Raw genomic sequence first — 72,089 nt, forward strand, 5'->3', positions numbered from 1 at the left:
TCTTATATACAGCTACTTTATATAGTTATTAATCTAAACTTATAAATATAAGAGATCTATAAAACCAATTATTTATCAAAGCGTAAATCATTTCGAATTTAAAATGTACAAACAATTTTGAACGATAGTGGATATCCTTTAATTAAAAAATTTTAATAAATAATTTAACTTCGTTTAGCTGTTTTATAGGTTTAAATGACTCCATTTAGTTTTCCCCTTATATAAATGTTGACTTTACTGGCCTGTGCAACGGTGGAGGTTTTATTTTTTTCTAAAAGCTAGCCTACTAAGTTCCAGCTTTGTTAAAGACCTTATATTGCATAAACTATACTAATTTTTGTCGAAAAGATTAAGCTTTACTGCTAAACAGTGAATTCTGCTGAAAGAGGTAGTGGTTGTTCTATAAGACCAAGAAAAAATGGAGAAACATTTGTCCCGTACTCGTGCTATAGAGCCTAGTTTGGTTTAAAACCGCTAGAAATTACTTGCAAAAGATGGGAGCTCTATAACGGGGTTTGTTTTAAGACTTGTGAATATAAAAATTGTTGGTAACGATTAATAATTTTCTTTAGAGCTCCTGTAAGCGAAATAAAAACCACAAGTTTTGCAACCTCTTGATCTTTTATTATTAACAAATCCATTATATCGTAAGAAAGGTGCGTGAGTTTCTTCACTTACTGGCGAGGCTCTCTTTTTTTGTTTTTGTTGGTTGCATACTTAACTTGCACCCCCTTAAATTCTGCAAGTGACCCCCTTTTTAAAAAGCAGGACGAATATTAAACAGAAAAAACAGTACTTTTAATAATCACGGTATTCATACGTTAACAGTATTACGGTAATTTAATTTTTTTCCAAAGGGGTTGTTAGTTTCTTTCGAGAAGACAATTTTATTTGTAATTAAGTACTAAAAACAAATTAATTTTAAAATTTTTTGGACTCCCCAATTTCAAGCCACACCACTTGCTGTAGGAGAGAGCCCGACTGGCAGTTGCTACCTGTTTTCAATGTCACACCTTGAACTCATTGCGCAGTAGTGCAAGCTGGCTCGTTTAAGAACATTTAGGTATAATTCTAAGAACTTCATCAACGATTTTTTGGATATAACTAGCTAAGCTTGCTTGCATCATCCATACTTTAAAATTATTACAATTTTACGAGAATTATTAAAATTAGTTTCATCAGTCTCATTTTTAGCTGCACGGAAATAAACTGCCATGGAAAACTCCGCTTTGGGTGCAAGTACTTCGTAGCCTTATGCGAACTTATTATTCATAACTTTTGGGATCAGCCGATGTTTAAGTTTCAAGTTGAATAGAATTCTTTTTTACTTCCGTTACTTATTCACTGCTAAAAAACATTTCATGCACCCTAAAAACCCTTTTTTTTTTTGAAATAAGGTTGTGAACAAGGGATCTACATATAGTGGTATAACAATAAACCCAAGATATTATACAATAATTTACCACACATACGTAACTTACTATTAATATTTATTTTTCCAATTCATGCACCTAGGCCTAAACATATTAATGCCAATATTCTTAAATCAATAATATAGAAGTCAATTTTCATTTATTTTCTTTTATTTATTTTCCTTAACATTATTTTTGGGTTATAGGTTATAAACATATATATGCCAATAAGTTAATATCAATAATACGGAAGTCGGTTTCTATATTTTTATTTCATTCTACATTCCTTAACATTATTTTCTATAGGTGTTGTAGACTATGAACATATTAATGATATTTATTTAATATCAATACTATAGGAGTTTTTTTTATTACTTTATTTATTTAATCTTTCTTAACATTATTTTTTATATGTGCTATACTAATACATTCAAATTTCTTCCATTTTTTAAAAAATTAAATAATACACCGAATTTATTTATAAGTTAAACGAAATTTAGCAGTAGAAATATATTAATACCTTTTGGATATACAAAGTACTTCTTCTTCTATAGTAGTTTTTTTTTTTAAATATTTATTAGTTTAGACATGGGAAGTCTTGAAAATTTAAAGTTACTATATGTATATTATTAATAGGCTAATAACTTGTTAAGAGGTTTTCAAGTAACAATATTTCAGCTGCCGTTTGTGTATTACCCATTAGGTAGTTAGCTTCATCTTAACAGTGATAATTTTTAAACAACAATAGCTTAGACTAATCTATTAGAATGTAATTACTTTTCATACATTAACTTAGAAAAAAGCTCATTAAATGAACTTTATGAAAGGAAAATCCTTTTTTAATAGACAAGGAACAGTAAAGTTAGAAAGGTCTTAGAAATCATGACTTTTTTTAATTAATAAAAGTATAGAAGATAAATAAATTCTTTTTTAGAAATAAAAAATAGTTTTGGTTGCTTTTTTAGTCTCAACGCATCTGTTGGGTAACCTGCTTAAAAAGTTATCTATGGATATTAAATAACGCTTGCTTAAACTTTTTATACATCAAAAACTAAAAAAGTGCGAGCATTAGATTCTAAAACAATTTTAAACAGTTTTTAACATCTTCGCTACTTTAACCTTTTTTTCTGGATTTCCAGATATGTAATGTGCAGAGAAAAGCTATAGAATATGTTGTTTTAATACAGTTCCCAACTTACTTAAATGCTAATATTTAATAAGCAACTCCAAGATTCCAGGGTCAGTTCTATAAATCACACCACCCTTTTAAACTCTTTCTCTCAAAAGTTCCAGGTAGATTCTTAGTTTAGCGCTCATAGTCCAATAACTTTGTACAAGCTGTTTTTTCTATATATTCTATAAAAACGCTTAATAATTAATCTATAATACAGAACTTTTTTTACAACATATTATTTATATAAACTTGAAATTTAAAATTGCTATTTATAATATATTAATAATTTATATATATAGAGGACATCATATATAATTTTTTTATTAGCAACCCCATAGATTATTTATTAAACATGTGTCGTACTTCCAAAATTCAACTGTACGCTAACAAACTAAAGAACCTACGAAATTAAGTAAGAATAAGTGATAATTAGTATTTTATTGATTTATTTTATTTTACTAAGAACGTGTACTATAGAATTGTCTCTGTTCTTTTAATTATGTCTCTCACCACCTTTTTGTAAAGAAAACCATTTTGTTAGTTTTAAAAAGTGATATCCTTTCCTTTGGTAAAGTTTTTCTTCAAAGTATTTTTATTCTAGCGCTCCTTTGGTAAAGTTTTTCTTCAAAGTATTTTTATTCTAGCGCCCTTAATGGTTGTAATTATTAGATAATCAAGACTGTTCTATGAATTAACTGAAATTTAAATTTATTAAAATGAAGTGTACAGAGAAGTAAGCAACTAATCTAAAGATTATAAGACCTCGCTACCTAAGATGTATTCATTTTAATTAGGTATACATACACTTTATGCTTGGGGAGAAAATCGAATGCAGGCTAGCACACATGACCTGAAACAATGTTGTAATGAGTTCATAGTCCTTGTTTTAAAGTTTCTCGGTAGCAAATCTTGGAGACCTTAAAATGCTTCTAGGATGTTGTGATACATTTTATAGATTATTGATCTATATAATGCGTATGATTACTGCACTAGCTGTTCACATATATAAACATATACACAATAAAGAATCGAATGATTCCTTTCGTATTGCGCGCTTCTCTGCTTTGTTGTTGTTCGTTCTGTCGGCAGGGTTTAGTAGTTGATTAAGGCTCAAACCAGTACAAACAAATAAACTAAACTAACTTAATTAGTGATCTGAAGGGTTACTTATAACTCGGAGCATTATTTATTTAAACAGTAATTGACTTAAACTATAACTCCATTAAATTAAACCAGCACGCTTTTAGGGATTAGCTAAGGATAGCAAAAGCCTTAAAATACTTAAAGCTCTGTTAAACAAAAAATGTTAATACGCTTTAAGAAGCAGCAAAAGAAGAGTTTTTTGGATAAAACGTAAAAAGACAATATTTTAATACTTAAGCTTAAAAGAAATAATTTAACAGAATTATTCTATAGTGCAGCAGGTCAAAAGTTATTTAATAAGACCTTACTATCGCATTTAATTTACAAAAAAAAATTTGGTATTATGCTTATTATGCTATTTAATTAAGAACTAGAACAATTTTAGTAAAGAAAAACATTTGCAAAATTATTATGAACAGAAAATGATATTTACATTACCTTTTTGATTTATGCTATTCCTTTTTAGACTACTATTTTAAAAGCGATTATTTTTTATGCAATCTTAACTAAAAGTTGTGGTTCACTTTATCTGTATTAAAATGGAGAAGAAATTCGAAGTTTTTCATATATATGTGGAGCACCCTTGACTTCTTAAAAAATTATATAATTGATTGATTTTTCTTAACTGTTTATCAACTATATATAAAACTTTTAAGCTCTTTAAACGCTGTGTGAATTTTAATATGTAGCTTTTAATAAGTTACCAGGCTTAGTCTGTCTTTAAGAGTTAAATGAAATCCAATCTTTTTTTTTAACTTTATATGATAAAAAATATATATATATTTATAGGGTATAGAAAAGCTAGAATTTTCTTTTTTTTTAATCTGCTAGCTTTTCAAATTTTGAACGTTAATCAATTTATTAAACATTTTACTTTTCTATAGTAAAGATTTTTTTAATATTTACTAAAACTTTAAATAAAAAAAATTTTTTATATATACTCAAGACTTTTACGTTTTAAATAATTATACATACTAGTAAACTTTTTACTTTATATATATAAGGGGTATATTTTTTAAACAATTTATTTTTCTTTTTAATTTTAATTTATAATATTAAGTTTGTCATTTAATATTAAATAACAGCTTTAACAAAATCATATAAAAATCTCTTACTTTCTTTACAATAGTGAATGTTTTGATAAGACAATTCGTTTTAATCTTTGACTTTAGAAGTTTTGTATCATCTATTCATATAATATAAAATTAAGTAAAACTAGATATTCCAATAGTTATTTATAAATAAAAGTTTGCGTCACATTTATAAAAAATGATATTTTATTTTTGTGGATACGCATATAAAAACTTTTGTGTATTTAAGGGAAATAGCTTAAAGAATAAAAAAGATAAGCGGAGGACGATATTGTAGTGACGCGAAAGTTAAAAGAAAGTATTGAAGAATATAATTATACTTTTCAATTAAATATATAAATAGTATACCCTTCTGTAAGCGAATAAAAAATATTAAGTGAAAATATAATTAACACTATTCAAAAGCTGTAATTTATAAAGATTTATAAAAAGGATTAAAAAACGTACTAATAACTAAAGTGTCTACTAAATTTTAGCTATGAATAATAAACTAAGTTAACTAATATAAATAAGAGGTTTAGAATTTATGAATAAAATAAATTTTTATTTAAGAATTTCTTATTATAATATATTATAAGTGAAAAGTAATTATAAATTTGTTAAAAACTAAAGCGTAAAAAGATTGCTATATGTAAATACCAAACAAAATATAGTAAGGGCTTTTGTATATTGATAATATATATCTATACATAATTTATACAAGGTATTTTTAGCATTTCCTATATATTTTGGTACTACTAAGTTCTATTTTTTTTATATGAATAGTTGTTTAAAATGTATACTAAAAACTAAAGCATTCTAGATATTTAAATATATATATATTAAATAAAGGCTACTTTAAATAGTACTTTATTGCTCTAAGAACCCGTTTGTTGTGTTGCTAATAATTAATAATAAGAAAAAAAAGTACTTTTTTTATTTCTTTAAATTAATATTATTCATTAAAATATAAATATAGTCAAACTTTAAAAGTGGAGGTAAGGGTGGGGTTTAGCAAAAGTTGTACAAATTTTTGCAAAACAGGACAAAATATTTATATATTATGGTTGGTTTCTCCTGGCATACACGAGACCAATTTGAACTAATTGCTAAAGTCTATGAAGCACGTTATTAAATTATTCATCCAAAAAAAATACTTAAAATCTTGTATATTGATATAAATGAGATCTCAAAATAGTGGTAGTCATATTTGTCAGTATAGCTAAAATAATAAGTCCTTGGAAAAAGTTTGATAATATCTATTTTTAAATAAAACATAAAGAAAGTATATAAAAAATTATACTTATGAGTTAGTTAATATTAAAAGTGGAAATTTTGTAATATTTGACAAACTGGAAATATTTTTCTGTCATGATTGGTTCCTCTTGGCGTACACGAAACCATTTTAAACCAAATTGGACATCCTAGAGTGAACTTCTGGATTTTGGCCCGCCAAAACGACCGGAGGTGGCTCAGCTGTGTCTCAGAAAGTCATATAAGAGAATAACTAATGTTTTCGTCCTTTTTCGTTCTACTTTGGTAGAACAAGATTATTAGCAATTCTAAAGTATTCGTTATTTTTGTTCTCCCGAAGTGGAACTTTCTTCTTCCTTTAATTACTCAAATGGATTTCCTTAGTTATCGACATGTAAGCCTCTAATGTCAGGTTACCGTAGGCTAACTATTGTCAGTCCTGTCTTTTAGAGGGGGTTGCAATCTCCTCCCTGTTTAAGACCTTCCTCTAGCGAGCTAAGCTTATTTTTCACTTCTACTAGTGTAAAGAGTTTTCCCTTTGATTTTTCTACAAGCAAGCCTTTTGTTATAATACCGAGTGAAAATTATTTTATTAAAATATATCATAAAATAGTAATAAAAAAAATAATATTTATATATTAGAGCAAAACTAAATAGTTTTAAAAAAAAAATTATAAATTTAAATTCAAAAATGGTTTAATAATTAACAATGTTAAAATTAATTTATTATATAAAAAATAAAAAAATACATTGACCAGAAAAAAATTTTTTAAGAAGTATTAAGAGCGATAAAAATAATAGTAAAGTTAAAACTAATTAATACTAGTAAGAAGTTTTAAGTTAATATTTAAAAATAAATTAAAGCGGAGAGGAATTTATAATACTAATTAAATTTATATGAAATTAATTCCGAATAAAACATTTAATATAAGACTATATTGTAAATTATTTTTAGTAAAATATCATATTTAATAATTTAAAGAAAAAAATTAAAAGAAAAAGTGGTCCAAGCATAAAGCATATTAAACAATAATTTAAATTTTTAAAATCAATAAAAGAAAAATTATTATAATATAAAATAAATTAATCTCTAAATTCAAAAAAATTGTAACATATAAAATTATAAAAAAAAAAGAAATTAATATACCTAAGAAAAGCGCAACTTAAAATTATTTAATTTAGATAGTAAACTTTAATTTAGCATTTTAAGTAAATTTTCAAAATTTAATAGGAATCTACAAACTTCTTTAAAGGCTTTGTAAATCGCAAAGTAAACATTTTTTAAATTTTTTTCGTAAACTTCAATCAGATGTTTGACGAGATTATGATGTTCAGCTTTTATTTGACTGCATACAAAAAAAAAAGAAAAAAAAAATTAATTACAACTTTTTTTAATCAAGGAAAAACTAATTTTTCTTTTGATTTTAATAATAATAAATGGTAATAAAGTATAACAAAAAATTAAAAAAAAATTAAAAATTTCGATAACATATTTCCAAAAATATATATTTAATCAAAGCTAAAATTTATTATAAAGTTCTACTAGTAAGAATCTTAAATTCTATTTAGAAAACTAAAAAAATTATTTTTAAAATGAATATATAGTTATACCAGTGAATTACTTCTTATCATATATAAAAGTTACTGTTTTAGAACAAAGAAACTGTTTAACTTTGCTAACCTTTTAATAAATAGTAATATTATAAACTTTTCCTAAATTGTTTAAAAAAAAAAATTTAAATAACATAAATATTACAAAGCCTAAGATCTATCTTCAACATTACAAAAAAATAGGTCACTAGTTACGACCTCTAGGAAAGCACTGCACTAAGTGATTATCGAATTTAAGTTACTCCACTTTCTTCTCACATTTTCACGAAATTATAACGTCCCCCTCTTTCGCTGTTAGGCCTGCTTTATCTTTAAACTTAGTTTTCTCAACAGGGATTAGACAAGGACAAAAAGCATGTATTAAAGCCTTAGTTGGTACATGGGAGGAAGCAATGATGAAAGGTTAATAAGAGAAAAGGGATTGCCTCACATCGTAAAGATATATAGTTCCACTGAATCAACTGCACTTGATTCTTCTTGGCTGTCCCTTTAATAAGCTCTAACTATTTTCGACTATGTAAACAGTCTTTTCAGTCCTCCACCTAGTATAGCATCCCTTGGTAATATTTCTGGCCCATTTAAGTTGTAGCAAGTACCGGTAGCATAAATGAACCAAAAAACTTATACTTAAGAGTCTAGACAGTAATAAAATTGAAAGGTATTACACCACGTTTACAGATTTATAACTAATATAAAGTGGTAACTAGACATAACACTGGTGCAAATAACAGTAATATGAAAGCATTGGTTTTGTTAATTTAAAACAACGTTAAAAACTACCAGAAAATTGGGTTCTCAAACTTTTTAGCAGTTTATAAACCGGCACAATCACTTTGGTTAAAGAACACTCTATAAATAAGCAATACATCTCCGCATTAACTACATAATTCTCTTTCTAGCCTAGTAATGACAAACTATTGTGTTGTTAAAAACAATTCGCGTTTGTAGTAGTCTCAATTAATTTCAATATTTAAAGCCCTTAATTTACTCGTCTTTAGCGCTACCAATCAGAGAATAATTATAAACTATCGGGCATGTGATGTGCGTTTGAAGTTAAGTTGTTTAAGTTGTGAATAGTATTGGTGTTATAGTCGAAGATGAAAGGAGTTTTAAACCAAGTAAAAGAACCAAAAAAACTTTTGTCTAGGGCTAAGAAGTTGGCGCAAGAGAGGCTGCTTAAGAGAATATTGTCTTTACTTCTCTTTTTATTTGTTCTAGAAGCTTTAACAGGCTCGTTTTCATAGTTCGCCTTTACGAAATTGGGTGGTCAGGTAACCCTATATTTTCAAAGCTTATTAAATTCTGGAATGACAGAAGAAATTAGCGAATTTTTACATCACTCAATATCTAGTCATGGTTGTTTATATGTATTTATTAGTCTTTCTAGATGACAACGAAAAAAGCAATATTTTTAATGTAGACTGGTTGCTATTGTGCGTTTTATTTTATTGGTTGGGAGACGTAAAGTTTGACTGGGAACTTTTTACACTATAACCAGTTATCTTTTGCCTTGAAGCCCTTGTTAAAGAATTTACTCCGATCGCCCAGGGTGTTTTGGGTTTTAAATAAACTTCTCTGTTTTTATTGCGGAAAGGGCTATTAGTCTGCCTTCTGGTGAATAAATAATTGTGAGCTTGATTTCAGACTGCTTATTTTAGCATATCAAAGGTCACGCAATGATAAGTTTTATTGCACTAAGTTGCATTGCTTATAGAATCCAGAAAAGTTGGGGCTGTAATATTATTAATAATATTCAAAACAATAACTTTTGTAAATGTTATCTATATGACACACTCATTTGCTGATGTTTTTGTGGGCGCTGGACATGTGCTGCTATTAGCTTTTTGTTAAATGTTTTTTTTGATCTCAGGTAACTTTTAATTAAAAGGTTTCTTTAAAAAAAGTAATTTTTTTTTTCCCAGATCCGACAAGTTCTGGGGTTTCCTATTCTTTTTTATTTTAATTCCTTTATTAGACGTGCTCGACTTTTGCTTTTCCTCTCCTGGGTCCTTGACAGAATGGTACTCTAGAAGAAGGATCCACCCACCGTCTAATGCTGTCTTAAAATTCTATTAGGCGAATTAACATGGCTCGCTCCTGTAAAGTGGATTTCAGCTTAACCTCTTTATTGAGGGTTCTACTTAATATTAATACTTCAAAGCTACTTGCAAAGCTTCTTCTAAGGAAGGACTTTATCGGCACCAGTACCTTCGGTTATCTTTTCGGTGCTCTCTCACGGCGACTTCGACAATGGTGGGCTTCGCTCTGCAGCAAACATTACTAGCTAATATTGAAATCCTCAACCGGCTAGATACTGAGCTTGAATTTTTTCGTTATTAAAAAAAAAATCTTATATAAAAAATCAGGCATTTGCGGGTTTCTTCGGTCACATACTCTTTTTAAAAGTTTTTTAGCTTTCTTCAACTGACCGACTATTCCCAGCACGCTTATGATGCGTTCCTCCCTTTATGAGTGCTTTTTTAGCACCAAAACCTTCATATTACGTCAAAGATTTACTTTTAAAAATTGAGGCATATTTGTTTAGAAGAAAATTAACCAGCATTTCTTATATATTTTATTGTAAGAATATACACAACTATTATATAATGAAAGAATCACAAGGTTTCTGTCACCGATGTAATAAAATATTTTATAAAATAGCAGCGATTAAGAAAACATTATAGCGAACGATAAAGATTGAAAAAAAAAAAAATTTATAAATAATTGTGCTTGCACAGAGAAAGAATTTCCTTTAAATAAATAATTTCGTAGTGGGGATTATGGCGAATCAAACAGTGAAGTTTGAAAGTTCATATATTGAACAAAACGTTAATAAAAGTACGAATTACTTGATACCTGTCGGCTGTGATATAAGGAATCTCCACGTCGTCAGCTACCATGCCCGTAACCTCAAGGGCATTTCCAGGCTTGTTCTTAAGAAAATTGCTGAAACGCAGATTTTACCATTACTGTTATCACTTCAGCTCCGTCATCTGGAAGTAGTGAGATGGAGTGCGCTCTCTATAAGTCACTAAACTAAAATAATGCAAAACCAATTATGACCTCCTTTAGGACTGTCTCTTCGTGGCAGGGGTAGTTAACACAAATCCCAAAAACTCTTACAAAGTGTTAGTTGAATTAATCATTAAGTAAACTACAACGTGGACTTGTAACAACAAATAAAGAATAAACACTTTATTCGGCTAATCTCAGGCTTTCTTAAAATTACCTATTAAACCATTAGTTTTTTTGAAGTAACCCATATTTATATAAACTTGATTATTATAAATAATAACTTTTAATTTTAAGAGACAGTGATAGACCTAATACGTAAAAAGACTGTCGACTAGTAAGTTTAAAATTGAAAAATATAATTAACGCCTATTTAGCGCTATGAGAACCGCACTAGGCAAACTTTCTTTTTAAGGAAACCGCTTCTTAACGGTTAAGTAAGCAATAGATCACTCCTTAAAGTTTTTTAATTTATAAAGAAAACAGAAGCAACTTATAATGAAGAGCGAAATCTATTCAAAGGGTAGCAGTAATTATGTACGTAAAGTACTTGATAACGTCTTGTATAAAAAATTGGTGGTAACGTGTAGGCTCCTCAACTTTAGTTAAGCCCGAAAGTTTTAACCTGAAATCTTTCATAATTAAGGAAGATGATAATGCATAAAATTAAAGCCCTCAATAGGCGTAAGTTGCAAGCTCTAGTTTTTAAGAAGTATTAGGCGCTAATGACATGAGAGTACACGCAAACAGTGTTAATGCAATCAGCGTCATGACCTAACACAACTCTAGCCTTCTGTCCACCTAATTCTATTGATTCTGAACTAAGTCAACTTAGCTAATATAACATTTAACCAGTTATACTACAACTACCCAGCCTTCGCGCAAGAACAAAAAGATCTGTAGCTTGTATGGCTATGCCAGATTATACTAAACAGGGTAACTACCGTATAACTCAAACCTATCCAAAATTTTAGCAGTTATATCGTGTAGTGTGTTAAAACCTTAAAGCTCTTTGCGGTACAAGTCAAACCTCAGAAGCTAATAGTAACCATAAAAGGTTCCATAAGCGTTAACTACAGTCTTATGGATAACTATATAAGGCCGTTTTCTGAACCGCATTGTAGGTCAATCAGAGTTAAGTAAATGTTTTTTCCAAAGCGATTAGTTCTTAATTCTGCCATGTAAATAACTGAGATGATATTCTTACCCCAACAAAGTTAGCTAGTAAAAGTTATTAGTACTTAAAACCTTAATAATTGATTCACTGTCCTTTTGAGTTGGGCGTCCACTTTTTGGTATAGTATGAAGTGTAACAGATTGAGATTAAGAGAAAAAAATTATTACTAGATTTGCTCATATAATGAAATTAAATTAAATATTATATAAAAGTGAAATCATTTAATAAAGTAAGAATTGAGAGAGATGATAACAATGGGCCTCCAAGCTAACTAGTTTGTGGGGTGAAAAATGGATGTGTTGGTGCCACCCAATTTTACTTTCCCGGACTTACCTGTTTGATTATAGTAATTTTTATTACTTTTTTTATTGGAAGTGGCTCGCACACCTTCCTATTAGCTTTATAGGCATATACTTACAATGCTAAACAGTCTCTAGGGGGGCCTAGTGCCAGCGACCGTCGCATATTCCTTATTGATCCCTCTACAATTTTCCAGTACAGTGGGCTGGATGGCAGGGGTCTGCGCGCGGTGATCAATATCTCACTACCCTGTAGGCCCTTTAGGAAACCCCGACGCCTCTCTCTGGTGAGTGCGCTGTCTGGAGCTAGAGTCCCAAACACTCAATAAAGGGGAAACCACGGCCACACGTCTTGCTCTAAACCCTCACTGCAATAAACCGGAGTAAGTTAAAGCTCGCGGTTGTTTACTCCTGTTTTTGTATATCGGGGTTTTTCTTATCTTGTGGTAAAAAGGTTTGAGTTTCGATTTATATGAACGGAAACAGCGAGCAGCCGTTTAGATTTTTAAGAGCTTAGACAAAAAATTACAGATCTACCTCTCAAAAAAAGCTATCTATAATAATCATTTTTTTTGAGTCTCCAGGGTATGAACATATGCAGAATTCAATAAAGAATTGGCTTTTAACTTGAGCGTTTTTGTATGTTAAAGATGAGAGAAGAGCAATAAACTTTGATCCACTCGCATTCGCAAAAAAAAGTTAATGCGTAATAACGGTTATATTAGCACACTTGAAAATTTTACTTATGTATTAGATTTAATTCTTTAAAGTTGATGAGCAATTAAGTTTCCGTTTGCATACCTGAAAACTTTACTTAGGTATAATTTTTATTCTTTTATGAACGGGAGCATTACAGAAGAGTTGCAAGTATATTTAGCGCACTTGATGTCATGGGACCAATCGATGGCCGCCAATCGAGGAATGACGTCTAAAATCAGTCGTTTGCAGTTTTCCGAGTTCTTGCGTAGCGTTTCCAAGACCAATTCCACCGACACCTGAAAATTAGCCAAGAAAAAGTTTTAATATAATACGAAATCTTGCCTACGAGGCAAACGTACATGTTCCCCTTCACTACGCCAGCAGTCGTAATCTGTAGCTAAGGCAACCGATGCGTAGAGTAAACCTTTTATTAAACAAAAAGACGCATATAAGTGTACGCCCAGCGAGAATTTTACGCAAGACCCACCAGCCTCGTTAGCCAGAACCACTTCGGGAAACGTTGTCATGTTGATAACGTCCCCTCCCCACGAGCGATACATAAGGCTTTCAGCCCTGGTGCTGAACCGCGGACCCTCAATAGTGATCACAGTCCCTACAGAAATGATGAGGCTCTCCTATTGGGTCAGCACTTTTTTAGCGGTAACTTACCCCCGGTGTGGTGGGGAATACCCAAGCGTGCGGCGCTCTCTTTTAAGGCGTCTCGCAGTTTTTCATTAAAGGGATTTGCGAGAGGAAGATGGCAAATTCCAGGCGGATGACCAACCACTCCGTCATAGAACGTTTGTACCTTATAAATAAGAGTAAAATGAGGTGCCTGAATAGCAACTTTTAGTGGAAAGAGAAAAGTACGGTAGAATAATATTTCTAATTTAGTAATGTAAAGGTCGCTGCTTTCTAAAATAAAGAAGAGAAATAAACGGTGGCCTAACTCTCTTAGTCGTCCGATCGATGGCCTGATCAATAAAGACAAAGTGTCCGGGTTCAATTTCCTGTCTTAGAGATCCACAGGCTGTAGAGGCCAAAATATGCGTGCAACCTTTGAAAATTTTAAAAAAGAAAAATTTCATTGAGTATTTATTGTTAATAAAAGAGTTCTCGAAATTTATAAAGTAGTTAGATAATAGTAGGGAAGAGAAATAACTAAACCTTCCTCCTTTAAAGCCCATATATTGGCCCTAAAGTTTATATTAGTTGGTTGTATGGAATGAGATCGCCCATGTCTAGAAAGTAACACACAATCGACACCTGCAATGGTACCTACTTCCAGAACATCAGAAGGCTACAGATTAAAATTGAACAGAAGTTTAAATTGTGTAAGTGAAGAATAAAGATATAAGAACATAAGCCAACAACTATCATTATTAGCATAAGTTGATACCAAGTCAACAAGAACAAAAATATTGTAAGGTTAGTACAGTACCTCTCCATAAGGAGTGGAAACTTTCTTTTCCTTATGTCTGTTAAAAAACTTCGGATCATCTAAACCAGTACCTCCAATAATGCCGACCTATTAAAATTATTAATGCAGTGCTCAAAAGAAAAAGTTCAATAGAACACAACTTTGAACGCGATAGCCATCTCTGCGTTGGGAATAAAAATCAGTACCTGCGCGAAAAGCACTTAGGTCTTAATATATTAGTTGTCACATACACGACTCGTATTAATTTCACGTGAACCTGTCTCCGTTCATGCAATTTTTGGAGTGGTACCTTTTATATAGTGACATGGTGTTTACCCCTGCCTACGGTACTATACCATATAACTAAGTAGAAAATACACCTTGCACATATATTTATTAACAATTTAAGCAATATATTCTGTGTAGGTGAGTGGTTTTATAGAAAATGGTTCATTAGAGATGGATAAAGGAAAAATGATACACATTAGCACGCCTCATCTCTTCTACTAAACTTCAATAATCAAGAATGTGAACTGCATTTATATCACATTAAAGTTAACAAATATATATATATATATTAGTAACTGAAAATAAAAGCCATCGTCTCTTAAGGTGTATGCAGTTGTATATCGTTCTAAGACTTCCATAAGGCCTATTTTTTCTTCCAGTCAAAGTTACCATGCTTTAGCAATAGGTTTCTTATAAACACATGCCCTAAAGTAATTTTACGAGGGTTTTACACTTTGCGACACCAAAAAAGCCTATTAAACGCAGAGGTTACAAGGTTTTTTAAAAGGTTGATCTTGGAGGTTCGAAGGTTCTAGAACTATATTATAGCCAAGAGTGGATATAATATAAACTCTCAGTTATCTTTATATTTTAAAAACAAGAAAAAAAATATAATATAAGATTTTGCGAAGCTTGGAAGGGCTGTATAACGTATACAGAAGTGCGTATAATACGCAGTCATCTTAAAACTTAAATATCTCTCGTGCTAGTAAATTCACGAAGTTTATGTAATGTGTGGGTTCCTCTCCCGAGGGCGTATCGCTGGAACATTAAAGCGAATGGGTACGTGTTGGCCAGAAGATTAGTATCAGTTATTTAATTATAATTAGCTGTTATTTGACGATTAGAAGTGACAAATTTTAGTATTAAAGTAGGTGTTCGTGAAGGTGGTTTAAGCTGAAATGTTCATTGTAACGTATGCCCGAGGCCTCCATGATTTAAGATAGGTGTAAATAAATATAATTTATAAAAAAATAACGTTTTCAATAAAAATTTGATTAAGGTGAAGTAAAGAACACCAGTTATTTTACTTTTTAGACAAGGTAAAAGTATTTTATCGGTGGGAGCTAAAAAAGCAAGTAAAAGCTTTTATTGCCTTTTCTACGCAGAACGAAGGCAGAATGCAGATGAACGATTCTACCATTTTATTATGTTAATGTGTTATTTGATTATCAGAAAGGAATATATATATATATATATATATATATATATATCCGCTTAGCTTGAAGATGACTACACATATGTCAACGATTGCTTAATCTGTAGCCATTCTAAGTGGAATTTGTGTAACTTGGTTACTCGATATGAACAGTATATTGTCTTGAAAGAGTGTAAATTCGTAAAAATTACTGCGAAGGGCTCGTCGCACTCATTCTAGATATATACTAGGTAATAGCGCTATCTTGTATAGTGCTAGTACTATACTATGAGATACCTAGCATAGTAACTAACACTATACAGCGCAAGTCGAGCCAACCAGGAGCTAAAGAAGCACCCAAGTAAAGAGTACTTCCAGCCCAGAGCTGGCCAAGAGAAGACAATGCTAGTATAATACTAGAGAATTACGCTAATATAATACTAGCACTATTATCGAGTCTTTAGTCAAAAGATTTCACTTATCGATGTTTACAATTAGTTAGTATTAGGACTAGAACTGCGTCCCTCGGACAAGGGATAGTGCTATATTATGATCACCCCTTGCGCCAAGCCTTATATGACGATGCCTTCGCACGCAGTTAGTGACATGAAGTTATGAGTACAAGTGCAACTTAGCAGTTTCTGTCAACAGGATATAGTGATCATATTGACTTTCACAGAAGATTGTCTCCGGAAGGCAACCCCTAGTATATATTCACGATAAATTTTACTCTAATAAGTCACTCGGGTTGAGAGATCTGCAAGACTCATAGTTTCGATACTATTACTCTAGTTAACCAAATGATCAACTAAAGCTTGAGACAATGCATTATCCTGCCTTGTACTGGGAATATAGCACCAGACTATAGATTTATCTGCTACTTAGGTTTTTACCATTTTTAAGAGAATGTGTTCCCATACATACCTAACAAAACCTACGTCTCTCCTAATTAGTAAGTATGCCTCAACATTTTTATATCCAGCTAGGTAACCATATTCACAGCCAAACGTTAACCTTCCAATGAATGGATCTAGAAACCAATTAGTAGATTGCTAAGGCCAGAGATCCCTCGCATTAGTTTACTCGATATTATCAACTAAGTCACCGAAAGAGTTCGACGGTAGCGGGTTACTAAACACCACGAGAGTTTATTTAGTATACACATATGTACTAGTCCGCCTTAGAATGGTAATCTACAGACACAATTCTCTGTTTTCCAAGTAGCAAGAGTCTGCAGAACTAACAAATATAGCAGTCGTGTCTAGAGTGGATCTGATCTTTTTCGTACGCTTCTACGATGTAAAACCATAGAACGACACAGTAATTCTATAATTTAACAAAGAAATGTACTACAACTCAGCGAAAGTCTTCAGATATGCCTAACAGTCCAAGGCACAGACGCGCCTAGCCTACCCACTAAGTAGCTGACCTATGCAGTAGCCAATGAACTTTACTTTACTATAAAGTACAAAGGTCTTACGTTCTGCAGTCAAAGCTAAGTATAAAAGTATGCACAAATTCGCTTCACGAGTGGGAGTGTCACTCAAGAGCAAGTTAATGAGCCTACTCTCTTCTATATACGAGGTTTTCGAGCCCTTAAATATTCTTTATAAAGACACTTTTTTTGCAAAACTCAGTTTTTCATTATTTTTATTTTTGCAATTATTCATTGTATTATAAGTACAGTAAAAATTTTTACTATTATTATCGCTTATTTGATTAACTTATTAAAATTATGCTATATATTTACTATATAAGTATTTAATTTATCATTTAATAATTCTTATTTGTTAAATTTAGTTTTATTAGATTGTATTTAACTTTATTTAAGTTGGTTAGATTTAACTCGATTTAATTTTATTTATTAATTTTATTCTATTGTTTTATACTTAAATTTATATGATTTATTTTATCTAATTTTAAATGTTATAAGGTTAACAAGGAAGGATTTTGTCAAGGTTATAGCCATAGTTAAAGGCTACCGTTAGTCTTGTGTCCCATTTTATAGCTCGTTATAGTTTTATCAGAGCACTATTTAAGTTAACGAGTTAGGTAATTGAGTGTTTTAATTCGAGCTTTGTTTGAGTTTATAATGGTCTTTTAAGATGGAAGGATTCGTAAAATACAAAGCAGATCTGTCCAAGTAACTTTTCTGCTAAATTAGTAAGGGCTATATTACCTTCCTGTGAATGATTCTGAAACTATCTACAATGGCGTCTTTGGGACAATAACAAAGCTATTATTTTAACTTGCTGTGAACAAGCCAGGATTATGATACTTTTTACCAAAATTACAAAATTTTAAGGGTGCCGTAACCGAGATAGTTAAGAATCGTTTAAATTTTAAGTTATTCTAAGCCTTATACGAGTCAACTTAGTATAAATCTTTAAAATGATATATCCTAATATTTATACTGTAAGTAATAACTTTTATTTTACTTTAGTTAACTTTAGTACAATTTATAGTCAAAGTATATAAAGCTGTAACCTACTAGTGCAAGACAGCACTGCAAATTGATTAATTCATAGTAGTAAAGAAGCACTGAAATTTTTCAAGTTATGACTAAACACAGAGCCTGCCTAAATTGTTTAACATAGGTATGCTATACACTTAATAACTAGGCCAGAGGGGTGTATAGGTTTAGTTAAATTCAGTTTGATTAGCCATTAAAATATAAAAATTTATACAAGTTCTCTAGTTTAATTTGACATTTTAATACGAAGGCTTCAAACTAAAAATTGTAAATTCTAACAATTAGTTAAATAAGATTTAGTCATTCAATAATGAGCTAAGAACCAAGCTAGTTTACTATTTTATTTGTTCATTAACAAAGTGAGTCATTTGGGTAAAGATAAAATACTACCGTTTTATTTTCTAAAGCCCAGCTATTTCCCTAGACGGTTTAATAAGGGTTTACCTAACTACCATTGTCGTCAACAATTTTGAGCTTCAGTGTCTAAGCTTAGTTTGTTTTTATCAATCATTTATAAATCTTATCTGAGTAACTTTAGCCACAAATTAGAGTTCATTCTCTTTTGTCTATCAATCTCATAACTAATAGGTCTTATGTTTACCCGAAAACCAGCAGATTATCAAATTGATTAGTATCAGTGTTTTACTTATACATGTTCAAGGTAACACTTTACTAAAGTGAATTTCGTTAGGATAAAGCTAATAGTTATTTTTAAGTATAACTAACTAACAATCTAGACATGTTGGCTAGTTTAATGTTCTATCAAAGTAGAACGAAAAGCAAGCATAATGATTTCCTACTTGTTACTGTTAGACCCTACGGGCGATCTTTTATACTAAAAGTCGTCCCAGAGGCAGAATTGGCTGCCTTCCTGGGATCCAAGTGTAATAGAAAGAAGGTAATCATTATCCTACCTTTGTTTTTTTCGTTCTACTTTGTTAGAACATTTAATTAGCTAATATGTCTAGACTGTAAGTTAGTTAATTATAACTTTTACAAAATAACCTGTTTACCAAATCTAACAGGAAGATACAAGTAATGATATTAAAACTAAAAAGTAATCTTACTTAATTTTATCAAAGTCAAAAATCTAGACTCTGCTACCTGAATAAAACGTGTTGTAGTAATCTACTGCTTAGTTTATAGCATTAACTATTGGTCTATAGATCTGGACAGTCGCTCTCTATCTTGATTCAAGTTCATTTGGGGTTGTAAATTATTTAGCTTGATATTTGTATATATACACATTGGTAACTACCTCTAACAGATTTATTTGCATCTCTGTTTATCATCTCAAAAAGAAGATTTTTAAGTATTAAAATAAAGTCAATCGTGAAACAACAGCAAGCAAGGTAAAATGGACGAAAGCCTTATCATGTGATATGAGAAGCAACTAAGATAAATAACTTTGCTAATTTACTTCCTGTTTTAGATAACTAAATAACAATTATCTCAAGGTAAAATAATCTTGAGAAATTCAATCTACTCATGCTTAAGAGGTTGATAGAGTTAGGTAGAAAATTAGGTTAGAAGTCATGTAATATATCAAAAGTTTGACTCTTAGCTAGGACAGCTGTAATATAAATAATTGAATTCCAAAGTTAAAGAAGCTGCCTCAAATAATCCAAGTCACTTTAGGGGCCTTTGATCGTTCACTCAGGAAGCTAACTTAAAGACATTTAACTAATTCTATTAAATCAATCAAGTCATTAGCTTTATAAGGGATAAACAAATATATAATCAAGGCTATGACACATGACCAAGTCCTTGATAAATGACTGAGCAAACTTTTGTACATTTTAGCTTTTTTAGCTATGTCAACCAAGCAGGGCTCTTTACTATTTATATAGTTAAAATTTGAGTGTCATTAAATTCTGTTACCTTGCAAATATTTTTATAACAAATAAACTTAATTAGCTTAAACATGAAAACTAAAATTAAATAACACAATCATAAAAAATTTAAATTATTGTTACGAAGCAAATGAACTAACATTACTTTCGATTTTCACTTTTGCATTTTTAGCATTTTGCCAGAAGAATATGTTATATAGAATAATTACGAGCTCGAAACCGCCGTATGTAGAGAGCGAGCTAGTTAACTTGTAATCGAGCAACACATAAACTCGAGTGCAGAAAATTCATCTCGAACATGTGGAGATCTGCTACTTTACTTTGATTCCACAGGTCAGTCTTATGTTATTCAAACAATAGATAACTAAAGAAAACTGGTTAGGTCATTGCTATTTGTGGTAGTATTAGAAGTACTAGAATTCCTTGACTATTCGTCATATATTGAGACGTTCGTAAAGTAATATATAACATTACTTTAACAGAATTAGAGATCATTGTGTCGTCTTGAGTTATGTTATCGTACAGGCGGCTGAAAGAAATCAGCCCATATATATACACGGCTGCTACGTTGGCTAGTCCCGGTGACTCCACGTACTTGGAATACATGGAATAATGTCTATGTGTAACCATCCTTAAAAGGATTAGCATGCATGTGTAAACTGACATAAAAACTTGTGGTGTTCAGTAACCCTCTAGAATGGAACTCTGAAGATGACTCGGTTTAAAATATCTTAAGTAAACTGATGCGAGGTGATCTCTGTCGTAAGATACACTCATCTGAAGGTAACAAGTTTGGTTTCTTTTTTAATGGTTGCCCTGCGCGATATGACTAGGTTGAGGTGTGCATGCTACCATGGAGAGTCGCAGGCTTTGAACGATACGTGTGGAAATACATACTCTTAAAACTGGTAAAAGCTAAGCAGGAAGCAGGTTCATATTAAGCAGGTTCTATAGAACCTGTATCAGGTAGAATGTTGTCCCATCTCAATCCTGACGTACTCGTTTAGATGAAATCAGGTACTAGCATCGAAACTATGAGTTCTTCACAGCAAACGAATCCTGGTAACCTGTCGGACGAAAGTACCTTGTCTCTGGCCTGATGTATACTAGAATTGCCGTCTGGAGAAAATCCTCAGTGAAAAGCAATGGACGAGCTGTGGAACTCAACTTGTGTAATTGACTAACAGGTTGACGGAATAAACTAAGCTCGATGGATACTATGGCTTCTGGCGAATAGTTGCTGACGAATGCTTCGTCATACAAGGTCCTGAGAGTGAGCAGCTGCAATGACACTATGCCGCGTCCGAGGGACGCTGGAGCTAGTACTATATGATATTGTATGTAGTTGTATAGTTTCTAGCTGGTTGGAAAGAACAAACTAGTGAATACAGTACTTGTAGCTATATACAGGCTATTGGCACTTGTTGTCTTTGGCTCGTCGCTAGAAATAGTACTTGTTGCTATAGGCTAGTGGCTAGCATTTGGTACGAGAACTGTATAGAATAGTGTTATTACCTAGTATATATAAATATATTGTGTTAAATAAATAGACTTAAGCTAAACCTTCGAGGAGTTCAAGTAAAACTATAGGTGTTAGTGTAGCTTAAACTGTACAATTATTCGTAAAGCGTAATAAACCTAAAGTCCCTTCACACCTAAAAGGAAAAATTCACTTAGGATACAGTAAACCAGATTTTTGGAATCCTATAACCAAGATTAAATAATTTACCTAGTTCTTACTTAAACTATAAAAAAAGAAAAAACGGTGATGTAAAATAACTTTAATTAATGATATAAACAAAGATACATTACAGAAGTTCAACTTTATGGTTATGTTAAATATTAACTTTGTTGGGTAATAATGACGTTTATATTACTTTCAGTTGAGAATTGTAAAAATAGTTTGGAATCTTAAAGTATATAAATAGACTCAGAGTTTCGCTAACTATAGAAATATCACTGATAGCCACCTGTCTCAATAATTTTATCTGCAGAGGTGGTTGCCTAATAAGCCAAGGGAGTGTGTTCGTAATGCCATTTTTTTATAAAACGTTCAAACTCAAAACTCCTACCACAGCCAACCCTAATCCTAGGGAGACTTGAAAAAACCCCTGTTACAGTATGCGATGTTAGGTTTTATTAACTACTATATAGGAAAATTCTGGGGATACAGATTCGATCATCTTGTTCAATCGAGTTGTAATAAGTAAATTCCTATAAACACTGGGAACAGTTAATATTTAATTAAGAAACCTATGAAAGTGGTTAAATAAAAGTAACTTGTTACCGTATAAAAAGTTTAACTTTTACCTTAAATGCATGGTCAGCTTATACTAAAAAAATACGCACCATTTCTAATTGGTTATAGTGGTGATTTAAGTAATCTATGTGATTAGCCATAGCTTACTAAAAATTTTAAAAAAACTTTAAAAGTATGGGGGTAATACTTTTCATACCAGTAATTGTTTTACCTTATTACGTATTGTTCGCAACCATGTTACCTTGGATGATTCTACTAAAGTTAAAATAAATAAACAAGGCATTAATTGTCAACTGTGTGATCTTCTCACAACCATACAATTTAGTTTGACACCGAACTTAATTGGTATATTTTAATTGATCCCGTGTGTTAAATTTAATTTTTTTTTTTTTAAGTATATATATATAATTTTACGTTTAGTAAAGCAGAGGGTTTTTCTCTTTTAGACCTCTTTTGTTGCCTGTAGTTGCCCGCGGGGTATTTTGCCTTGCTTGTTTATTATTGACGACCTGACAATTCAAAGAAGAATCGCATAGGTTTGGTTTAAGGAAAAACCTTGTAGACAGACTTTAGATAAAACCCCATAAATATTTCAACATTAATTTCCATTTAAATTAGTATAAACTTCATAGTTAAATGACTCCTATCCCTAAAGGACTAAACATACATTCGGCTTCAAAAGCAAAGGCAAAGTCTGTTTAAGTGACGAGCTTTCAAGTGCCTATAACGAAAATAGAACTAATAAAAATAAGGAATTAAATAAAAATTTATAATGAAAATTAACACAGAATTGAAACTTTAAAAAAAAAAAAGGTTAAAGTAAATTTATATTTCACATAAAAATTTGCTTGATAGCTAGATTTTTATTTAATTATATTCCTAGTGCACATTTATAACTGTTTTTTCTTATATATATTATATTTGTATATCTTTTTTTTTATTGTAAAGATTATAAATTCCTTTCTATTTTTTATACTTTATACATATTTATTTTTTTTTTAATAAATATTATTATCACATTTTCTCTTTTTCCTTAACCATACTTTATTATGTAATATATTTATATATATTACACATATAATGTTATTAGAAAATTTAATTTTGATATGTATATTTTTCTTTTGTTAATATTAACTTTTTATAAGCACGGTGGCGGTCGCACGTAAATCTCAATGGCGAATCGATTTTTTTTATCATTTACTTTGCGCCAGAAGCAAACGATCGTGCCACGCTATTTTGCTTTGTAAGGCCGGTCAATCATAAAATATGCATCTGCTGTCTAAGTCAATGGCCTCTTCGCTACACATGGGTCATAACAAGCTTGCCACGCTCGATGACGGAGGCGCCGTGAATTATTTGAAACGATAGTTTACATCATTGCTATATAATTTACGAACGGCTTATTGGTTCCTCCACACACCAACCAAAAACTCGCAAAAAAAAACTAATGTACCAATTATTGGAGAGCGCTCGTTAGCGCTCACTGCTCAATTGGCGTCTAGAATTTTTGTTATGTATAATAAAGGAGGGCGAGAGGTAACAAGATATATAAATATATATATATATATAATTTTTTTATCAAAATACATATAAAAAAGATAATAATATATTAATATCTAGCATCTTTATCTCATATTGAAAGGAATGATTAACTAATCTGGGTGTGAAACTATTTTACCCCTCCAAAGGGGATATTTTGTATAATTAAGCCCTCCAAAAAGCATTTATAAGAGAATGGGAAACTTCCTCTCTCGATGCTCGCGAATTTGCCAGCGTCATATCTTTTTATTATCCTCAACGCTTATCTTGCGCGGACATTCTATATTGCCATGTGGGCACAGCGATCTAGGATATTATTTGGGCTTAATCTGAGGTTGGGTAGGCCGAAAGACCAGTGTTATACCTCAACTTATATGGTTGGGCTCTGAATAGGAAACCTAACGGTTGGCTATGCTCGGCGCTTTCCTGCAATGTTGTACACTCTTTTAAGAAAGTAACAATTTAACACAATAACGGCGTAGGTTACTATCGTTAAGCGACTGAAGAAGATCGGCCCTAAGGTGGAATTCGTCGTTGGATTCTACCTATAGGATCCGATGTGACTTCAAACTTCACCCGATGAATGTATACGTGTCGGACGCCACCCAAGGATAAATGGCAAGTGAAATGTAGTCACTATATTGAAGGGTGCTGGCTAACTATATTTCGAAATTCTTGAGTTGACTTGAGCTGAAATTATACAGTGGGCTCTCGTAATTAATCATCCTATCTCTTCAGCTGAACGATCAGAACGCAGTAGGCAGTAACATGGTTATCGTGCTTTTAAGGAAAAGTGACCAGAGTTACCGTGCACTTTGATGAGTTCTAAGAGAGAGTGATCTAGTCTAACAGACAAAAGTCCTCTTGAACCGATAGACTACTCTGGAAAATGAGAAAACTAATAAGTCACATGAGATCTTTAAAAGGTCCCATTCTTTTGAGTTCATGAAGGATTATGGCCTACGGTGTTAGACTAAAAAGGATTTACAGCCTAGCTGTTAGCTTGCGAATATTCTCTCGATGATCAAACCGGTGTTGATATACCAAAATTATTGCCTCACTGAACCGTTTTTTTCCTAGACAAAGGTGTGGGTAGGTCCTTTGACTTTGTGTAATATAAGGCTAAGTGGTAGCAATGCCTGCACCTGGAGTGAAATAGATGGGTCCGAAAGCCTGTGCTGTTTTCTTGAACTATATCGTTGTCTTGTGCCGTTCGGAACTTGGAAGATTGCTATCATGGATATCATAGATAACACTATTTGCATCGGTTCTAGAAGCTTTAGAATTAGCTTGAAACCGGTTCTGAAATAGTACTTAATCCTATTATCACGCTAAAAATTGCTTTAGTCCAGCAAAGTGAGAAGGTTATTAACTAAACCATAACATTTTTAATTAGATTGGCTCGGTTAACTTACTTCGTGCTACGTGCTACATCGAGCTGAATAATATATGTACAGTTTGTTGTGGTGGGCTAAGAGGAGGGCTTACATCTCATAAATGGTAGCGTCCTAGAATAGCATTAGGAAATTACAGTATACGAATAGTATTATCTACTAGTATTCACTATATTAAACGTGACCGATCCCGGTCTAATACGCCTGTGCAAAACCACTCAGTCGTTTTGGACAGTCTCGATAACCCTTTGGGAGAAGGCACTGGTGAAGAATAATTCCTTAACCATTGAGGAGGGGAGTTTAAAATCAGATAGTTTAAAGTGCTTTTAAATTTGGACACTAGTATACCAGTGTTAAAAAAAGATAAAACATTCTTGAAAGGTCATGACGTTAAGGGTCCACCGACCTTTTGTTGTATGAGGATATGGTGTTCGTTTTTTTATAAGTGAAGTTTATTAGTTCAAATCATAACCCTTGAACTAACACATGGTAAAATAGGAACCCAGACTTTAACTACTAAAATGGCCGCCTTACGCAGCTTCGAAAAAGTTATTTGCCTATTTAAGTTACAACTTGTGACTTTTGTACTGCCCTTTAAAGTCATGGCCAGCGTATTCATAGAATTTGAAGTAGTAGTAAGATCGGGAGCGGATGTCTAGTAAGGGTTCACGTGGGATGCCTAGGACGTACACGCTCATGTATTAAACTCCGAACTGCACGCCCAGTCTCTATTTTTGCTGTATTTGGAGTGCGGTTGCAGAATGGTCCAAAACTTAGGCACTATTTTTACCACCATATAAAACCTTGGATCCCTGGTGCCTTTCAGAGCCGATGGAAGACGGTGTGCGTTGTAACGCTACCAAAACACTTAAACCTGAATCAGCATCTAGCAAGTACCGACCCGTCAGACTACTGTCAGCAGCGGGAAAAGTTGAGCGAGGCCGTTTTACTGCGCTGTTTTAAAGAGGTCGTTGACGCTCAGAAAGTTTTACCGGAGTTTCAATTTGGGTTTCGACGAGAGCACTCAACGACCCAGCAGTCCCTCCCCTTAACTGTTCGAAGCACTCTTGCTTTTAAGCAAAAGAAGGCAAGAGGCGCTGTCTTCTCACACGTTGAAAAGGCATTTGACCAAGTTTGGCATGAAGGTCTGCTGCACAAACTGCGCTAGTTATCCGTCCTTCTTGGACTTTATAACGAGATAAAATCATAACTGAATGGTGGCGGCTTCAGCGTGTGCGTGAGAGATACTCTTTCGCCGCCTCCAAATCTGAGAGCAGGGGCCCCTCAGAACTCACTTCTCTCACCCCTTTTATTTGCAACTTACATGAGTGACGTCCCCTTGCCTGCCGGCTCACACACACGAATCGCCCTTTTACGCTGATGATACGACCGGATATCCCTCTTCGAAGTGTCTCCCGCCTTGCTATGCAAGCTTCCACAAGCGCTATCTTGACGCCCTTGCTGTCTATCGCCGTAATAGGAGGGTTACTATAAATGCGGTAAAGAGCAAAGCTATATTAATTTCAGGAACGCGCCCCTTTGTTGGTGCCCTTAACTTTTAATGGCGTGAAGATTTCCATGTTGTGCTCTAGTGAAAGATTTTGGAGTCATCGACAACAAATTTTCCTGGTGGCCTCACGTGGACTATATAGGGACGAAGGACAAGGCAACAACCAGGGATTCCTCTACTTTGCGGCAAGAGTAAGCTTTCTCTGCGAAACAAACGGCAATTGTATTTGTCTTACATCCAGCCAATAATGACATACGCGTCTACTGCTTGGGCTTATGACTCCACTGCGATAGAGTCAGCGCTTCATGTGCGACAGAACAAATTGCTGCATGTGTTTTAACAAAGGCGCCGTGGTTTGTGCGAAATGATGTTCTTCACCGGGACCTTCAGTTGGAACCTTTAAACACTGTCTGCCAACGCCGTGCCGTTGTATGTTCTTGACGACAGGCTCACCAGGCACACTGATGTCCTGCGGGTGAGCTCCTTTATTTACGAGCTAAAGGACGGGGCACGTTTTCTCCGCCCACGTGACTCGTTTAAGCGCTAGTTTTTTTTTTTGTGAATTTAAAAAATTAATAAGACCCATTGATGATTTATCTGCAATCACTCCTGATTGAGAGAAAAAGTTAATTGTCAACAAATTGTACTAACTTTAGGGCAACCTAAGTTGGGATTATTAGATCTTTTTAGAAGTGCGTTAATAGATAATTAAGTTACTAGGTATTACTATATTTTCTTTAATGTTTATGTTGTTATTTAATTATTATTGACTTCAAAAGTTTATTTCAAGTACGTCTATTACTTATTAAGATGTAGGCAATATTCTGATTTTGCGTTGCGTTCTTATCTGCAGGTGCTAGTTTCATCTTTCTATGCACCTTAGTTCAAGTAATTATATATACTATTGTAAAATAGCTTCTTGACTACTATATAATCCACGCCCGAATAAAAGTTTTAACAAGCCTTCTTTACGAAGTCATAACTTTTTTTTTTTTTACTAATAAACCTTAAGTTGCAAGTGTATGTTACTTCCTCCTTCCTCCTATTTTTTGGTGGCGCTTACCAGTTTGTATTAAAATAAAGCGCAGTTGAGAATATAATAACCCAAATACTTGTAATTATTTAATTTATTTGTACTTTTATATTGTTTATATGTAAAAAGAGCCTTTTTCTAGTAGTTTAGCTACCTACGGGGTATTGGCAATGGTGGCTTTTTTCCATCGTGTTAAAAAAGGAGCCAAGCAACACTACTACAGAATTGGCAAAAGAGAAGAGAGAAAGTTGGAGCAGTTCCAGTTAATAAATTTAATTACTTTTATAGCTGAAATTTTTAGTACAAGATTATAATTTCCAGATGTATAAGAGCTTCTCAACTCCTTTTTGTAGCCCCTACTAGTAGAGTGCACCTTGTTGGCACTTTTTATCTTACTCTCTTACTTTTCACTTCACTGATCTTGAAAATTTCTTGAAATCAAAGCGATTGTCGCTCTGGCCTCCCCTGAAAGTGCGCTAAATCCGGCAAATTTTGCACGGGTTGATGTGGATTAAAATGCATGAAACCTTGCCCATGCTTATTACGAACTATATTAAGTCTGGCTAGATTTCGGGGAGCCTGGAATTGGAGTCTTCTTTCTAATAAAAATTCAAAAGAAAGATACAAAAACTCGAGAATTAAAAAAAAATTGAAGATAAAAAATTATATAAACTATTGTATTAAGAAACCCAAGAAATGCGCGAGTTTTGCTTGGTGTTATTGGAATTTTAATCCTTCCAAAGAAAATGGCTAATGTTCGGAGTTTCTCTGAATAATATAGTAATTCTGTTTTGTATAATATTCGACAAGACCAAAAGGTACTAAGCAGGAAGTAACGTACTCGCCAAGTTTTTTAACAACCCCCTCCTTCTACATAACAAATAGAGATCTTTTAAATTGAAGGCAGTATCTAAAAAATATAATACTAATCATGGCTAAGTCTTGTAAAAAAGAAACGCGTTATGCCCGAGACGGAGAGATAAAATATCCCCATTTTCAAAAGCCTCTTCGAGTTCATCAAAAACTGAAAAAAGTATGGAAGCTGAATCGTCTGTAACTAAAAACTGAAATAGTACTCCAGAGCGAGTGGGTGCCAGTTCAGTTATACAACATCATCATGAGTTTATATAATATTGAAACTAAAAAACGTAAACTTTTTTTCTAGAACGATCTTACCGCATTCGATCCACTTCATTCCTGGAAGAAATTCTTGAATAAATGTTTGAGGCTCTCCTCTTTCTTTTTACCAATTTAAATCTACCTTAACACAACTTTAGCACTAAAGAAAACCATGCACACCTTTACGGGAGAAACATAGTCGTAAAGTGAGCGAGGTAAATTTAAACGACGTATAAAAAAAAGACGCCTCGAAGGCGTAACCTTCAACGCTTTTAAACTATTAAAACCGAGAAAAACCATATTTTTTAATACTTTAAAAAGTTAAATCTTTTTTTTTATTATCGAAAATATATTTAGTTATTCTATAGAAAGAAGAGTTCCCTCTCGTAAACTTTAAGAAATTTGGTTTAACCATGTTTTTTAATACTTTAAATAGTTAAAGCATTTTTTTATTATCGAAAATATATTTATTTATTCTATTGAAAGAAGAGTTTCCTCTCATAAACTTTAAGAAATTAGGTTTGTGTTTAATTAAGACCTCATAATGCTAATGGTTAGTTATTGTCGCTGATATATATATATATATTCATAACTCTTAATATTATCTAACTAACCAACTCTATAGCTTTTGTAACATAAATAAATTTTGCTTATGTTAGTATAGCTCTGCAGCTTAAAAAAAAATGCCAGCCCTTCTCTTTCTTACTATCTTTCCGCGTATTCCACGTACTCTGTAACTTCCGATGCGACAAAAAAATTTTATAAAAATTAATATAGTTTTATGAAAAAGTAATCAAACTCTATATCCTTTCTTAATAAGAACAAGCTAAAAAACTTAATTTTCTTTTATGGAGTGCAAAGATTAGTTGAAGTACTGCAGTTATGACTAGGACACAGTATAAAGCTAAGGCACTAGAACCATTTAAATCTTCCATTTTATAAAAATGCTATGATGAATTTCGTTACTAGTCTACTTAAATTCTAAATTTAAGCATATTGACTCTCTAAAGATAATAAAGTAATGAATTTTTTGGTTCATTTAACCTCCAGTTTTTTAAATTATCGTTGGTGTTCTTAAGGTGTCACATATACATTGCTATCCCTAAAAACCATAAAGGTCACACAAGAACATCTTTTGCTCTCGAATCTATAACGGTAATATAGTAACATTCCTATGGTAACTGACCCTGGCTTCTCTTAAAAAAGATTCTGAGTGCTTTATACTTAACTTAGATAGCCTTGCCTTTTTTATTAAATTATTAATTCAACTAGATGTGGTGTTAACGATGGAAGAAACTTAAAAAAGCTTCTAATTTTATAGAGCTTTATACCTTAAACGATTTTCTGTCCACTTTCTAACGTACTTTTAACTAATAAGTGGAAACCATAAACTCTAAGAAAAAGTAACAATAATTTGTACTTTTGTGTTAAGTTAAGTTAAAGAAGAAATAGGTGACTGCCTTTTATTATATATTTTCTTTTTAAAGTTTGAAGACCGTAATTTAATACTTTTTTGTACTATAAAATAAAGTGTGTTCCCGGTTAGTAATATGAATTACACAAAGTCCTACAGTGTTTAAAAAATTTAAAAAAAAAAATGACAAGGTTAGATTAAAAGTATTTGCTAAATCTAAGAATTTAAACAACAAGATATTGCTATTTCTAACGTTTTTTTTTTAATTTGTTACTTAAAGTTTTACCAATAAGTGAAAAAAAACTTTAATGGCATTTATATAAACAAATCCCCTATCCTTTGTAACTTCCCTTATAAATCAGTATTACCACATTAATATTCAACTACTGTGCTACTTTATAGTTAATAATTTTCTGCAGATTTATAAAATGGTTTCGGACGTAACTTCTAAAATATTAGGATGATGGGTTACATCAAATTTCAGGAACTCCAAAATTACTTTCAAAACATTGTTTAAAATATAAAAAATATATTTTATAATAAACAAGGCCTTACTAAAACTACTCTGGCATGCCCTTATATTAGTAAACGTTCTGCGATTTCTTTCAATAGAAGTCGCAATGTCCAACCAACAAACAGCGCGTTTTGGGTTACTTCAGACTCAAGCAATCTTTCTTTTACCGCCTTACTATTAGTCCCACTTACTAAAACATGTAACACATACTTTTTAAAACTATAAAAATAGTATTTTATAAGTTTCGCTTACAAATAATTTAAATGCACAGGCAAGTTACTTTGGTAGCATATACTTTAACCTTTAGAATTATTTATATATATAGCCATTTTTGGACACTGCAGCAGATTAAAAAGGCAAAACAATTTCTCGCTTTATTAGAGACAAAGGTGCACACACTAATTTTGATCTATATAAAAGTAAGAAAACCTCCAGAAGGAAAATTATGTTTGTAACAAAACTAATGAAGATAGTAAGTTAGTGTTTAACATAATTATTTCCTGTGAGTAGAAATAAAGTAGTATTTATGACTTATTTCAAAAAAACTTTAGGAAGACCACGTTAAATCTACAACTTTTCAAAGTAGCGCTGCTTACTGCGGTGCAAAGTATAAATTATACTTATCGTCGTTAAAGCGCTCAAAACAAGTGCAAGGGAAAAAAAGCTTTGAGGAAACATAATAAAGTGTTACACAAACAGAAATTAATGTTCACTTAAAATTTTAAGCACTAATTTTTAAATATTCATGACTCCCAGACTTAAAAAAAAAAAATTTACTACGCAGAAGACCACATCGCTCTTTACGTTGGTAAGAAACCTGTCATTGTGACCCCTTCCAGTCCCTTGGAAAATTTTTTTATGACGGGGGTTTAGTATAAATCTCTTTCATCCCTGAGTAGGTTGTGTCGAGCCCCGGGTACCTTTAACGGTACGCTGAACTAGAGACGTCCCCTTTTAGAGTTGCGGGGGGTCTACTAAGGGTAAGGGGTAGAGTATGTGGAAGAAGTCGACCTAAGCTATTAAAGTTAAGGGAATAAATCTCTAAATTTAAATAAGCCGGCAAACTTCGTAAACTTCTTTGAAAATGCAATGAAAGGCTTCTTGCTACAATTATTAGTGCTAACATCGCATATTTTTTATAACTTAAATTAATTAGTATTTCTTAATACTTAACTAAATACAAAAACCGTAATGTTACTGTGTACCCTGCGAAAACCTTATTGCAACTATAGACGGTCTTAATCCAACCCCATATTACCTGTAATCGACACAAGATATAGGAAAGAGTAGTTAAATCGTGTCTGACTTTAGTTAATATTTTTACTGGTTAAAACTATTGTTTACTAAAAAATTTATAGCTTTATTTGACTTTGTTTGAAGAATCCCAGATAGCCTATACGCGGTTCTAAATTGTGAATCAAAAAAATTGCAATCCAATAAAATTTCTATACTAAATTCCGGTTTTTGAAAGGTAATTTAAATTCGTTTTCGCACGAAATCTCAGAAATATTTATCTACATGCGGACTGGTTCTTTAAGTTTAAAAGTATAACTCTATGCTATTTTGTCTTTACATGCTCAGAGAATTTTTAAAAGGTTTTTAATAACAGTGTACTATAAATATTGCTACAATGTTTATTTTTTATTTTTACATTAAATTTTTAATTATAATGAATATTTTGCATATATCAAGTTACACTAACGCGTTTTAGAGATAGAATTTAATTATTGTTGAATTTCCCACTACGCCAAAAAGTGGATGCCCACTTAGAGGTGATAGGAAATCATTTATAAGGTACCAAATCCTAACAATTATCGAAAAGTACCGCGATAATCATCGTAAGCTAGTATAAAAAGCTTTAAATGGCATTCAATAATTTATGTAGACTTGTACTTCTCAGTTCGTGTCTTGCTAAAAGAATCTTGCCAAGTGAAATTTATTTAGAAGTTCTATAAGAAATAATATCGGTCGGTTTTCGCACCTGGAATTGATAACTGCAATCATTAATCTTTATATTCCTGTTTTCATAAGATACTTTAACTTATTGTTACATGTAGATAATCTCAGATATAAACATTCGTAGCCTCCTAAAAGAATGTTACCAAGTAAGATATATTCTATTAAGATTCTTTTAGCGGTTCTATAGGAAGTAATAGTGGTCGGTTATCGCATGTGGAAGTGAATTAAAAATTGCAATTTCATTAATCTTAACATTTCTGTTTTTATAAAATATTTTAACTTTATTGTCACATATAGATAATCTCAGATATATTTATCTATATTAGAATTGATCTCTAATCTTTCGGGTAAACTTAAAAAAAAAAAAGTTTATTAAAATATTTAAGTTGTTTTCGTATTAATATTTAGAGGACCTATAAAATTACCACTGGCGCGGATAATGCCTGTAAAATTGTAGGATTGCATTGCAGGTTTTGATAAATATTTTTTAATTTCACTTTTCACGCGCGTTACCAGAAATACATAAAAAAAATACATAAATTGTGCTCACTTCTTATGTTTATAGAAGATTTTGAGTTTTATGTTTTATATATAAATAGAATTAATTGTTGCTAAAGTTTTTTAAACTTTTTAATGTAAGTTGTACAACAAGTCGTGAGGCGCAAATTTTATGGGGCCCTAAAAATTCTTAAAATTAGTTGGACTAATTTAGACCTTTTGCAACAATTCTACGTTATTTTATGTCTTTACATGCCGAGTCGTTTCAAGAGGGGTTTTATAACGGTTTCTAATAAAATTGCTAAAATGTTCATTTTTTTATTAAATTTTAAATAATAGTAAATATTTTGTATAAAATTTTATTGTCGAAAATAGCCGCGAAATACTCGTAAAATGTTTGCGTTTTGAAGTGTAAAAGATAGCATAAAAGAGCTCGAGATGGCATTCAATAACTTATGTTTGCCTGCACTTCTCTGTAGGTGGATATAATATACATTCGTAGCTTCCTAAAAGAATGTTACCAAGTAGGATATACTTTATTAAGATTCTTTTAGCGGTTCTATAGGAAGTAACAGCGGTCGGTCATCGCATGTAAAAGTGAATTAAAAATTGCAATTCATTAACCTTTACATTCCTGTTTTTATAAAATATTTTAACTTTATTGTCACATATAGATAATCTCATATATATTTATCTATATTAGAATTGATCTCTAATCTTTCGAGTAAACTTAAAAAAAAAAAGTTTATTAAAATATCTAAGTTGTTTTCGTATTAATATTATTTATAGGACCTATAAAATTACCACTGGAGCGGATAGTGCCTGTAAAATTGTAGGATTGCATTGCAGGTTTTGATAAATATTTTTTAATTTCATTTTTCACGCGCGTTACCAGCAATACATAAAAAAAATACATAAATTGTGCTCACTTCTAATGTTTATAAAAGATTTTGAATTTAAAATTATATATATATATCAAAAGTTAACTGTTTTTAAATAATTTAAAACTTTTTGAAGGTAAGTTGTACAACAAATTGTAAGGCGCAAATGTTATGGGGACTTAAAAAATTCTAAAAGTTATGGACTACTTTAGACATTTTGCAACAAGTATAATTCTAAATTTTTTGTATAAAAATTTTATTATTGAAAATAATCGCGAAATAATCGTAAATATTTGCGTTTTTGGAGTGTAAAAGATAGTATAAAAGGGCCCAGCTGGCATCCAATAACTTACTTATTTTTGGCCTGACTTCTCTGGAAATGGGTATAAGATATATTCGGTACCTTCATGAATGAATCTTACTAATTTATTATTATCCAAGCTTCTTATATATTTTGTTCTTTGGCGACGTTATGGCTTAATTTTTTTGTTCATTCAAGTAAGTGTGTACTACTAAATAATTTTCTCATTAACTGAAGCTATGTGTTTATTTTTAATTATAGCCAATTCCTTTGAGATGCTTAAGTCTCCACTTGAGAAGGCTAAGACCGTACTAGAAAAAAATATCCTATTAAAATTAGGTAAATCTATAAATGCATATGAATATAAGTATGTTAGTATTATATATGCAAACGAACCTAACGGACGCGTGTGCTACGCTACTATGGAGGAAACCCTAGCTCATTGTTTTTTAAAAAATACTTGGGATAGAGAAGAGCTAATTTCGTCTATTGATAAATGCGGAAATACCGACATAATTAAGCTGGATTATCAGAAAGATAATTCTCCAAACTTTATATTTGATGGTCGTGTAAATAATAATTCGCTTCCTTGTAAAAGCTCATTGATAACTAGCTACACAATTAATTGGTACTTTTCAGAGCAACATTACGAGAGAAAAAAGCGATTTTATGTATACTCTGCTATATATCATACGAATAAAAGTTTAGAATTTACACCACAAACTCAATGGGATGTAGAGCCAGCAGCTGTTACGGATGTGGCAAAAAGTCTGGATTTTGACGATATTTATAGCCAATATGTTAACAAATATTGGGAGAACAATTTTTTTGATTATTCAAAGCATCTGCGACTATCTTATTTACAAAGCATAATTTACCAGCACAACGAAAGCAGCTTGAGCACAAAGGGCGCTTTTTTGGCGCTTCAAGCTGCTGTTGGAGCATCAGATGTCAGTGTTTACTTCGTTGGTCTTCAAAAAAAGCTTTCTAAATTAGCTAAAATAGGAAGCTCTATTTCTATGCATTTTTATTTACTTAGACCTCTAGTGAAATATGCCTATAATATAATGTGCATAATGAACAATACAGACGGGCACACGCTTTTATATATTATTGGTAATTCTTCTCCGATACACGAGTTTTCTAATATAACTGAATTAAACTTATGGTTTGTCAATCAAACTAAAGATGAAAACAAAAGACGTATTCTGCTTTCACACTTCATGCTTGAGGATATAGAAGCTACATGGACGCATTTAAGTCTTGATGAGACAATGAAAAATATACCAGCGATTAACTATAAAGAAGATTCTCGTGCCATAGTTAAACTAAGGGGCCCCTATCCTTCAGGCCGTTACACCTTTACCAACCTTACTGAAGCAATAAAGTTAAAAAGTGTAAGCGACATTCCTGCTATGATTGTTTCCAACAGGGATGTAACTAAAAAAAGGATTCTGGAATGGTTAGACGTAATAAGCACCATCCTCCTCCCCCTTACCCTAATATACCCGGCATTAATATTATCTGACATTGCTTTCCTTACTCAAAGTTCAGTCTACATTGGCGAAGCAGTTGACGTTGTTTTCCTTGCTCAAGGTTTAACCCAAGTTGGCATAGCAGCTGACGATGTCGCTCATTATAAGGATGTTGGCGGGAAGCGATTGGTTTTTGGCCTCATAAACGCCGTTCCAGTAGCTCCTGCAGTTTTTAAACGGCTCAGTGCGGTTAAATCATTTCAAGCTACATTAAATAATATACTATCCAGTGATGAGAGGGCCTTGCTTAAGCTGGAAGGCGAAGAATTTCAGGGATTACCACTAGACTACGACACCTCCGAAAAAACCGAATTTAATGAGGATACGACCAAAATCTCTGACCTTTACAAAGCTGTCAAAGAGGATATTGTAAACAAGGATATGAGTGAAAGTTTCCAGGCTCCTGAGTCATCCGTTGAAAATAGCGATATTACTAATTTAAAGTTGGGTAAGGGTACAAGCCAATTATTCAATTCCAAATCAAGCAGTGCTACACGAGATGAACTACAAAAGCTAGTTAAAAGCACTGATATAAATTTCGAGCAGCCTTTACCCAACACTCAAAAACCGGATGTCATTGTGGATGTACCTTATAGATTAGACTTAGATTCTCAAGCCTCCTCTATGGGTAAAAAAATTATTAATTTTAAAGACAAACAGTTCTTGGTTGAAAACGTAAATAATGAGTTAAAAACTCTGTACACTTTTGATCTATTAAAAGGAAAAATATCAAATATTAAAAATACCGGAAAAAATGTGTATTACAATGAGAAGACAGAGCTCTGGGAATCGTTAGGGCTTAAAGGAGGCGCCAAGGATGATCCGCTTCCAGCAAAGATAAGAAAACTGGATGGAGAGGGTTCTAGTAATACATTAGAACACTCTAATGAACCCGGACCTTCAAGGCTTGCTGAAATGGAAAACCCCAACACTATGATGGAAACGGAAAGAGCGGGGTCTAGTAGTGCATTAGAACTTTCTAGTAAAGCCAAACCTAATGAAGTTGAAAATCTTTTTAATTTGCCGAAAGATGGAAAGCCTTACCAAATATTAAATTTTAAAAAAGAGTTAAATATGGTGGTCTATGATAGTAAGGTAAATGGTTACAGATATGCAGATGTTCGAACTTCCAATAAGTATCTCAGTATTACCACTGAAAATGAGTTGATAGAAGTTTCGACCAAACGGCCTATAATAATTCCCGATGAATCTTTTATAGAAGACTTAACTGAAGCTCGGGAAAACTTATTTGTTTATGAGAATATAGAGGGCACCAAGAACGAGGGCTACATAACAGGGATAGTTTTTAGAGAGAATAAATTTACAGTAATGTACAAAGGAGAAATGAGGACAGTTCTGTACAACAAAATGGAGAATTACTGGCATCTAGAAGGAAGCACCAGGCAATTAGAGTACACCGCTAATGAAGTATGGGTGGAACTACAAGAAAGAAATACATTCCCGATTGAAAACAATTTTTTGACCCACGAAAAGCTTGATTGGAACCTTCAGGAACTTCTGTCTGTTAAAAAAAATTATGAAGTGCCAATAGTTCTCAATTTCGTACTAATTGAAGGCGTTGATAAATCGGCAGTTCATGTTTTAAAGAATTTTAAAAACGCCTTTTACTATTCGGCAACCACTGCTTCTGAAAAATGTGCAAACCTATTTGTTTATGGGGAAGAAACCTTTATAAATCAAATTGTTGCTGAGGGAGAAGCCTATTCCGGTGTACAGGTGCATTATTTAGAACTAAAGGAGGACATGGAAGAGTTTTACGAAGATGAGCTTCGGCCTTACATGGAAAAAAAACACTATGACCTGGTTTCTTTATTAGCGCGTCTAAAGTTAAGTCAAACACACAGTGGTCTATTTTTGGCCAATGATGTGAAGGTACCTGCGAATATATTTGATCGATCAGTTGTTACCGATGAATGGGGATTTTTATTCCAGACACCAGTTCTCGATGAACAAACATTAGAGTACGTGGTTCCAACCGACGTTATAGCTTCCCGCATCAGAGAAGATAAAGAAAAATTTCTGGAAACCTTCCTCTCTAATTTAAATAAGGCTAAAAGTAATGAAAAATCAGTGGACAACTTTGCACAGATTTTTACACAAACTTTAAAAGATACTTCAGCTAACTATCGAGAATACCTAAAATATTATTCTTCAATTAAAGGGAACGGTTTAAAAATTACTGGTAATAGTTATAAAAGGATTAATGACTACTTTGAAAAACTAAGCGGCATTGGTTTTTACAAATATGAAAAACCTAAAACTTTTTTAGCAAGAGATCCACTTGTTTCCCCCTTCTTATCAAAGGGTCCCACAGAAGTTGATATGATGATTAAAAATAACGTTCAAATCGTTATTGTAGAAAATAAAGAGTATATCGTGTTTCCCACTAGGTCTAATGTAAGAGAGCTCTATTCTTTTAACAAAAATAAAGATTCCTTTACCAATGTTAGAAGTACTGGAAAAACAGTTTACTTTAATGAAGTTGGAGGTGTTCAAGTCCTAGAGGAAGTACCAAAATTGTTGACTACTGAGAGTACTGCGACTAGAAAAGTTTCAGTACCTATGGATAATATTTATACTGGAAAGGCCAGTAATTTGTTTTCTAATGAATACTGCGTCAACATTAACGGGGCAAGAAAAAGTGTAATTTATGATTTACAATCTGGGACTTGGAAAAGATATTCATACTCAAAAACTAAAATAAAGTTGGGGCCCTCTATAACGTTGAAAAATGGTAACTGGGTAGAAGATAATTTACTACTAGAAGCAAAAGACGAGTTAAGGGAAAGTTCTCCTTATTTTGTCAATGATTATTTCCTTCCCAATGTACCAAAAATTCCAGAAATTTCGTATAAACTTCCCAAAAAAATACACTTCTTTATTCAGGATGTAGAGAGTATCAAGGACTTTTTGTATAGTTATGACAGATTACCTCCTATAAAAAAAGAAATTTATTTACATTACGATTTCATTGCCTCTATGGAACAAGATTTTGCAGAAAAACGAAACCTTTTTGGAAATTTAGTTGATGTAACTCTCCACAACGTAAGGGAAGATAATTCCCTACGTCCATTTTTTGAAAATGGTCCATTGTGTCCATATTATGAAGCTGCAAGGAAAAATGGGCGTTACGATGTCGCTCGCGACATAATGAAGTATCAAATAATGCATAACAATGATGGTTTTTTCGTGAACCATGAAGTGGAACCTGCCTTAGACTGCTTTAAAAAAAAGTATATTGCTAGAAAAAATGACATTTTACTTAAATATCCAGATAAAATTTTTATCTCACCAGCTGTCGTCAAATTTAGAGCTTCTAACACTTTATTTGCTACTTTTTCAAATAATAATTTTTTTGAAAAGCTAAATGAAAATATTCTTAAGAACTTAGAAAAGGATAATGGATATTATGGTAGTATTTTAAAAGGGGAACAGCCGATTGGTGCACTTTTCCCTTTAGACGATGTTGTGGGTTCGAATGTGTTTCACAAAACATTAATAGAATGTGTGCCAGAAACTAGGGATATGTTAAATTATATGAATCAAGATTTTTTTCCTGTTATTTACAATGATGAATTTGAAAAGAGCAAAGATTTTTTTTTCCCTATAATATCTTAGTTTTTAGTAAAATTATTACTAATGTACACAATAAACTAAATTTTTTTAAACTTTTTATTCTCAGCTTTAGTCAAGTTAAGTTATTTATCTAGTTTCAGATCGAACATCTTCCATCGACCCATAACTCATTTTTTTAAGCACTTCTCAACTGATTCTACTATTTTTCGACCATACGATCTTTTTGGAGCTTTAAGTATTTTTAAGATTTGTTACTTTCGACTTCTATACGCGCAGCTTCCCTTAGTTAAATATAGCGCTCTAAAGCATTGAAAGAGAAATCGATAAAATTCGTAAATTAGATTTGCGTAATACTTGAGGACTGAGGTAGCGGATTGGTGCCCTGGTAGATACATATACACATGGAATAAGCTAAAAATTCCTTTTTCTGGGCATTGATTGAACCTTTCCTTTAATCCGTTGCCAACTGCACGCGTCCCCCTAAAACTCCATTTCATATATCCCTCTACCAAACTAATAAAGCTAATTTTTTGTATTATTGCGGCTTATCCTCCTTAATTGGTGGTAAGGGTCGCCCTAGTACAGTTTAAAAAAATGGGAGAACTAATGAAGGAATTTTAGGTCTCCATGGGGTTGGGGTTGACTATGATAGGCGTTTTGAAGATTTTAATGTTTTACAAAAAATAATAGGCCCTTTTGAAGCCCCCAGGGTTAGGGGTAAGGTTTTAATAAAAAGTAATATATGAATTTATGAACTTTTGACTATAACTCTCGCCAAAGGGCCCTAAATAACAATCCCTTTCGAGTGGGCAATCATCAGTGGCTACCCTGTTATACTTGAAAAAAAAGTCAGAAATAGTGTAAATAGAAGACAAGAGATCTTTTTCTTATATTGTTTAATAAAAACTAACTATTTCCAACTTGTTTACAAATAGAAACCTCAAAAATGTAAGTAAACAACTTTTTTACCAATCTGATAAATTATAAAAACATCTAACCTACTAATTTCTCCAATTACTTGTCTTAAAAAACATGATTTTCAGATTGCGTGGTTGTTTGTAAGCTATTTTATGAGCTTAGAGTAAGACATTTCTTCTAGTTCATCGGCATAGATGATCTTTTTAATAGCATAGAGGTTACATATGAACTTAAAGATTGCAATGTCTATTTTGTTATCATTATACCTGCATGCTTTTCTATCTCCTGAGGATGTGGTATAAAGTATTCCTAAAACTTTTCTAACGGTATAAACTATTAAAGGTAGCCTCTTTTCAGATGTCTGTTATAAAGACTTTTTGTAAAAGAAAAAAATCCTCTCAAAAGTGCTTAAGATCTTTTTCCTGCGAGCCATAGTCACAATAAGAGTTTTTATGGTACTAGGAGGATGAGCACTGTTAGAGGTTAAATAAAGATATAAACCGAGTTCCTTTTCAATTTGTTTATTAATAATTCCATCTACGACTTTCCAAATGAATAAATCTAAAAAAAAAAAAGTAATATTGTGCTGGTAAGCTCCAAAACCCGCTCTAGTTTAGTACATTGGGTCATGCGGTTGAAAACGTTAGAAAGTGAAACAATCATTTTCTACCAATATGAGCAATGTATCATCCAACTACCTTTTAAACAACTTTATATAAGGGAAGTATTTATGAAACTCCAAAGCTTCATAATACGCCAAGTATAAAGTAGCTAAAACTGGAGCAGCGGGATTACTCATGGGAATCCCGTAACATTGTTGTTATAAGATATCATTGATTAGAAAAACATTATGCAACAAAAGACGGTTGCTTCATGGTATATAGAAAAGAGGTTTTTATGGTCTGGAGAGCCTTTAAAAAGAATCCTACTGAAATTCATAAGCTTGCTTTTAGAATCCTTGTGTAAAGCAATTCTGTACCTAGTGAACATAAAACAGAAATTTTTCCAATTCTCCCTCGTGAGGGTTGGCTCTGTTAGGGGGGCTCTGAGGGTTTCAGTTGTACAAAAAATGTCATAACGAGCACATATCCCATGGCTTTTAACTAAAATATTCTTTTTACAGTTAGCGGAGGTCTGTAAATCTATTTACATGAAAGGTTGTCTATTTCATATCTAAGAATTTTGATTTAGTTTTACAAGTTCATAACCCTCTCACAAAAACTCAATTTTATCTAAAGAAAAAGGCATTTATTTTTTTTATTCTAATAAGAAATTTAAAGTTAAAGTTTATGGTTTAATGAAACTATATTGAAACTATACCAATATATTCCTTATGTCAAATTTATGACAAGAGTTTATACTATTTTTACAATTATATTCTTGATAATAATAATAATAAAATTCTTCCCCCAAAAAAACTTTTATTAAATATGACTATACACATAAGAATAAAAATAAGGCAACTTTAGTAACTACTTAATGTTAAAAAAGCGTGTATAATTAAAGGATTCTAAAAGTATAGTGGAAATTATCAAACTTTTAAAAATTAAAACTCAGCGATAGAGCTATTAACTTGATTCTATTTGGTCTCCCTCAAATCTCCTTTTTTTAATAGGTAATAGCATGTATTTTTTTATAAACTAAAAACTCTTATACGAGCCCTTCGTACACTAATACCCATGATTTTGCCAAGTACATGATATATAATCGGTTTATCTACCCACGAAGTTGCTAACTCAGTCTAACAAGCATAAAGCTAACCGTAAAGAGAGCACAATTTTTTTCATATAGAACTGGGGTTTTAGTCTTTTGCTTTCTAATCTCCTAAGTACAGGTGATATCGTTATTTTTTCCTTCTTCATCCCCAAAGTTCGCGCCGTAACAGTTCTTATTTTTTTAATCTTAGCGAGAATCATCCTCTACTTAAAATTCTTAAGTCTTTTACGAAGTAAAGCTTTAAGTTTTGTATAGAGCCGTCATGTGTGCAGAGTTCGTCAATAAAGGTTAGGTCACAATGAAACGTTTTATCCAACGTCATTATTAACTCTATATTTAAATTTATAATAGTAAGATAAGAAATTTACATAATGTTGGCCACGTACACTTACGTCTTATGCAGGTTTAAATTGGCAATATAAGCATTGCGACCAATGTCAGTAATAACACTATCCCTGCTAGTAGCATTGTTTATTTTCTGTACGGAATATTTTAGTTTAGTTAGGTCATCGAATAATCGAGGTAAGCAAATATTATTTATTGCGCTTTTAAGGTTAGCACTAATTTATAAGTTGTAACATTTTTTCTTATAACAAAGCTATCACAAATAACTATTAAAAGTTTACTAATTGTTGTTATTGTTATTATTTTAATTTAAAACTAGTTTAAAAATATTATGGAAGCAAAGTTGACTACGTATATATATATCTGAAACTTTCAAATAAATTAAGGCTTTTATTTTGGTTAAATGGCCAGAAGGAATAAAGATAACTTTATTATAATCAAGCTTTCTAACTATTATTAAAACAAATTACATGAAGCCTTTTTTTTAAATAGATAACTAAAAAGACACGCGATATTGAAACTTGATTTATAATAATTATTATTATATAACAAATGACAATAATAGAAATATTTAATATAGAAATTTATAGCATATAACATATACCAACGTAAAATACTGGAGATTAGTAAGTTCCTTGAACTAGCCCTTATTAAGAGTAATTAGTATGTTCTGGCTTAAGCCTCTTTATAATTAAGCAAAAATAATTGTTTAAAGAAAAATGGGATATTTGGGCAACAGTATAATTTTATTTGCACGAAATAACTCACAATGATGCCAAGTCTTTAAGTCCAGCAAAAAAGTCGAAGAAAGAAAGTTTAATTTATTAGAAACAGGTCGCCTAAATTTTATTATAATAAGTTCGCTAGAAGTTAACAAGAGGGTTATAATGCACTGGTATCCTAATGTACAAAATATTTAATAACTTACAAGTGTTCTAGGTTAACAAGTTTCTTAAACGAGTCCTTACCAGCAAGGTTAACATACTGTGGCTAAGTCTCTTAATTTAAAATAATAGTATAATACCTAACAGTTTTAATTGTAAATTTTACAGAATAATTGCATTAGTTGGCAACTATCTACATACAGGTGTTAAGGCCGATAACTCCCTTCTAAAAAATTTTCATCGAAATAGGTCAGCGAATTAAAACTTAAATTTCTTTATAATGCCAAAAAATAGGTAATACTATAAATTAATCTATATGATACCAAGACAATTTACTTCATTCATTACAAATAATACAAATAGATTACATAAAATTTATTATAATATATCATGACATTTTTACTTACGCTATTTTTTAATTCGTCAAGTGGTTCAAAGGCTCCTTTTTCCACAGAAACAACACCATTATCGTTAAACCTCCTTTAAGTTATTACCGATTATAGAAACATTGCAACTTGTAATTCGCTAAATCTTATGTAATAACTGTTTTAAATACTGACTTACAGGTATTTAAGATTGACAATTCTCTTAAGCAAATTTTTATCAAGAGAACTGGGTGAATTACCGCTTATATCTCCATATTTATAAATTATAAAACGGGTAACGTCATGCATAATATATGAAGCTATTACACGTACAACTAATTAAGTAGTACTTACAACTCATTCAAATTAACCAGCAGTCCTAATGCTCCTTCCTTAATGGAGGTAGTGTTGTTCTCATTAAGCCTCCTAGTATATTTTATAGATTTATTCGTACTGACACCCTTTTATTTAATTCCAAATATTGTTATTATCGTATTTCTTAGTTAAGATCTAACGGTACATATTTATGAAGTAAGTTTTAATAATTATAAGTTTGTCCAACCGATTTAATATATTATAAACTCTAGAAAAATAAGTAGCCACATTCCATACTGTACCGTAAAATTTGACTTGTACAATAATTATTATATTTTTTCGTAGATTAAACTTTTATTAGGGTGTTTTGTAAACGCCATTTAAGGCTATTAATGCGATAAAGGTTTTTTAATCACCCAATAACCATCTTTGCTACGATGTTTTGTTCGTAATTTATTTTTGCTGTCCGACAATTGATAAACGAAATTAAAATTTTAATATTACAAAGCTACTATTCAGAAAATTTTTTATTTTTGATACAATAATTAATTAGTAGCCTTTTTTCTTATAAATAAATATATTTATTTATCTTCTTTCCCTAAATACTTGAAAAGTACACAGCAGATATAGGTAACTTATATAGTAAATCTAAGTTTAACTTACAATAAAGTCAAGGCAGCAACTTCAGCAAATAGGCCGGCAGGAATAAAGGTAATTTTATTATGGCCGAGATTTCTAAGTATAACAAAAAAAATAAAGCATTTTTAATCAAATAAATAGGGAAATAAGCATTGCATTAGTAATTTAGAATGTACAAATAACTAATTTTCAATTTATTCTGAAACTGCAATATCTGTAAACTTACAAGAACTTAAGTTTAATAAGCTTCCCAAATAAGCTCTTATCAAGTGTAAATAGGGTGTTTTGCTCAAATCTCTATAATATAAAAAAATTAGAGAGAGTCTAAACGTTAAGAATTTTTGTAAATTTATTACAAAGAGTTATAAGAATTTATAAAAAGAAAAGAAGTTTATAGAAACTTGATAAAAAAAAAGTGTCTTTATACTAGAAGCCTTGATATATTTTTAATAAACCCTTACACTTTTAAGACAAGCCACAGGTATTACGTTACAAAATATAATAATTATAAAAGCCTAAAATATTAAAAGTTATTTATGCCCTCCTTTATAATAGTTTTCAGAATATTATAAATATAACGTAACAGTTAACTTAGAAGCGTTTAAGATTTTTAAGATTTTTTTAAAATAATTTTTCTTGTTTGAGGGTAAGATAATCTTGGTTAAAAATCCCTTTTTAAAGTGAAAAAATTAAGTATTAAAGTAGATATAAAGCAAAAAGTTTAATAAGAAAGTAAACTACAAGATATTCGGGATTCTCTCTATGATTTTTAAACAGGTTTCCAGGAAGTGAAATAATTTTATTTTGGTTCAAGATCCTGCAATATTTACAAATTAAGGTGCTAGCAATGTAAATTTTAACTATATAGGTTGCTTTTGGTAAAAAATTATTTTTGAGTCCTTATTTACACGTACCTTAATTTAAAAAATGCTACTTATTAACATCGCATTAAATGGTAAAGGATAAAGTCGTTTTTATACCCTTACTATATTATAAAAACAATTAATATTATTGGGGCAGAGAATCCCCCACTTAACTCACAATTTAAGCTGATATGTTGCACATCTCGTAAGGAGAAAGGTTGTATATATAGTTTATTTATGTTACATATTGATAGTATCGTGTGTAAAAGCAGGAATAATTTCCTTTTATTCGTCCGGTTGGCGCCAGAGTATAAATTCAGGTTAAGGTTTTTATTTTAACAGCTCCCTATGCTTTTAACTACTTATAAAAGCGGTTAGCGGCTGATGAGATGTGATTTTTCCTCCAGCTTTTGAACCGGTTTTTTACATATTGTCACTTAACCCTGACTGTCTATAATTATAACATAATCCAGATCGTAGTTCACTTATCTTGAAAGATTTATTTAAGAGTAATTTCTGTTTATTAAGTAAATTATATATAAAAATACCAAAGTTACTAAGATAAAAGTGAAAATAATAAAAATTAGTAACTTACAACGTCTGTATGTGGAAAAAAACTGCTCGCCTGTTGGAGAGAGGAAGCCAAAAAACATCGCGCTAAATAGCTACTATTATTAAAAATTTGAGAATTTCTTCGTAAATAAAACATAAAATTGCAAACAAAAATGACGTGAAAATTATATTAATTAAACAAGCCAAATAATACAAATCTCGCTTTTTAACTGGCTCTTGAACCTAAGCTGAGGATGCACAGCTGCTCGCAGTGGTATAAACGGGAAGAGCACACGAACAGTAGTGAATATTACACCCAAGTTTTGTACGAATAAAAGGGCGGATATGCTGTCTTAGTGCAAATAAAAATTATATTACTAGGCTCTCCTTTTCAGTCAATATGCCAAATGAAACAAAACTTTAAAAGATCTAAATACAAGCTTTTTTTTTTTTACCATTATTGAATTACCAAATTTTGTTAAAAAATTAGATTAATAACCGAAACCTTCTTCCAAGGGAAAGCTTAAAAAAGTTTTTATTACTAGACTAATTTGTAAAAAATTAAAACTACAGTTTATACCTATTTAATTTTGGTTCCTATTCGTTAGTAATAGCTCGAAACAGTTACTCTAAAAGTAATCTATCTTTATATAAATTTAGTCACGTATCTCATACTAAATTCCTTCAAACCATTAGTATACCTTAGTAAATAAGTTTCTGCCCGCTTAAAGTGGTTGCCTTCTTGGCGAAAAAACTAACAGACAAAAAGTCTGGACAGTCGCCTCTTTATTGTAATTAACAAATATAGTATATTAACTGGTATCGATGGCAATATTTGGCGTGGCGAGAAATCTAATACGTTAAAATTATTTATCAGTTATACTTTATTTCCTATACTAATGCATAGTAACCGCCTTATAAGAATTGGTTAATTTTTGTTTCTTCAAAAGGTTAAGTTTAAAATCAGAGGGAAAAATTAAGTCATAGAATCTTGTGTCAAATATATGATCTTCTTTCAGAATACAAATTTAATTGACACCGAACCTAATTGCTACATTTTAATTGTTTATTTTATTGGATGCAATGTTTAGTTAATTAGATGTCTTTAATTTTATTTTTAGGGGTATATATACTTTTACTATTAATAAAGCGGATCCCACTAAAGTTACCAGAATGAGAAGATATAATCTAAACAGGGCCCTCTGCCCTACCTAACAACGAAAGTAATTGGTTAAATTCCGTTTCAGTGGGTATTTTTAAAAAAAAATGGTGGAATAGATCAACGTTTATCCAATGTGTTAAATGTGCAGAAAACCACGATTCCAGATCCTACCCCAAACCTAAAGGAGGCAACCCAAATGCCTAAACTGTCTAGTTGAGAACATTGCAGGCTATAGAGATTGTTTGTATTACCCTAAAAATACGCCGCTTACAAGAAACAACTATTCTGATAACCCTATATCTCAAACTCGGGAGAACGCGATATCTTCTGGGAAAAGCTACGCTCGAGGCATGAATTGATTAATCTCGATGAACTTATTTTTAAATAAATAGATAACTCTTTAACTCAAATATCGAAATCGATTGGTGATTTATCGTTTAAACTTAATATCGCAATGAAATCACCAAGTAATAAGCATCATCTTAAAATACTCTGCTAGAATGCCGATGTCATACAAAAATCGGAAGCTCCAGGAGTTGACTAATAAAATAAAAGTTGATCTCATTTAAATCTCAGAATCACATTTGAAAAAGGACAATAAGTTTTATACACCAAATTATCATATATAGACAAGATCGGGAAAACATGGGAGGTGGAGGAGTAGTTATACTTATTAAGAAACATATAGAGCACTCGTTATTATATTTACCATTATTTAAAAATCTAGAGTCTACCGTGTATGCATCCCTTTGAAATCGGCGAATATTTCTTCCTGTTATAAGTCACCGTGGAAAGAATTTTTAAAGGAGGACTTGGATAAATTATTTAACAATAGTAACCCGAACATTGTCTGTGGAGATCTAAATAGCAAGCATTCATTATAGAACAGCAGGAAGGACAATTCAAATGGCAAGATTCTAGAACAATGGATGGAAAATAATGAAATTTTTGTTCTAGCCCCCTTTGAACCCACACCTCGCTCAACTAGAGATTCCGTTGAAAGGTTGGACATAACTTTATTAAAGAACATTTCAGTTCCTGTGCATATTACTAACTTTTATGAATTATCAGATCATGACCTTGTGTTATTGCTGGATGGAGGCTTAAGTTGGGCCAACACAGAGAGAAACCAATTGGGATCTTTTTTAAGAACAGTGGTTAACAGCTTACCACTCTAGCCGATTCCTTCTTGCTCGTCTAAAATTGATGCTGCTCTCTCTTCTTTTAAAAACACCATAAATTATTTAGTAAACTCATCAACTACTTTTATAATTGTAACTAACTTTAAATATATCCTTACCTCTCACCTTGTTGAAGAGCTCATCAATAAACTCAAGATTAAAAAGGTTATTTATGGAAAGACGAGCCCCATGTGACAAGTTAGCCTTTAACAAAATAAATAATGCGGTTAAACGCGAAATAAGTGCTTTTATAACAATCTTTGGGATATGAATCTAAGATCTTTAAATCTATCCGATAATTCTATAAAGAAAATGACAAAGTCTCTTAAAACTCAAAGAAGAATGATTGATATACCACTTTTTAATATAAAGGGGAAATAGCCTATCCCAATAAGGGAAAGACAAACATAATTATAAGAAGTTTTACTACCCTTTAGCGCCAGCCCTCCACTATCTTTAGTAATACAAATGAATATTTCGTTCATAACCAAATACCATCTTACTTCCGCAAAGACGCATCACCTATTGATGCGCAAGTGTTTACGAATGAAAGCAGGTTTGAAGTGAGATTAATAAATTTATACTTATAAAAGTAGTAGCCTTGATGGTATATCAAGTCAAATGCTAAAAAGAATCTTCCACCAGTGGCTGTTGTGTAACTTTCAAAACTAATCAGTTCTATTCTTCAACAGAGTTACTTTCCTACAAGATGGAAACGATCAGAAGTTATTCTTATACCAAAAAGTAACCTTACCAGCAACTATGATAAAGACTATCGACCAATTAGTTTATTCTCCTGTGTTGGCAAAATTGCTGAATCCATAATACTCTCCAGATTACAAAAAATTGCAAAATCTGCAAAAATCTTTCTCCCCACACCAAACTGGCTATAGAAGAGGACACTCTACCACACAGCTAATTTTAAGGATCGTAGAGAATAATACAAAAGCCTTCAATTACAAGAAATTAACGTTTAGTATCCTTAGCTATTGACAAAGCTTTTGATGGAGTCTGGCATGAAGGGCTTCATTATAAATTAATTATAGACAGGTTGCCAGCATACCTTATGGGCATGCTGTATTCAGTTCTTTGCAATAGGTCATTTGTTGTACGAATAGAGACTTAGTCGCCCCAGGTTCCTTGAAGCAGGAGCCACTCAGGGTTCCCTACTACCACCTTTATTATACTCCCTCTATACGTGCGACATACCCTCTCCTTTCCCTCTCCTTTCCCTCTCCTACCAACAAAGTCTTCCTAGCTCAATACACCTAACGCGCACTGCCATATATTGTAGTTCAAAATCAACTGCAATGGCTACTAAATATGTGCAGGCCTATATTTATACACTTGAAAAATGGTTTGAAAATGGAAAATTACGATAAACTCTACCAAATACCATGCGATGGCCATCTCAAAGAAAAGAAAAAATTGGAAAATTAAAGCTCTAACGCTATCGCAACATCTCTTCCTTGGTGCAATCAAGTAAAATACTTTGGCGTTATTACTGACTCTGGACTTGAAACTGGAAGCCTCATACTAATTATCTTGTTAAAAAAATTAAGGGATATAATTATTTCTGTTTTATAGCCTCTTTTATGCAAAAGAAGCCAGTTGAATCATGAAAATAAACTCCTTTTTTATAAAGCTATTATCAGACCTATTATTAGTTAAGCATGTCTTATGGTCTTACATTCCTTATAAATAGACTTCAGATTCTTCAAAACAATCTCCTTAGAATGTTTACAGGCACACCTTGGTTGTGCGAATTTCCAACTACGTCATGAACGTGGAATTGAACCTCTTTTGTTTTAGCTTAACCGAGGGTACTAGGCAAATAGAAGGACTGCGTCCCCCAAGTACCTTTATAAATTCCCATTACCCCTTAGCACTCAATTTATGGTAGTTATGATTTTTATTTATAAATGATTCCTGGTGCTCGACCGGATCATAAAAGAAAATAACGAATTTAAGAGCGCTCAACAGGGTGATAACGTACATGTTACTTTTAATCTTGTGTTAAAGCAATCTCATAATACGTATAATTTTTTTAATAAAAAAATTTGGCTCGAATATATGTTTAGATCCCGTTGCGTGGTTGGCGATAGCGTGCGTCGACCAAAATATCGTAATTGGTCTCATCTGCCAGTAGACGATTGGTATGCTGATTGAGCCATTCGTAGGTGGCGATAGAATTACGTCGGAAAACGTTTCCAAGAGGTTCAATCTGGTGGTCTTCATGTAAGGTATCCTTATAAACAAGCCACGGCGCGCCCATCATTAGGTGTAGCAGCTGGTTTTGTCTCACTTGAAGCGAACAGACCATCGCCAGTGAGTTGTAAGCCCAGGCAGTAGATGCGTATGTCATGATTGGTTGGATACACATCACATATAAGCGTCGATGTTGTGCAACAAAAGTTTGCTTTGGGAACAAAGTAAAGGGAAAAGATTTTTAAACAGCCGCTTTGACCTTCGCCACGAAAGCTTATTGTCAATAATGAGCTCCAGGTATTTCGTCTGAGGACCCCAAAGCATTACCTCATTTTTTGGTAATAGTGTAGTGCGTTTCTTTGTGATATAAAGTGTTTTGCTCTTTTCCGCAATAATAGTAATTTTCCAACGATGTCACTAGTTGGCAAGCGTTATTAGGTAGCTCTGCCGACGCTGGCGCGATAAGGCGGGCAACGGTGACGAAGGGTATCAACAACATATAGGGCAATCCGCGTGTGGGGGGTCCTTAGATTTTGACTCGTCGCGCACATATCGTGCTAATAGTAAGGGTGATAGAAGAGACCCTCAGAGACCTCAGCTGTTTTTAGTCTCAGGGGTGAGCATGCATCGCCTACTCGTATATCAAAAGACGCTGCCTCTAAGGTAAGATTTAATCACGTTAAAAAAAATATTAGGAAGGGCAATGAGTTGCAATTTGTAAAGCAAGCTCTTTGAGACAAACTCAGTCAAAAGCTTTTTCGACGTCAAGAAAGACGACGCCCTGTTGCTTTCTTTAAGTTGAGAGCTCTGAAAGCCCACTCTGTCTAGTTGAGTTTTTTCATTGTAAAGTGTCCTTGTTGAAATCCAAAGTAGAACACCGGAAATGCGTGACTTGCGTCAACAAACGACTTCAAGCTGCTTAGTATGACCGCTTCGGTTACTTCACCAACTACTAATAAGAGACTGATAGATCTGTATTTGCATCTGTGACTATGCGCAGGGGAAGCTAGAATTAACACCGTAAAAAACACAATAATCGAATTTGCTTTGCATATACCCGTGTTCTGAAGTCTTTTGGTCATGTCTTCATTATATAAACTAGGGGGCTCTTTAGACCGTAAAGTGCGACATAAATCCGTAGTGCACATTTCATTTTACTAGTATAGTGTTTTTAACAGACATCTTTTTGTTGTAGAGATAGTTTTCAATATGATGGGACCTTGTAAGGTATGAACGTATAAATTTTTTGTAATTCTGTATGCAAGAAAGCTGTGGCTATATCAGCCATTTGAATTGGCATATTATTGAGTTTCAATAAAGTCAATAGCAATCTAAAAGTGTTTTTAGGTAGCAATATAGAAAAAACATCTTGATCTTTGTTATGGTAGATAACCATGAGCCCTTACAGTGGTCCTGTAACTATACTGTTTCTATTTAAGTGTAGGCGCCAATAGGTGGTAATTATTTTCTCAATAGAAGGTATACTGTGTATATTTTTAATTTCAAAATATTATATCTTCAAATCGTGGGTAGTGGCTTCCATACATTTTTCTCTATTAACTTTTTTTGCTCCTAAAAGGTTGGACAGGATGTTATTAAGACCGTTGTCATTTTTTATCTTTTTACTGTTTTTATCTCCAAAGTTACTTTGGACGGAAGATTGTTCTTCTTCACTTTATATTTGAGTTCTTTTCTTAGTTAATCGCCCCATTAGTGAGCCCAAGTTTTCGGTTATGTGTTTCATTATCTATATTAGGTAAGGGAATTAGTTACTTTTTTGCTATGCTATTGTATAAAGGTTTAGTGTAAGGGCAGTGCTATTCGGTTTAGAAAGTTTCTGCGAAGAAAGATTGAGTGTGATATTTTCTTGTGTTTCAGTTTGTCCGCAGGAGTTTTTTAGCTGTTGACTGAGTCCATTTTCTACCATACCATACGTGGAGATATAACTATCAATATTAAAGCTTTTAATTTTGTTTCAGCTACTTCTTCAACCTTAAGTTTTATAAGTTCTCATGTTCTTTGTCAAAGTTGTTTTTTTGGAGTATATATCTAGTTGATACAGAAGCTTCTGTATGTTTCCAATATTATTAATTGCTCCATCATCATTTTTTTGGTCGCCGTTTATAACGTGGTGCGTGTCACTGAGAATATTCTGAGTGAGTAGTTGATCAGGATTTTCAAAAGATTTTCCATAAACTTCCAATAGTTGGATTACCCTTGTTGTGTATAATTTAACGACTTTTAATAAAGAATAAATCTTCACAACAAAGGACGTTTCTGGATCTCGTTATTTTCTAGTCTTTCGGCTAAAATTTTGTATTTTTCTGCAATTGAGACCGTGGGCTTTGCAAGCATTATACCTTCTAAGGTGTGGCCTGCGATTTTGTTTTATTTTTTGGATAATATATAAAATTTTGCATCCTACCGAGTTTATAATGTTTTCGATCACAACTGCGCCCAATAATTAGGAATTTTTAATTACCTTTTTTGGAAGGTGGTTAATTATAAATGTAGCATCTCGAATTGCAACACTATAAAAATTTAATGGAAGGTTTTAATTGTTTTAACATACTTCGGGTTATATGACAAAGTAATTGTATGGGTCTTTTGCTCATCATGTACTGATGAGCATCTGCGGGTGCCGTGGTTAGACCCAATACCTTCATTGTTTAATGCTATTCAAAAATCCATTCTACTAACTTTTTGCAGTTGTAATACAAACTCATTAATCATGCTCTAGTTCATAACCGCTAAACTCTGGTCTTATAGCTCGCGCAACTTAACGTTATAAAAGAAGCATATAATGTTCACAAGGTTTCGACTGTGTTCAAAATTAGAACACTTTTAGATAAAGAGAGTAAAGTCTAGACTGGTAAGAGTTACTTCATCTTAAAAAAACAACACTTCAACTAAAGCTCTTTTGATCATTTAAACACGAAAGGAGAACAAATAGTTAACCTGCATCTCCAGGTCCTTGATGTTTCCCAGTACCCGGTCTCTCTACATGTAAGGGTGAGAGTTAGCTGTTAAATGGCGGCAAAAGGGTGGGCCACACAGGCAGATGCCAAGAAAACGACGTGCAATAAATCGAGAACTTAAAAAACCCACCATCTCCCTCGAGCACCCCCACAAGTTAAGCAAAGCTATGATATATTGGAGGGCGGGTACGGAAGATTGATTCCTTTTATAATGCTATTTTAACTTTTTATCTTTTTTAATTGGCATGCAATAAATGCTATAAAAGTTAATTTAATCACGATTGCACGTTGTACAAATAAAGTTAAAATGCGATGGTTTAAGTTTTCGGTTTTAACACAAAAAAAGATTGTAGTAATACTTTGTTTAGTTATTATAATATGACTCTAGTAGCTTAGTTAAATTAGTGGCTTAAAAGTAACTGGTGTATAATATAATAAATGTAACATTTTATTATTATTCACGTATTACAACCTTCGGATGTAAGATATTCCAATTAGATACTTACTATCGCTAGAGACTAGACTTTGAAAGAATTAGCTTTATGCGAAATAATAACATTTTATATTTTCTCACTATGATAACTTAGCTATTTAATTTTATTGTACTAGTAATAAAAAATAATAACTGATTTTAAAGTTCTCAAAACGTTATAATTTTGTTTTAGCACACAAGCGCACAAAACTCGTTGATGAAACAGTAAATTAATTTATCAGCATTTCATCTACTTCCTATCTAATTTATTGCTCTTGCAACTAGTAAATCTAAAGTATTTTATAAATTTTGAATGTCTATACCACTAAATTGACAGCTCAAATTCTAACTTCAAAAATCCCTTTTGGCTTCTGATTTGTTTTCATTTTTAGTTTGTACTCGTGTGTTTAATGTTAGCTTCTAGTTCTTTATCTACTCTGGTTCCTATGATTTTCTTTAAGCTTTTTAAGGGCCTTCTTATGGCTTTACCCTTTCCTAGCCTTTTAAGTTTATCTCTCTGCCTAACAGAAACAGTGCGACAGGATTATACTTATAACATTTGATACTTTGATTTCTGATGCCAAAAAAAAACTTGAGCTCTTAACGCAGAAACATTCTACTAATTTATCTCACCTTATTTTCGTCCGAAAGTTTGAAAGAAGTGCGTAGAGATTAACTTGAAAAATTTAGAACGCATTTAATATGTATCTTAAATATGCTATTAGCTACTATGAGAACAGCTAAATTTAATTCCTTTAAAGTAGATATAACGGAGTTTTCACCTTTTTAAAGGCTAAGTTTATACTGTAATGGAAGTACCACTCGATTCCTGTAAACTTGTTTTTCTTTACCAGTATATTTTTGTGAGGTCTTCCTTATATATTTTCGGTTTTTCGCTCTACAAAGAAATTATGCCACGAATAAGTTGCCGTAGAATAATAAATTAAATATTAGCAACAATAACATTCTAATAAAAACAACTTAAATAATTAATTACTTATACTGTTGTATCTTTCCTGAAAATATCAACCCAATTATAACTAATTTACATGACCGCATATGGTTACCATATATAGAACTGAACAGTAATACTGACATATGGATTGAATACAAACTAAAGCCTGGAATTATTTCTCGGAAACAGATCCCAGTTCCTAGAAATGGCTAATCCTAAACTGAAGTATAGAAGCCAGCTTACAATTGGGAACTCTGACCAGTTCTTGGTATCCGGGGTATCCCCTTTAATGCCTCGGCACCTGTCTGTAAGTCGATTGGCTAAGTGGTCTATATTCTATCTTGATCTTTATACATCTATCTTTTAATCTTATAGTTATTAATATATATACTTTTTATTGCTCTACAAGTATATAATTTAACATTTTTTAGATTAGATAATATTTTAATTCTAAACTCTTGGTAAACTGAAGGCGGAAACTGGTGAAGATTTATTCCCTGGTTAAAACATTTAAACTACGCTGAAAGCCTAAAATTTTCGGTTGGCGTTAACTGATAAGTGTAAATAAAAATGAGTCCTATAAAATAGAAGTGCAAATCAAACTATAGGCTACCATCCTATGTATATTCCTCTTTTTAATACTTTTTAATTATAATACAATTTGTAAAGAAATAAATTAATCCTTAGAGATCAAATTTTAAGTATAAAAATTTCTAACAAGCAACTTTGTGTTATATAAAACAATTTTGAGGAACACAAAACCTTATTAAGTTAATGGTAAAAGTTAAATATAAGTAACTATTAAAAGGTCAAATTGTAGTCTTTGTTTTATATAAACATAAATAAAGTTAATTATCAACAATTTATATTGACTTTAGAGCAACCTAAATTTGGGTTATCAGATCTTTTTAGAAGCGCATAGATAATTAAGCTACTAGGTATTACTATTTTTCTTTATGTTTTTATTGTTTTTTTTTTTATAAAAAGTGAAATTATTATTGACTTCAAGGGTTGATTTTAAGTACATCTGTTACCATTAAGATGTAGGCAATAATTTGCTTTTACGTTGCGTTCTTAGCTACAAGTGCTAGGTTTATCTTTTCTTTATACGTTAGGTCAAGTAGTTATATGTATTATTCTAAAATAGCTTCTTGACTACTATATAACTCGCACTCTAGTTTAAGTTTTAACAAGCTTTCTTTATTAAGCCATAACTTTTTTTTTACTAATAAACCTTAAAAAGTTGCAAGTGTAGCTTACTTCTTTCTATTTTTTTTTGGCGCATGCCAGTGTGCATTAATATAAAGCGCAGTTGAGAATATAATAACCTAAATACTTGTAATTATTTAATTTATTTCATACTTTTATATTGTTTAAATATGTAAAAAGAACCTTTTTTTAATAGCTTAGCTAGCTATGGGGTATTGGAAACGGTGGCCTTTTTCCATTGTTTCAAAAAGGAGCCAAGCAACACTACAGAATTTGCAGAAGAGAAAAGGTGGCTAATCACCTCCGATGGCAACTTTTTTTAGGTTCTCGTTTGCACTGTTGAATAAATCATAGCCAAATGTTGACGCGTCACCGGTGTCCTGTCTTCGTCCCTAAAGACGGAGGAAGTTGGAGGCTGGCAGGTCGGCTAAGAGAGCCGCCTTATCTTCCTCTCTTCTAGCTAATATAACGCCTAATTTAAGTGGAGGTAACGTACGGTAGCGATCTTTAATTCATTTGACAAAGCGGTTAAAAAACTGACCAACCTTCGTCGGCCGCAACCGACAACCCATGCAGTATGGCTCCCAGCGATTGACCAAGCTCTTTTCGAATAAGCCTGCGGTGACCGTTTAGAGTCAGTTTGCCGTCAGGAACTTCGAGTAGCAGCGGCCCGGCGTATCAACAGGCGGCGTTGACCATTATGTTCATTATATAAGCCGTCAGACGAGCAAAGGCGAACGCTACTTCGCGGCAGTATCGGTCGCTATTAGTTCGCTTTAAAAGTGCGCAATTACATCTTTTAACAAGGAAAGGGTTGAAGAGGGTTAAATTAATTCTTTTATTTTCTAACATTTGTATGCAAGCGTAAGGTGTTCCATGTAAAATATACCATACTAACCTAATTTTTATTAAGTTATATTCTACCTTTACCAACTTAATGCACTTTAAATTAAATATTTTTTCCTTTTTATTCACTTTTAAAACGCATTAAATAACCGATCTGAGATCGGTTGCTTATTATGAATATAAAAATATTGAAAACACACCAAAAAGCAAAAACTTTATTATAAAAGATACATCTGCAGTTGGTTTAAAGAGTTGTGTTTACAGATTAATTGCAGCATATTGAATACTAAAATAATTAGTAAGTTTTGTAACAAATGCTCTTAAATTTGTACTAGAGCTTAAAAATCTTCCTAAGAGATAAAATTTTTGAAATTTTTTTATAAATGCAAAGAGCAATAATGTACTTTACAGAAAAGTGAGCGTGCACGATGCTTATTGGTATCATTAGTGTACTGGTCGCGCAAGTTATATATATATATATAAGTAAGCACTACAACTATACTGTTTACCCTCAAAAAAACCAAAAAAGTAATTAACTCGTGACACTTTGACAAAATGATAGCACCTTATCTGCTTATTTTAAGCAATTTTACTTAAAAAGAAATTTCTTCTGAAAGCTCAAGATGTAATAAATCGCTTTTTTTTGCTTTTAAAACAATAAAGTATACCAATACAAAAAGTAAAGAGATGATATTGTTAAACCCCCTTACCAAATTCCAAATTTAAGAGGGTAACTTGTCCGAACAACTCTTTAGAAGTGCTTCTTTGCTGTGTCACCAAAGTATTTATCCCACGTGCTATTCTATGTCTTTGTAATACTTACCACGTGTATAGTCATGTGCCATATCACACGTTTTTCATCTCACTTTCAATTACTTCGTTCACTAACTTTCCCTACGGGGCAATGTTTAGGACCCTTATAATATTACTAGATATGAAGGGAGGAGGTAATTCAACAAATTAGTTAACCAAAAATTAAAGTTTTTTAAATTGAATTTACTATTTACCGGAGAACTTATACTCATGAAAGAGTTTCGCACAAACTAAATTACGCAGTAGCTGGTGTTATTAATATATATATACTACAAACGCGTAACTTATAATTAGCCTGATTATAGCTTTTTATATATGAAAAGTTGATTAACTTAACTTTTTAAGAACCATAAATAATATAAAGCGAGGAAATAGAAGAGTAGACACAACATAACACGAGCGATGCCACTCAATTAAGTCATGTGCTCTAAGCGCATGATAGCAGAGTCGCATGGTATAGCAGCACAAGGTACGAGCGAGTGGTACCAGCATGCGGTATATAAGCACATGGTATAAGGTACTTCATGATATGAGGAGTTACCTACCGGAGTTAACTCCAACAAGACAATTTCCGAATCACCAATACAAAAATTCTACAGAAAACTTTTGCACTAACTTATTACTATTATTAGAGTTTGACCTCAGTAAAAGCCTAATGAAATAAGTAACTCCTGCTATAAATTCAAATAAACATGGCATATCATTATTAATCACTTGTTACCTTTTTTTTTAATTTATTACTAAATTTATTATATCGCAAAACAAAGAGAAAAGCGTTCAAGAAGACTTTGATAACAACTATGTATTATTATTATGAAATACTATAAGACCTCATGCTCTTTATAAAATTTGGTCCAAAAGGAACAACTTTTATGCTTTATTTAGAGTTTCCAAGTGAGATTTATAATTATAGTTAATATTACTTTTAATCATCAACTGATGATTTTTATTGTATTCTTTATCGCATCGATTAGTTGTGACATATCGTTGAAAAAGTCCGAAAGTTTTTTACCCGTTATCATTCCATATATCTTTTATATAACGTAATATAACGAGAGAATTAGATAAATCTAAAGCTTCAAAATATGCTAATATAAAGTAGCCAAAACTGGAGCAACGGGATTGCCCATAGGAATCCCATTTAGTTGTGGGTATAATATTATTATTAGAGAGATATTATTATGTAACAAAAGAGGAATCGCTTCATAGTATGTACAAAGAAATTTTTGGGATCTGGAGAGTCTTTTAGAAAGAATTCTACAAAAATCCATAAATTTTTTATTGGAATACTTATATAAAGCGATTCTATATCTAGTGAACATATAGTGTCATTACTTTCTATTTTGGTATCTTTTGAAAAAGGTAAAAATTTCTCAGAATTCTTTACAAACGTTAGTATTTATAGAACTAATGGCCATAATTTAAAAATCAACTTTAAATGCTTCTTGTGTAACTAACCCGGCCTTATATAGAAATTTTAATCAATAAAAATATTAATATAATCTTGCAAAGAATTTTAGCCTAACAACTAGTAAGCCCAATTATTATAAAAGACACTTTTTCATGTCGGCCCAGGTAGGTTTGTAAATTAGATAGTTGCAATTAAATGTTTTAGACTAATCAGAAAGCTCAATAAATTTAATTGGACCAGACTTGCTAAAATAAGGCGCGGATCTTTCACACTAAGGCTCCGTTTCCTACACTGCTACTGCACGTTACGTTGTAAGCAGATGGAGAGGAGTAATGTTAATATTATAAGTCCCCTTTCTTCTCAGCCTTCTTTATGTCCAAGAATAATGTTATGCTCATAATAATTAAATTAATAGAGAGCACCTGAATAACGTGGATATGCTCCTCTTTTAAATTACCCAGGTAAGTTTTTAATTTCACTATAGGAAATAATTTTATCATCCAGAAGTTATGTAAGCGCAGTTTATTTTTCTTTACGAGAGAAATTCTTAAAATAAGTTACAGGCATAAATAAATTGATGTTATGACGTATATTTTATTGTGAAAGAAAATCCTTATCAATAAAATTACCTCGTCTTTAGCTTTACAACGTAATGGAAAAATCGAATTTTAGGCACTTAAAAGCTTGAAGGTTAATATTACGATTTATTTTGCTAATAAGCTCCACTTGTCTGTAGAGCTCAAACATTTTTTATTATCTAGCTTTGAAGCAAAAAAAACAGATTTCTTTTTAAAACAAAGTTATTAAAAGCTAAAACAGCTTTTTATATTTTTTCTTAATTCTTTGTAGTCCAACATCAATAATCATGCTTTCATCTGTTAGAATTTGAAATGTCTTATTAACTTCAGCCACAGTTTTTTTTTAACTCAACAAAAATCTGGGATAAATCTCCAATTTTACTATTAAGGGGAGAGCCCGTTTTCCTGCAAACATAAAATTTTCCAAGCAAACCTAGCTTCGTAAAAGTTGTCGCTACTAAACAAAAGGTCAACTCTGTTCTTGATAAATTTATTATCTACTTCCACTATTTCGGAACAATTTTTGAATCTCTTTTTAGAAATATTTAAAGTATTTAAAACGGTCTAACCCCCCCCCCCCAGTTTTTCAACTAAATGATGGCGTCAATATTCAGTATATAACTGTATTTATATTTATCATATTCTCTGAGATAACGCTACCTGCACTTCTTCCTCAGAGACTTTCTCTAGTTTCGGTAAACACGGTTTTAAAATGTATAACTTTTTAAAATATAAGGATATGTAGAAGAAGAAACCATTACAAATACGTTCACGTATCCTTGAAAAAGTTTTAACTAACCAATTTTGGTTTGCTTGAAGCTGTTCTTACCTTCAAAGGCGTTCAGACATGGTAATAACGGCTATACTTAGACTTTGAATCAGTGTAAATATTTAAAAAGTTAACTAACCCTGTTTGATAAACTTAACGTATACGCAAGCAAAAAACAGAAGTAAATCAATAAAACTTTTCTCATTTTAAACTTTTGTTAGAAATTTGCACAAGTTTAAAAACTAATGACTTAGTGGAAGTTGCAAGACTTACTAGACATTACAATCTCTCCTCAACTCTAACAACTTCCAAGCTTAACTCGTCACAACACTGAACAAAATATTTTCGTTTTTAACATCGCAATAGTACGTAAACAGAGTCATACAGAAACTAGGCGAGAAAGTACCGTTTACTTTGCTATTAACAATGTTTAATTAAAAAGTGACAAACTCTACCCTAGCTTGAGGCAAGAAAGGTTCTTTATTCTTATTATAAAATCTTGAAAGGAAGATTATTCGTTCAAGTGAACCGTTTTACATACTTTGGTTGGTATTTCTATTAGTAGTAGTGTATTTAATTTATTGCCTTTGACTTACTTTTTTTCTTAGCATTTCAAGTGTCCTCGCTATATACACTCTTCACTCTTTGACTTAATTTTACTTCCGTCGACTATTGAATGTAACTGAGGCTCTTATATTTACGTTTTTATAGGATCTTTTATATATAAATTGTCGGTCGTACAAAACCTATATTTCGCAGGTGTAATAAAAGCAAAAAATGTTGACGCCACTTTTCAAATTTTAAATATTTGTTAAAATTTGGTATTGTTTGTATATTTATAACTCTAGGAAAAAATAAGACTTTTTTTAAAATCTAAATTAGTTCAGTTCAAAAATACATAGTAAAACATAAAAACTTTTTGGTTTCCTTAAAATTAACTTTTAAAAGTTAAATAAGGACTTAGCTAATTATTAAAGGGATTCAAGCAAAATTCTAGGTGGTGGGTAACTTACAATATACAATTATTTTGTAAAGTGTAATACACCTTAAGTTCTAAGAAACTAAAGTTCCTTTTAAACCTAGAGAAGAAAATACACTGAAGTTACAATAACCAGTTTTTTAAGATCTTATAACCAAGTATATAAATTACCTAGTTCAAACTTACATTTTAAGAAAATTTAAAGATATAAAGTAAACTATAATATTTGTAAAAAATAAGATACATTACAGAAGTTTAGCTTTAGAGTTATATTTAATAGCAGCTTTATTGGATAAAAATAAGGTTTTATTACTTAGAATATAATTGTAAAATAAAATGAAATTTTATCGTATATAGATAGTTTACAGACTTCTGCTAACTATATAAAGAATATTTTAATAATAACGAGACCTGACCCATTAATAACTTTTATCTGTAGAGGGAGTGCGCCCGTAATGTCATTTTCTGTAAAACATTCAAAACACCTTTCAAAGTCAACCCCAACCTTAGGAAGACCTGAAAAAAACCCTGTAATACTTTTTACTTTGCTTCCCCTACCCGAGCTTTAGGCAAAAAAAATTTATTTTTATGCCAGAAATAGAGAAGTACAGGTATCGTTAGGAGATATAAAATATGGGCATCACATTCTTTAAAAGAGCTAATTCCTACTCTGAAGACCTTCTACGCTTTTGTTTTTATCTTAAATCAAGGAGTCGTGCTAATTAATAAGTTGCCTCCGGTTATTATTGTTCCGATAAATAATTTTTAGTTTTTCCTGTATTTTACAAGCAATGAAAAAAAATAAATAAACCTGTTCTTGTTTTTGGTCGGTCTCTTTCTTAAAATAATACCCTATAGTTATCAATTTAAAGATCATTTATGAAAAAAATTAAAATTTTACAATAATAATAAATTAGTAATCAAGCTAATAATCTTGAGTACTGGGTAATGGAACAAAATAACTTCGGAGATTTCAAAATCTTCGTTATAGAGCATTGAAAGCTCTTTTTGTTTTAAATAATTTATCATTGCCCTCATCTCAAAAGTATTTTCTATAATATTACTATGAAAAGCGCAGGTCCCCCATTATGTCGTCATGAAGAAACGGCGATGCTTTTATTTGGACTTCAGAAAGAAGGTTGCCAAAATACCCATTAATTTTACTTAACTTCGTAAGTATCCGTTTACTAAGCTTTTCGGGAAGGGTATTCCTTAACGCAAGCGAAAATATTATTTATTTGCAAATTTAAAATCCCGTTTGCGAAGTCTATTTTATAAGGTAGCTCTAGTAAGAGGTGGTTTGAATTTTTCAAAAAACCCTTAGGAAGTAACTGTACGTCACGTAAAACTGTTATACGGTAATCCATGAAAATACCACCTTTTGCATACAAAATTTAATATTTACTTAGGTGATAGGCAGCTTCCACATTTCCAGACTTTTAGCAGTCTCGTAGTATTTACCTAACCTATTGGTAAAAATTTTTTTTAGTAAAGCTTCCTCTCTTATATTTTTTCAGATGAAACGTGGATAATTTTTTTTTAAAAAGTAAATAAAAGATTTTTATGATTCGCGGTTAATGTCATGATTAAGTATTTTCCTCCTATATTTTAAAGTTCGAGGTAAGTTCTGGAAGTCACCCTAAAAATTGACTAACTTTTCTAAATTTTGAATAAAAAAAGGAATAGTTTCTTTAACTTTACACTTAGAAGATGTATTAATTTTTGGTAAACTGGGATTATTTTTTTAAAAACAACATTACCACTATCTTTAGAGACCTGTACTGTGTCTTCAAATGGGATTTTCCTTTTTGATCGCTTGTATTTCCTCCATTATTGAGATTTTATGTCATATAACACACTATGCTTTTCCCCATTAATAGCAGATAAGCGATTAAGGTTTTTCGACATTTCACTTTCCTTAAATATAATATTGTGCATGGGCACTCTAACAGAGAAGGAAGAGATATATTTATCAGATGTAACTAAATTGATGTTCTTCCAATAAATTTTTGTATAACACTTTCAAGTTTAAATCATTATCGAATATAGCTAGATAACTAGAATTTTCAATTTTTTTCAAGGCCATTGAATTCTTGAAATGATAAAGTTCTTTATTTCACTGTCGGCCTGGTAAAGAAGATATCTTGAATTTTTATATTCTACCACAAGAACGTCATACTTTTCCAGTTAGCTTACTCATAATCTCCTATATAAGGAGTTTATGAATGTAAATTATGAGAAGTCTCTTTAGCAACCCAACTAATGCGAAGCGCGTGCATAATATTCTTTAATATGGTCAGAAAATTCTTGGTCTTCAATACTTCTAAAGTTTTTTGAGTTAACTGATTTTTCAATGGTACTATGATACCTTAAATACCCTTATACTCCCGAAAGGAGGATAAAATACTATCACTAAATAATGTTTTGCGGTCAAGGTTATAACCTAGTTGTAAGGCAGTAATCTTAATGTTTCCTGGTACCCTCACTATCTTTAGCAGCAGCAAAATTTGATGTTTATATAATTTTTTATCTTTGAATTATAGGTTGAGGTAACCCGTAATATACCGTCCTTGCCCAATTTTAGCTCATTGGTAAATACTCAGTTGGCATCTTCAGGTTACACTTGTAAAAATACCTTCATAGTGCGTTCTCTATTTAAGGAGGGTCGGCAAGGACGCTAATTCGAACTTCTTATTTAACATTAAATTTTTATTTCCGTAGAAAAAGAATTTTTAAAGACTACTGGTTCTTCAAGTTGTATATGGTTCCGCCCGATATAAATAACTCTTCCCTAATATAGCCCCAAGCCCTTAATTATCCTTTTGTATAAAAAGGTTGGCCTCCTTAACGACATTTAAATTCTCACAAGAAAACTCCTACGCTCTTTTATGGTTTTTAATAATTTATTCAAGTCAATTAGTATATTGTCCATTATAACTTAATTAAAACCGCATCGGCATTACTTTGGATGGTTCTTTATATGTAATGACCGGATGTAATTCCGTTAACTGATCATTTGTTATAAAGGTATTAGTAATTTCTGGAGGCTTATTTTTAAGTTCTACCCTTTCCTTGTCCTGTGTATAACCTAAAAATTTTCCATTATCGCCCAGTCTCCAAACCTTATTTGTAGAATCACCACAGTTTTTAATTCTCCTTCGTAGCGTACCGAATACTTTCCTTTCCTCTCAGTTTGAACTTATTAGATGCTTTATCGAATTCTTCTTCTATATTGAAAACAAAATCTTCAATCGTAGGCATTGAAGGGAAGTGTGCTATACTTATAATGTTTGGAATCATGACGGGTATACTCTACCCACTTTTCTTCAAGAGTTAAAGCAAGATTGGTAGAGGGTTCATTATTACTATTGTATTTCCAGCATTTATTCTTTGTCAATAACCACCCGGTTGACTCTCCTCTATTATTCTCTATATAGAAAACTTGATCGTCGGTAATCTCACGCTTGGTAATCGTAGTACTTTAACCTTTTCAAAATATTCTTTTTTATTATTATTAAAACCCTTGTTAGTGACAGAGATTCATCATTCGCAATATTGTCCTCTAATTTCCTTTTTGTAAAAGTTTAAAGTTCCCTCTCCCATTAAACCTATTTTTTCCCATTTCTCTTTATTTTTATTATAAAACACTCCACTTCCAACCCTTTTTACGTTAGTAATTTGTCCATCTACTTTAAAATCGTATAAAGGCAAACTTGGTTTGTTACTCATATCAACAAGGTATTCTTTATTATCAAATGTAATAAGCTTCCGCCCTCTCTTTTGAGCTTGCTGTTCAAAAAAGGGTAGCTTGTCAAAGCTTGTTAACTATAGGAGTTCTCAAACTTTAAAAAAAAAAATGCCATCGTGTTTTACTTTTACTTGAGGCATCTATAAAGTTATATCTCCCTCTTCTAAGGTGACCAAACTGTTTAATTTTCTTTCGTCTGATAGTAACTTGCATAACCTTCTTAACTATTTGTATGTAGTCTCGATTATCTCTGTTATAACAGGAACTATAGGTACAGCGTTAAGAGCTTCAAAAAAAACACCCGCTCCCCAGCAACCACTTTCTTGTGCTTAAAATCATCATAGCAGCTCCTAGCTCAACAGCAGTGTCTCTAAGAAAGGTTGGGTCGAAAAAAAATACTCTGGGACAATAATAGCAAGAGAGAGAGTAGAAGAGAGACAAAGTGGAAATAAGATAATATTTCTTCTTTTACTTTATCCCTGTTAGACGTCATCAAATAGGGGACATCTCTCTTTTTCTCTTTTACTTTCTTCCCACACTCGCGTTGTTGACTTATCAAACAGGGCGGTATCCTCAAGGATGGAGCCTCCAAGTGCAAAAAAAACTTTAATAGTGTTTGAATTAAGCTCAGTTTAAGTCATTCCGTGCAATATACCATTAACACCTTTAGCATAAAAATTTTTGAAAGGGGCTGCTTTAGTTTCCCAGGCATCCATAACAAAATACGAGAGCAAACCTGTCGCTTAAATTCAGTATTAGTTCGATTCACAAATCACGTGTATAAAGCAAGTTTATTTTCGAATGCATGAATAGGGGAGGAGTGACCGGTATGTTGAGAAGATTATGCTCATCTTTCTGGTTAGTAAGGCACGTGACATCAAAACTGAAAGCAGCGTACTTTGAGGGGTCCTCCATAAAGTATTCGTTCATAATTTCCAATGTGCATAATTTGGTCTCTAGAGAGACCTAAAAAATGACTACTAATATTATTAGACTTTTCGAAAAAAATTTGGACGTGTGGCTCCATTTATAGTTGAATTCCCTTCTTTAATTTGATAGGACTCCGAATATAAAAACGATGTCCTTAAATGTCCCAAGAGTAGTTTATAGGAAAGGACCCACTAGTTAAATAAGGTTAGTATATCCATCAAAGGCGATCGTTTCTTTAAGGTTTCTAATAATATCAGAGAAACGTACCGTTGGCGTTCTGGATTATATTGTCTAAATAAATTGGAGAATACCTATATACGGATATATTAGGAAGGACGGTTATTTTTTTATATAGAATTAAAAAAAAAAAAAAAAAATCGTAAGAGTAAATGTACAGAAGATAAGAATTGTTACATGACTTTTCGGAATAGCGCTGCTCGTATGCTTTACTTTTACTACTACCAACGGATCACCACTTTTTTTTTTTAATCTAAAGCTGAGAAGGAAACCAAGTCTATAAAAGGATATACCTAATGAATATATATCTCTACTCTAATCGTTTTTTAAAAACTTACTTTTAAGCTTTGCTCTTCTGCAATTAAGCATAAATTAACTTTCATTTTATTCGCCTAATTTAAATAATTATATAATAATTTTTTTTTGAAAATACAATCCAGTCACGTACTTGAACTTATGAGCATCAATATTTTGTTTTATATTTATTCGGATCTTATCTTCTAAAATCTTCTTGGACTTTTTTAGAAAATATTGTAAATTTCTAAGGGTCCTTTGTGTAATAAAATAAAATGATTTCAATTATGCTCTAAATTAAAACTAGTAACATACCACATAAAGAAAGTTGTGTATTCCAAAAAGTTGCTAATATTACAAAGAACCAAGTTTTTTTTCACTGTAGGAACGTTCAATTATTTTTTGGAAATATATTTAGGAGTCGTTAAACTGTTAAACCTACATTAAGGGGAGTTAAAACGAAAAGCACATCTTATATAGAAAATAATGCCATCGACATTTCTGTGATTAAATCTTAAATAAACTAACTCTAACCAAGTAATACTCTATATTTATATATACTCTTATAAAGTAACATGTAAATGTAGAACTGGAGTAGAGGTTCCTTAAAAAGGAGCAGAACTAAGTTTATTAGGTTTTTTACGTGCTAGCTTATACCTACTCTCTTTGAATATATTAGGGTTTTCAATGCAGCATTAAGACCTTAATTTTTTACTATGATAATTTTTTTATAATAAAAATTTTTACATAATTACATAATACTTACTAACAAATAAATAAGAAGGGGATAGAAGGAAATTTGAAAGGCAAAGTACAGAAAGTTTTGGCATCCACATTCACCAGTTTATAAAGGTGTATAAACGCAACTAGAAAATTTTATCTCAAAACAAGAATTTCATCTCATTTTATTTATGATAAACTTTTGAAAGAGGATTAAGTGTAAATCATTATGCTTATCAGTTCAGTCTACTGAAAATTAAAAACCAAAATTATATTAGTAACTAAATAGTATCTCTTTATTTTTCCTTCTTTTCAACGGTTAAATATTGTTTATTATTGGTTTGAAAAAATTCCTCTACTGAGCAAACTTTATAGGCAGTTATATTGATCCTTCTCCTAAGACAAGTGCTTATTTAAAACGTTTCAGGTAGAGCTATAAATAGCTACAACTAGTTTTAAAAAAAAATACCTTACTAATTTTAAGTCTAATCTATTCTCATAACTAAGACTTAGTGATTATATTACTCTTGAAGCTAGTAGATTAAAACCTTAATCATGTCTCTTTGGTTTTTTAGTTGTATCTTTTAATCTGTAGTTTTAAGGCAAACGTTAAAAAAACTCTTCATTAATGTAAGGAAAAAATTTTTAGACTTCCACCACACCAAATAGTCCCACCAAGGGGTCGAAATTTTTTTTATTAAGGTATCGATTCTTAACAAGAAGAAATCGCCTCCCCATGATAATTGCTTTCTAGTATTAATTTTCTCAAACTTTTATAGCTATTGTAACAAGGCTCGACTTACTGATTAGTTGACAAAAATTAATTTTTTATTTAATAAAATTATTGCTAAAAAAATAAATTTTTGTAATAACATTCAAAACTCGTAATTTTTAAGTACTCCTACAAAGTTACAATACATATCTAAAAACAGATAATATCGTGGAATATATACACTTTGGGTTTGTGAATTTGCGTTAATGACAAAAAGTGTACTTTTGTATATAGCATAACCCCATTATAAAAATCTGTATTATGAGGTTTAAACACAAATTTTTAAGGATTCATGTCTCCCATAATGATTTATCGTTACGGAAACAGAAAAGTACCAGTCTCATGAGAAGTACTGCTTTAATAAGCAAAGGATGGAGAAAATATTTGAAAATTGTTTCTAAAATACTAATATAAGCTTAGACCTAATTAGGTATATAATCTTAATGAGACAAAATAACGTTATTAGACTTGTAAAAGTTGTAACCACTAAAGGTAAAAAAAGCTGCTAAGGAGTAAAAAAGGAAAACTCTCGTTGATATAATGCTTTGCAAGTGTTTTAATCCGTTTTAACACTTATACAAGCGATTTAGAAAGGGTAGAAAAATGACCGCTGCGCATGAACTCTAAATATGTTCGTTGTTACTAAAATTTATAAGGATTTATGTGAAAGTTAAGGTTTTTATTAACGAAACTACCGTTATCTACAGATCTAGAAGCCGATTAAACTTTTTTTAACTTTTTGAAAATGGGAAGTTGTGCACGTGATCATAAAATCAAGTTGGCACTGATTGGATCCGCGATCTTGAGATTGAGTGACAATGCTCTAACCTCTGAGCTCTTGTGACAATTCACATTTTTCGGCCGGATATTACGTATTCAAAATTTGTTAGGGTTGATGAGCTTACTTTTTAACTTAATAGTGTGTATTGTTAGCATACCTCTTCTGTCCTATTGGGTTGGGCTATATACACTTAAAAAAACCTAGAATTTTAAATCATGCTCTCTATCTTGTACTATTAACAACATGTAAAGAATTAGTATACTTGGCAGAATCTATTAGAGCATTCTCTTTACTAAATCTAATTTCATTACTTTTAGTATGACACGATTATTCGCACAAGTGAGTCGAGGTTAATGTTGTACACTCGGTTTAGAATTTTAACGTGATTTTAATATCTAAAAAGGGGTTCATTTGAATTAATTTTAGTTACCTAATGAACTTTCTGTTTTACACTAGATAGCATAAGAATTTTTATAAGTAGAAAATGGGTTCAAAAGCTATCGTTAGAGTAAATGGTTTAAAGTAGTACTCATAAACAACTACTAAATACTGGCAAACACGTTTACTATTTTTTACGAAATTTGCCATTTTTGGCAATACCTTATTAGTTAACAAATTGTTTTATTGCCTTATTATTAGTATATGAAGAATGTTTACTTGCAACGATCAAATAGAGGCTCCCTGCCTTGAGTAAGGTTCTGATAACCGGATGCTGACTGGAAGTAGCGCTGGCAGGGTCTCTCAGGGAGGCCTCGGGTCTAGTTACACAGGGTCTCCTCTTCTGGTGGTGGTTTTCAGGTTTTCCCACTACTCTCTGCCAAATTCAGACCCGATACGCCTCCGCTACCGCTACCCAATTGAACGAGGAACGATTACAAGACTAAAAAGAAAATTTATAATGAAAACTAAAGCGCCACAAGGGTGAGAGACTAAATTAATCGTCAAACCGCCACCGAGGCGTGGGGCCCCCGATCCTGACGGCATTATTAATTTAATTTTAAACCAGAGTAGCCTTAGTCGTGACATTGTAACTGGGATTCTGAGTTTCGCGAGTACAGACTCTTGAGCCTTTTGTGGGCTATTGGTAAGGTAGCTGAAGAGGGCCTACTGACAAAAAAAGGATTGAAGAAGGCCACTGGCGCTGTCTTTCATGACGCTGAGAGGACTTTTGACCAAGGTGGCATTGAAGACTGTTACGAAAGTTGCACAGTAGCAATTCTGTGCGACCTTCAAGTCGTACTCAAGTGGTACCTTAATGTTAGGGGCCTTTATTAATCCTCGTCAAAGTACATAGTACTACTTCAGTTTGTACAACTTTATCTCTGCGCTTCTAGCTTGTGTTTGACATTAAGACCTCTTCATTAAGGTAGCAAAGAGCAAAGTGCTTCTTTTGACAAAGAAACGCTGTGCGCTGCCGACAACGTTGACTGTCAAAGGAATGGAAATTCCGTGGTGCCCTCTAGCAGAGGCCAGGGCAGCGACCCAAATTCTATGCAGCAAAAATAAGCTATTGTTGTACAATAAGCGAAGGCTGCATGTGTTGTGCACTCCGTCGATATTATTATATACATCTACTAACCGGGCCTACGACTTATAGGCAATAGCATACTCGCTTCAAGTGCGAAGAAATACTCTTCTGTACCTTTTAATAAACGCGCCGGGGTTTGGGAATAATAATATACTTCACAGCGAGCGAAAGATTTAGCTGCTCATTATAATTTAAAGCCCCGTCGCCTTTTACGGAAGAATAGTTGGGTTCGCTAACCGTATTTTAAGAGGAAGAACTTACTTACTAGACTTAAGGCGGCTCACAATACCACCGACCGCATGGCGCACTCTAAGCTTGACAGCTGAAGCTAACTTGAAAGTTCAAATATTCAAAGGACACATATTTCAACCCTCAACTGCTATTTACTAATCAAACTGACCCAGACGATCTTTATAGTGCTCCACCCCTATCTGTGGGCAATGTGAAAGAAACTTTTGCACATTCCATATTGTATAAGCATAATAAAGTATAATAACTCTTCCTTCAATAAAAATAACATTATTAATTAATTAATTATATCTGTTATTTACTTTTATAATGGATCAGTATGTTCGCGGGCCCTCGGTACGTTCGTTTCATGGAAGATACTACTCTCGGGTTTAGATAATTATTTAACTTAACTTGTAGGTGACTCCACCTGAATGAGAGCTTGTAAATAGACCAGGAGTCGCGTTTCTTTTTTTGTCTGCGCTTTTGACTTGGTCACTTCCACGTATTTGTGTTTTATATATATACGTTACTCTTTTAACCTCATAAGACATATAGGTCTAAATATCTTATACGCTTTAGTTAAATCTTTAAGACTAGGCCGTGACTTTTGAAATATTCAAAGCGGAGAGCTAAGAAAGCAAGAATAGAATAAAAGAAAATTAGTAAAAGGGGTTGAGCTGTGCGAAAGCTGACTTTTATTAATAAGGAGTTAGCAAAATTTGTTTGACTCGTCCACATTATAAACATTATACACGTTATTATATATTATTAATGATGGAGAGAGCTATTTTTTATTTCATATAATCTTAATTCATCACATAATATTATTTTCTTAAATGACGTTTATAAAAAGTTCATAGCACTGTGCCCTCTCGAGTGGTAGATTAAGTCATTTCCCTTATTATATTAATAAAATGCATACTTGTATATATAAAAAAAACCCATTAAAAAACGTACGATGAGAACGAATATATACATGAACACAAAGATTTTTTGAGATAAAAATGCTATACGGTTACCTAACTTATACGACGAAATTCTAGTTATGCCAATAATTAAAAAATAAGATTTTACAAAAATTAACGCAGTTAAATTAATTAAAGTTATCTCAGA

The 72,089-nt window shown here is 32.0% G+C and overlaps 1 protein-coding gene and 4 long non-coding RNA genes across 6 annotated transcripts; 1 reads left to right on the forward strand and 4 right to left on the reverse strand.

Moving 5' to 3' along the window:
• The first annotated feature begins 9,188 nt into the window (after positions 1–9,188).
• Positions 9,189–9,991, forward strand: LOC135145081 (uncharacterized). 2 transcript variants are annotated; one of them, XR_010283318.1, is made up of 5 exons: positions 9,189–9,278; positions 9,333–9,534; positions 9,587–9,685; positions 9,741–9,798; positions 9,849–9,991. It is a non-coding gene; the product is annotated as an uncharacterized LOC135145081 (long non-coding RNA). The 2 variants fall into 2 exon arrangements; XR_010283317.1 differs by having other exon boundaries at positions 9,225–9,534.
• Positions 9,992–12,961: 2,970 nt separating this feature from the next.
• LOC135145077 (S-methyl-5'-thioadenosine phosphorylase-like) lies at positions 12,962–14,537 on the reverse strand. Its single transcript, XM_064077201.1, has 8 exons — positions 14,433–14,537; positions 14,293–14,379; positions 14,019–14,151; positions 13,802–13,908; positions 13,521–13,659; positions 13,339–13,464; positions 13,211–13,275; positions 12,962–13,147 (listed from the first exon to the last, which is right to left on the reverse strand). The coding sequence occupies exons 1-8, from the start codon at positions 14,448–14,450 to the stop codon at positions 12,980–12,982; spliced, it is 843 nt and encodes a 280-aa protein (XP_063933271.1). The 5' UTR covers positions 14,451–14,537; the 3' UTR covers positions 12,962–12,979.
• Positions 14,538–42,125: 27,588 nt separating this feature from the next.
• Positions 42,126–43,219, reverse strand: LOC135145080 (uncharacterized). Its single transcript, XR_010283316.1, has 3 exons — positions 43,161–43,219; positions 42,604–42,689; positions 42,126–42,541 (listed from the first exon to the last, which is right to left on the reverse strand). It is a non-coding gene; the product is annotated as an uncharacterized LOC135145080 (long non-coding RNA).
• Positions 43,220–43,308: 89 nt separating this feature from the next.
• On the reverse strand, positions 43,309–44,054 carry LOC135145078 (uncharacterized). The gene is made up of 4 exons (XR_010283314.1): positions 43,848–44,054; positions 43,607–43,666; positions 43,485–43,554; positions 43,309–43,395 (listed from the first exon to the last, which is right to left on the reverse strand). It is a non-coding gene; the product is annotated as an uncharacterized LOC135145078 (long non-coding RNA).
• A 40-nt stretch (positions 44,055–44,094) lies between these two features.
• Positions 44,095–45,051, reverse strand: LOC135145079 (uncharacterized). The gene is made up of 3 exons (XR_010283315.1): positions 44,986–45,051; positions 44,784–44,855; positions 44,095–44,231 (listed from the first exon to the last, which is right to left on the reverse strand). It is a non-coding gene; the product is annotated as an uncharacterized LOC135145079 (long non-coding RNA).
• Positions 45,052–72,089: the final 27,038 nt, after the last annotated feature.

This window comes from Zophobas morio, unplaced genomic scaffold, assembly GCF_036711695.1.
Source record: "Zophobas morio isolate AGI-343-1 ecotype UQ-CSIRO unplaced genomic scaffold, CSIRO_AGI_Zmor_V1 ptg000120l, whole genome shotgun sequence".
Taxonomy (NCBI): Eukaryota; Metazoa; Arthropoda; class Insecta; order Coleoptera; family Tenebrionidae; genus Zophobas; species Zophobas morio.

What these genes read in the sequence shown, in the direction of transcription:
- LOC135145077 (XM_064077201.1), bottom strand. An exon ending in TTTCCACTCCTTATGGAGAG is followed by an intron (nt 14,152 to 14,292) that starts GTACTGTACTAA and finishes TTTAATCTGTAG; the next exon opens with CCTTCTGATGTTCTGGAAGT. An exon ending in ATGGGCTTTAAAGGAGGAAG is followed by an intron (nt 13,909 to 14,018) that starts GTTTAGTTATTT and finishes AAATTTTCAAAG; the next exon opens with GTTGCACGCATATTTTGGCC.